The sequence below is a fragment of the Salmo trutta genome, chromosome 12 (genome assembly GCF_901001165.1).
Source record: "Salmo trutta chromosome 12, fSalTru1.1, whole genome shotgun sequence".
Lineage (NCBI taxonomy): Eukaryota > Metazoa > Chordata > Actinopteri > Salmoniformes > Salmonidae > Salmo > Salmo trutta.
Genome location: NC_042968.1, coordinates 54,767,199 through 54,839,287, shown reverse-complemented (window position 1 = coordinate 54,839,287; position 72,089 = coordinate 54,767,199). Strand labels below are relative to the sequence as shown.

Below are 72,089 nucleotides of genomic sequence, written 5' to 3'. Positions count from 1 at the left end.
CTCATCAGCACACACTTAGCAAATATGCATATTTTACAACAGAGCAGTAGGTATGGTCCTCCATTCCATTGCTTATAGAGAGAGAGAGAGAGAGAGAGAGAGAGAGAGAGAGAGAGAGAGAGAGAGAGAGAGAGAGAGAGAGAGAGAGAGAGAGAGAGAGAGAGAGAGAGAGAGAGAGAGAGAGAGAGAGAGAGAGAGAGAGAGAGAGAGAACACCTAGGTTGTTTGCGCTTGGTATATACAGTCTTGTTTCTGTTGGGGAAAAACAGAGCTCTTTTCCTGTGTTACCTCATGGTGGTAGAGCATTAGAGCAAAGTACACACTCTCTTGGATACTTAAAGGCTACCACTACATGTTATCATGATTGTTTATGCATGTTGGGTTCTCTATTAGGGAAATCCCATAAATTGCCTCATGTTCAGTGCTTGCATGGATATTTTCCCCACTTGTGGTTTGGTATCCAAGTATAGCTACTACAGCACAACTGTCATTGTTCACTGCAGCACAAACAACACAGACAGAGACATCCACTGAGGTTATTTATAGGAACTGGGTAGAGTACTGCAGAATAAGGTGAAATATATTCATAGGTCGCCAATGAGTTTCCCAGTGAAAAACACTTTTAACAAGAAAACAATGTTTAAAATACCATTGACGATGGTTAACAATACGCAGCCTACTCTGGGATGGATTACCGTTTCTAGTTTGATTCAAGAGGACGCTATTCTACTTCTCTGCTGTTATTCCTTCTTCCTGTTTCCTCTGAGACAAACTAAGACCTGAGAGAGCAAGTCTGAGGTCTCTCTCTACAGCCAGTAAAGAACATTATTTAATGTGTTACTGTATAGTGTCAGTGAGACAGGGCAAACTGCAGCAGCAGAGACTTGCAGTCCCAGGGGACTGAAGTTGTGATTGTGTGGATGAGTTAAGACGAACACGATTGGACTGAATAGCTCGATTGCGCCACCTACTGGTCAAGGGAGAGGAACACACAGAGTATGGGTGTTGCATGGTGACTTCTGGTCTTAAATGGTCTCATCCAGAAACAACCCTTAGTTAGAAACATCAGCACCAACAAGCCAACTGCATCACCATCATCTTGGCATCAACTGCATCACCGTCATCTGGAATCACCATCATCGAACCATCGTTTAACTCAGTTTAGGAGCTGATCTACCGAGGCAGTCATACTCTATGGCTATGACAATGTCGTCCTGTACTTTGTTTTGTTATGCGTTATACGTGTTACCAACATGCCTAGTAGGTTAGGTCTACTGCGTAGCCTGGTCCCACTAGGTGGTGTGTTCATTTTTGAAACATGTATTGAAGAGGACCACAATGGAAATAATGTTTTATTATTTTAAATGCGTTATCCAAATGGGTGGTTTGTGTTGTGTTTTAGATTGTCAGCTAGATAGATACATCTATCTGTATCTATCTATAATGATATATTGATTATTATATAAATTGATTATTATTGATTATTATATAAATTGCCTACATTTTTCCTTTCTAGCAATAAGTGCCTAAACCGTCTCACCCACATGAAAAAAAAGTGTTCACCCTCTGAATGGCACACATACACATTCCATGTCTCAATTTTCTCAAGGATTAAAAATCCTTCTTTAACCTGTCTCCAACACTTCATCTAAACTGATTGAAGTGGATCGCTATTGTTATTTTACTGCTGCTCTTTAATTATTTGGTACTTTTATTTCTTACTTTTTCTGGTATTTTTCTTAAAACGGCATTGTTTGTTAAGGTGCTTGTAAGTAAGCATTTCACTGTAAGGTCCTGTTGTATTCGGCGCATGTGACAAATAACATTTGATTTGATTTGATAGCTTTCACCTGGATTCACCTCATCGGTCTATGTCATGGAAAGAGCAGGTGTTCTTAATATTTTGTATACTCAGTGTAGACAGATGGAGCACCAATTCGCTAGCCTGGATTTTAAATCATGCAAAGAGACGAATGTTAGAGTGGATCATTCGCCAGAGACAATAGACATTGTTAACCTGTTAGGGCTAGGAGGCAGTATTTACACGGCCGGATAAAAAACGTACCCGATTTAATCTGGTTACTACTCCTGCCCAGTAACTAGAATATGCATATAATTATTGGCTTTGGATAGAAAACACCCTAAAGTTTCTAAAACTGTTTGAATGGTGTCTGTGAGTATAACAGAACTCATATGGCAGGCAAAAACCTGAGAAGATTTCATGCAGGAAGTGGCCTGTCTGACAAGGAGTCGTTCTTCTTGTCTCTGTTTATTGAAGAGTGGGGATCTTAGCTGTAACGTGACACTTCCTACGGCTTCCATAGGCTCTCAGAGCCCGGGAAAAAGCTGAACGATATCGAGGCAGCCCCAGGCTGAAACACATTATCGCCTTTGCCAAGTGGCCGATAAGAGGACAAAGGAATTAGGCGCGTGCCCGAGTCGACCCAGTGCTGTATTTTCTTTCGGCTGTTTACCTAATTGCAGATTCCCGGTCGGAATATTATCGCTTTTTTATGAGAAAAATGGCATAAAAATTGATTTTAAACAGCGGTTGACATGCTTCGAAGTACGGTAATGAAATATTTAGAAATCTTTTGTCACGAAATACGCCGTGCGCGAGTGTCTTGAACGCACGAACAAAACGCCGCTGTTGGAACATAACTATGGATTATTTTGGACCAAACCTACATTTGTTATTGAAGTAGAAGTCCTGGGAGTGCATTCTGACGAAGAACAGGAAAGGTAATAACATTTTTCTTATAGTAAATCTGACTTTGGTGAGTGCTAAACTTGCTGGGTGTCTAAATAGCTAGCCCTGTGATGCCGGGCTATCTACTTAGAATATTGCAAAATGTGCTTTCACCGAAAAGCTATTTTAAAATCGGACATATCGAGTGCATAGAGGAGTTCTGTATCTATAATTCTTAAAATAATTGTTATGCTTTTTGTGAACGTTTATCGTGAGTAATTTAGTAAATTGTTAGTAAATTCATCGGAAGTTTGCGGGGGGTATGCTAGTTCTGAACATCACATGCTAATGTAAAAAGCTGGTTTTTGATATAAATATGAACTTGATTGAACAAAACATGCATGTATTGTATAACATAATGTCCTAGGTGTGTCATCTGATGAAGATCATCAAAGGTTAGTGCTGCATTTAGCTGTCTTCTGGGTTTTTGTGACATTATATGCTAGCTTGAAAAATGGGTGTCTGATTATTTCTGGCTGGGTACTCTCCTGACATAATCTAATGTTTTGCTTTCGTTGTAAAGCCTTTTTGAAATCGGACAGTGTGGTTAGATTAACGAGAGTCTTGTCTTTAAATAGCTGTAAAATAGTCATATGTTTGAGAAATTGAATTAATAGCATTTCTAAGGTATTTGAAAATCGCGCCACAGGATTCAACTGGCTGTTACGTAGGTGGGACGATTTGGTGCCACCTGCCCTAGAGAGGTAGCTAGCAATTTTTGGGGTATTTCTCAAACCAACACATTTGAAAAAAAATCTATTTTTTTGTTTTCTCATCTGTTCATTCACCAAATCAAATCAAATGTTATTTGTCACATGCTTCGTAAACAACAGGTGTAGAGTAACAGTGAAAAGCTTACTTACGGGTCCTTCCCAACAATGCAGAGAGGAAAATGGAAAAATAATAGAAAGATAACACAAGGAGTAAATACACAATGAGTGACAATAACTTGGCTAGCACATTCGGAAAGTATTCAGACCCCTTGACTTTTTCCACATTTTGTTATGTTACAGTCTTATTCTAAAATGGATTAAATAAAGAAATGTACTCATCAATCTACACACAATAGCTCATAATGACAAAACAAAAAACAGTTAAAAAATAAGAAATACCTTATTAACATAAGTATCCTTTGCTATGAGACTCGAAATTGAGTTCATGTGCATTATGTTTCCATTGATCATCCTTGAGATGTTTCAACAACTTGATTGGAATCCACCTGTGGTAAATTCAATTAGACATGATTTGGAAAGGCACACATATATAAGGTCCCACAGTTGACAGTGCATGTCAGAGCAAAAACCAAGCCATGAGGTCGATGGAATTGTAGGATTGTGTCGAGGCACAGACCTGTGGAAGGGTACCAAAAAGTTGCTGCAGCATTGGAGGTCCCCAAGAACACATTGGCCTCAAGCCTTAAATGGAAGAAGTTTGGAACCCGGTCAAACTGAGCAATCGGGGGAGAAGGGTCTTGGTCAGGGAGGTGACCAAGAACCTGATGGTAACTCTGACAGAGCTCCAGAGTTCCTCTGTGGAGATGGGAGAATCTTCTAGAAGGACAACTATCTCTGTAGCACTCCACCAATCAGGCCTTTATGGTAGTGATCAGGCAGTAGACACTCCTCAGTAAAAGGCACATGAAAGCCTGCTTGGAGTTTGCCAAAAGGCACCTAAATACTCTCAGACCATGAGAAACAAGATTCTCTAGTCTGATGAAACCAACTCTTTGGCGTGAATGCCAAGCATCATGTCTGGAGGAAACCTGGCACCATCCCCACAGTGAAGCATGGTGGTGGCAGCATCACGCAGTGGGGATGTTTTTCAGCGGCAGGGACTGGGGGGGCGAAGGATCACCTTCCAACAGGACAATGACCCTAAGCACACAGCCAAGACAATGCAGGAGTGGCTTTGGAACAAGTCTCTGAATGTCCTTGAGTGGCCCAGCCAGAGCACTGACTTGAACCCGATCAAAAATCTCTGGAGAGACCTGAAAATAGCTGTGCAGCGACGCTCCCCATCCAACCTGACAGAGCTTGAGAGGATCTGCAGAGAAGAATGGGAGAAACTCCCCAAATATAGGTGTGCCAAGCTTGTAGTGTCATACCCAAGAAGACTCGAGGCTGTAATCACTGCCAAAGGTGCTTCAACAAAGTACTGAGTAAAGGGTCTGAATACTTATGCAAATGTAATATTTCAGTTTCAATCCATTTTAGAATAAGGCTGTAACATAACAAAATTTGAAAAAGTCAAGGGGTCGGAATACTTTCCAAATGCACTGAACATGGGGTACCAGTACCGAGTCGATGTGCAGGGGTGCAAGGTAATCAAGGAAGATTTGTACATATGGGTTGGAGTAAAGTGACTAGGCAACAGGATAGATAGTAAACAGTAGCAGCACCGTATGTGATGAGTCAAAAGAGAGTGCAAAGGGGGGTCAATGTAGCTGTTATGGCTTGGGGTAGAAGGGAGTAGTACACAGCATTGTACAAGATCTTCAGTTTCTTGGCAATTTCTCGCATGGAATAGCCTTCATTTCTCAGAACAAGAAAAGACTGACAAGTTTCAGAAGAAAGGGCTTTGTGTCACGTCCTGACCAGTATAAGGGGTTATTGGTTATTGTAGTATGGTCAGGACGTGGCAGGGGTATTTGTTTTATGTGGTTCGGGATTTAATGGGATATGTATTTATGTAAGAGGGGTGTTTGATTTATGTGTTCCGGGGTTTTTGGGTAATGTTCTTGTTTTTTATTTCTATGGTTTTCTATGTTGTGTATTTATTTGTTGGCCTGGTATGGCTCTCAATCAGGAACAGCTGTACATTGTTGTTTCTGATTAGGAGTCATACTTAGGTAGCCCTTTTTTCACCTGTGGTTTGTGGGAAGTTGTTGTTTGCAGAGCTGTGTGTGTCTGTGTGTGTCTGTGTGTGTGTGTGTGTGTGTGTGTGTGTGTAACCTGCAATCCTGTTCGTTCGATCGTTTTCTTGTTTTGTTTCGTTTGTGTTCAATAAAAGTAATTATGAGCACTCAACCCGCTGCGCCTTGGTCCACTACATACGATGACCGTTACACTTTGTTTCTGGCCATTTCAAGCCTGTAATCGAACCAACAAATGATGATGCTCCATATACTCAATTAGTCTAAAGAAGGACAGTTTTATTGATTCTTTAATCAGAACAACCGTTTTCAGCTGTGCTAACATAATTGCAAAAGCGTTTTCTAATGATCAATTAGCCTTTTAAAGTGATCAAATTGAATTAGCTAACACAATGTGCCATTGGAACACAGGAGTGATGGTTGCTGATAATGGGCCTCTGTATACCTATGTAGATGTTCCATACAAAAAATCTGCCGTTTCCAGCTACAATAGTAATTTACAACATTAACAATGTCTACACTGTATTTCTGATCAATTTTATGTTATTTTAGTGGTCAAAATAGGTGACCTTTCTAGGTGACCTCAAACTTTTGAACGTTAGTGTATATGTTTTCCATGTCCTTGTTTAGCCAAAATTAGAGAAACATAGGATATTACATCTTCAAGTCCTGTTGATAGAATAGTCTCGAACAGAGGTCATCCAGTTTGTTCTCCAGTGACTGCACATTCGCCAATGGCAGTCTATTTGTTTGCTGATGTAATCTCGTTAGAATGCCGCCTCACCTGGCTCTTTTTCACCGCCTCTTCCTCTTTCGTGTCCCGGGGATTAGGGACTGGTCCAGAGTAAGCAGAGCATCTAGAATTGCTGACTCGTTGAAGAAGAAATCTTCATCCAAATTGAGGTTAGTGATCGCTGTTCTGATGTCAAGAAGCTGTTTTCGGTCATAAGAAATTATGGTGGAGACATTATGTACAAAAAAGTTTAAAATCAGCATTAATCAAAAAACACACAGAACAGAAGAGTTTGGTCAGGTATTGTAAAACATCCGCTTTCCACCGCAGTACCATCTCTGTTCCAGATTGGAATGAAACATTTGTTTGCTCAAGTAATTAACGTTACTGCTTTCCTTCGTTAGTTAGTAGTTTTACTTGTGTAATGTTAACATCAACGAGGACAATCACACCAGCTAGCTAGCCTAACTAGTTATCGTTACTTGGCTAGCTTGCTAACGTTGGATGGCTTGCTAATGTTATTTAGCTAGCTAAATGCTGTTACGATGGATTGCTAGTCTGCTATGTGATTGTGTCCTTGCTAGCCGAGTTACTTAGCTAGCTAGCGTGCTAACGTTAGATGGTTTGCTAATGTTAGTTAGCCAGCTAGCTAGCTAGCTAACAACATTGACTAAATGTATATGTACTGTACATTCAGGGGAGACTTTTTTTTCTTTTCATGTAACTAATCTGGTTTGTCTTTCAATTAAGGCGATGGCCTGCTACAGCATTGTATTCACCACAGCATCATGTGGATGTGATAGCCTTAGCCTAGATGAGACTTTTCTTATTTGTTCTTTTTTGCACAGTAGTTACTTCATTTCAATGTAATGTTATTTTTTCAAACAGGGCCAGGAGTGAGACACTACAACAGGCCAATGGTGCCAAGTTTGGGCTGCAGACATGAAGTTAAAAATATAACTGTTACCAACTTAATTTCTTTGGGATAGGGGGCAGTATTTTGACATCCGGATGAAAAGCGTGCCCAAAGTAAACTGCCTGCTACTCAGGCCCAGAAGCTAGGATATGCATATAAGGTGGCTCCCATTTTGGCTGTAGTGTTTCCAAGCGTGTGAATGAGAGCGCGTTCTTTGGTATTTTTCTCCGGTAAAGACAATAACGATTCTCCGTCTTAAATGTTATCGTTTATTTGCGTATTAGGGTACCTAAGGTTTTATTATAAACGTTGATTGACTTGTTTAGATAAGATTATTGGTAACGTTTGGGATTCATTTTGTATGCATTTTGAGGGAGGGAAAACAAGTGGATTATTGACTGAAGCGCGCCAGCTAAACTGAGTTTTTATGGATATAAAGAAGGAGTTTATTGAACAAAAGGACCATTTGTAATGTACCTGGGACCTTTTGGAGTGCCAACAGAAGAAGATCTTCAAAGGTAAGGCATATATTATATCGCTATTTCTGACTTTCGTGTCGCAACTCCCTGGTTGAAAATGATTTGTTAAGCATTTGTGTGCTGGGCACTGTCCTCAGATAATCACATGGTTTGCTTTCACATTAAAGCCTTTTTGAAATCTGACACGGCGGCTGGATTAACAACAAGTTAAGCTTTATTTGATGTATTGCACTTGTGATTTCATGAAAGTTTAATATTTATAGTAATTTAATTTGAATTTGGCGCTCTGAAATTTCACCGGATGTTAGCCAGGTGGGACGGTAGCGTCCCACTGATCCGCAAGAAGTTAAATGTAAATACTTATTGGGAATATCTGCAATCTGTCTTTACAGACTGTCACAAAAAATTTATATAAATATAAGGGTTTGGAAATATGTTAACATAGTGTGTCATGTCTAATACTTCTCTTGCATTTTGTAGCTAAGGTTTCTGGCTGTAATGGGTTCCAAGAACCTGAAGTCAATAGTGTGGTAGATGCTACCTTGCATTCTGTCAAACCGTCTTGCCATCACCACAACCTGAACTGGGCCAGGAGATAAGTCCTGTTTCAGGGACTTGTTTCATTAGAACAGTCTTCACAGTAAGACTTGATATTATTAAATGTGTTATACTTGTTTTCTCTACTTGTAAGTCAATTCCTAAACTCATTTGTTAGACCATTTGCAATTCAAAGGTAACTCAATGTTCTGTTGTATGTAGGAGCAATTCGGAAGGATTCGGCATAATTCGACTTTCGCCTCCCGAGCCCGTTGGGGAGTTGCAGTGAAGATCAAAATCATAAAATATATATAATTTTAAGTGTTTCTTTTTTTTTCTAACATAAATCAGATAGATATAGGATATGGTAGAACGAGTATGTGGCCTTTGCTGTAGCCTACAGGCTGGAGATAAAATGTATGACAATGTAATGAGATAGACACTTTTTACATCATGCAGGTTTCTCAGATCACTTGGTAGGTCGTTGATCATTTTTTGGATGGAACGTTGCTGGAGCTCTGCAGAGATGCGTCTCTCCAACAGCACCCTGGAGAGTCGCGCTGTGAATGGACAAGCTAAGTATTGGCAGCATACAGGAGCTCCACAAGACATGGCTTTATTCATGACAGGCAACCACCATCTCCCTCATTGCTAGCTGTCAGGCAGGCAGGCAAACAGCGAGTATTGGACTGTCCACGTGTCTTAAACGTCATTACCATTTAATACTTTTTACGCAGACTTTTACAGATCTTGGACATTTACTTTTGCTTTGTGCACGTCATGGGAATGGAGCTTCTCCTGCCACTCAATTTGGGCCCGAGCCTTGGCTTCTACAAGTTGGCTTCAACAATGATTGTATGTGTGTGGCTGCATGGGAGTGCACTCGCGTGGCTTGATTCTTTTTCCCAATCGGCTGGATGCCCTAATGGATGGAGCTGCCTACCTGTGTGCTGCGTGGGAGGACTGCTACCTGCTGGGTGCATGCAGAATGAAATAATGTACATGGAGTTCTGCTGTGACTTCTACAACACTGTCACCGAGAGGTTCACCGTGAAGGACAGATGAATGGACTTCATTTACAAGTAAAGATAGGCCTAAATGCATTTCCCTTTACAACTGTAAGTAATGTACTGTTAAACCAAAGTTAACTGGCTGCCAGTAAGTTATCATAAAAACAATACACTGCGTGCACAATTATTAGGCAAGTGAGTATTCTGATCTTATCATTGTTTCTATTCACATTTCCGAACTCCAAACCATATAAACTTGAATGCTTATTGGATTTAATCATTTTCAGGTGATATGTATTTGTGTAATGAGGGAGGGTGTGGCGAAAGTGAGTAACACCTTATATCAAGGTGTGCATAATTATTAGGCAGCCTCATTACCTCAGGTAAAATGGGCCAAAAAAGAAATTTAACTGACACTGAAAAGCCAAAAATGTAAAATGCCTTTCAGACGGATGCGACATTCTTTAAATAGCTAAACTATTGAGGTGTGACCACCGGACATTCAAACGTTTTGTTGCGAATAGTCAACTGGGGCGCAAAAAACGCATGGGGAACAAAAGGCGCAAATTAACTGCTAAAGACTTCAAACTACCAGGAACCCATTATCCTCCAGTGCCACCGTATTCTAGAACTGCAACCTACCTGGAGTGTTCAGAAGTACAAGGTGTCAAGTGCTCAGAGACATGGTCAAGGTCAAGAAGACTGAAACAAGACCACCACTGAATAAGATTCACAAGTTGAAACATCAAGATTGGGCAAAGAAATACCCGAAGACAGATTTTTCAAAGGTTTTATGGACAGATGAAATGAAAGTGACTCTTGATGGACCAAATGGATGGGCCTGTGGCTGGATCAGTAATGGACACAGGGCACCACTTTGAGTCAGGTGCCAGCAAGGTGAAGGAGGGGTACTGGTATGGGCTGCTATCATTGAGGATGAGGTAGTTGGACCTTTTCGGGTTGAAGATGGACTGAAACTCAACTCCGAAACCTACTGCCAGTTTCTGGAAGATTATTTTGTCTAAACAGTGGTACAGGAAGAAATCCTCAGCATTCTAGAAGGCCATGATCTTTATGCAGGACAATGCTCCATCACATGCATCCAAGTACTCCACTGCTTGGCTAGCCAGCAAGGGCCTCAAAGATGCCTGAATAATGACCTGGCCCCCTTCCTCACATGACTTAAATCCTATTGAGAACTTGTGGGCCCTTCTCAAACGTGAGATTTACAGTGATGGAAGACAATACACCTTTTTGAACAGCATTTGGGAGGCTGTGGTTGCTGCTTCAGCGAAAATTGATCGTGAACAGATCAAGAAACTGACAGACTCCATGGATGGAAGGCTCATGGCAGTTATTGAAAATAAGGGTGGCTATATTGGTCACTGAATATTTTTGAAAGGCCAAAAATGTTATATAATTGTCATTTTGTGTTACTTATCTGTTACACTTACTCTAAAAATTGAGAATAAACAAGTGAGTTGAGAGAAATTATTTTGTAATTTAGTTGCCTAATAATTCTGCACACTAATAGTTGCCTAATAATTGTGCACACATATATTTCCCTGAGAAAGACAAAACTCACTTTTCCTTTGTTAAACATTCAGGTTTGAGGTTCACTAACATTTTGGATTGACTGAGAGCATTGTGTTTGTTCAACAATAAAATGAATCCCGAGGAATACAATTTGCCTAATAATTGTGCACGCAGTGTAGTGTACTGTACTGTTGAATTGACATGAGAATAGACAACGTCCCTTCAAGCTAACATTGTGTGTGTGTGTGTGTGTGTGTGTGTGTGTGTGTGTGTGTGTGTGTGTGTTGTGGTGGAATTATTGTAATCAAAAGGAGAGACTTTTAGATTTCTTCAAAACAATCAAACTTTATAATTTAAATACTGCAGTAATGGAGCTGGTCAGTAATCAGCCCTGGAGGTGATCACTGAGAACTCAACCAGCTGGTTTGAGCCACAGCATTTTATAGCAAAGTCCATCCTCCTGGATGTTAATGACAACCAACAGATGTATGGAATGGGTCACAAGGTTAAGATTTGTATGAAAGATACTATAATTCACAGCAGACAGTATCTCATTGTGTAGAGACCAGGGTCTGGCCCTGGAGTCATCTCTCCCTGGTACCATATCGAACAGAAACATTAACTCATGCTCTGGAATGCGATATCCCCAAAGACATCGTAAATCTCCTGTCAGTGTTTCCACAGAGGCCCACTTTCAGTTCACACAAACACAATAGAGTTATAAGAACCCTCTATTCTGTTGCATAAAACAACCATTTGATGCAATACAAGTATTATAACAATCTTGTGTGTGTGTGTATTGTGCATTGGAAGAATTGTAAATCCATTGTGAAAGGCTATGGAGTTTGCGATGAAATGTGTTCATATATTGGTATTTTAGTCAAATCAAATCAAATGTTATTTGTCACATGCTTCGTAGACAACATGTGTAGACTAACAGTGAAATGCTTACTTACAGGTCCATTTCCAACAATACAGAGTTAAAGATAAGATTTTGATTAAATAAAGAAAATGGAAATAGTGACACGAGAAATAAATACACAGTGAATAACTAATAAAAATAATGAGTAAAATGAACATGGCTCTTTAAAAGGAGTAGAAAATAACATGGCTATATACAGGGAGTAGCAGCACCGAGTCGATGTGCAGGGGTACGAGGTAATTGAGGTAGCTATGTACTGTACATATACAGTACAGTAGGTATGGGTTAAGTGACTAGGCAACAGGATAGATAATAGACAATAGCAGCAGCGTATGTTGTGAGTTTGAAAGTGTATGTGTGTGTGTTGTGGTGTCAGTGTTAAAAAAGGGTCAATGCAGGTAGTCCAGGTAGCCATTTTATTAGCTATTCAGCAGTCTTGTTTAGAAGTCTTATGGCTAGAGGATAGAAGCTGTTCAGGATCCTGTTGGTGCATTGGTACCGCTTGGTAACGCTTGCCGGTACCGCTTGTGGCTTGTTTGACTGGAGTCTGACAATTTTTTGGGCCTTCCTCTGACACAGCCTGGTATAGAGGTCCTGGGCCGTATTCACTGCCCTGTGTAGCGCCTTGCGGTCAGATGCTAAGCCGTTGCCATACCAAGCAGTGATGCAGCCAGTCAAGATGCTCTCGATGGTGCAGCTGTATAACTTTTTGAGGATCTGAAGGCCCATGTCAAATCTTTTCAGCCTCCTGAGGGAGAAGAGGCATTGTCGTGCCCTCTTCACAACTGTGTTGGTGTGTTTGGACCATGATAGTTTGTTGGTGATGTGGACATCAAGGAACCTGAAGCTCTCGACCCACTCCACTACAGCCCTGTCGATGTGAATGGGGTGTGCTCGGCCCTCCGTTTCCTGTAGTCCATGATCAGTTCCTTTGTTATGCTGACTTTGAGGGGGAGGTTGTTGTCCTGGCACCACACTGCCAGGTCTCTGACCTCCTCCCTATAGGCTGTCTCATTGTCATCGGTGATCAGGTCTACCACCATTGTGTTGTCAGCAAACTTAATTATGGTATTGGAGTCGTGCTAGGCTACGCAGTCGTGGGTGAACAGGGAGTACAGGAGGTGACTAAGCACACACCCTGGAAGGGCCCCTGTGCTGAGGGTCAGCATGGCGGATATGTTTTTTAATACCCTCACCACCTGGGGCGCCCGTCAGGAAGTCCAGGATCCAGTTGCAGAGGGAGGTGTTCAGTCCCAGGGAACTTAGCTTAGTGATGAGATTTGAGGGCACTATACCACCTATTGGTTGTAACTGTGGATGCTATGTTGGTCTATGCTACATTTTGTCGGATGATATGAAATATGTCGCCATCGGAGGCTATCGCTTGTGTATCTTTGCAACATTGGTATTTACATTTGATGAAACATTTAGTCAATTTCAGTTAATATCCTTTGTTACTCTGGTAATGTTGAAGCTATGGTGAACTTGAGGTTGATCAATGTTTATTTATGAGTAAATCTGGCTTTGATAATGGCCCGTGTCTACCCAGCTACCGACTTCATCGCAAATCATTGCACTAAACCCATTACTTATCCAGAGATCTGTAGAGTATACAAAGCAAATCTGGTTGTGCAAAGAAAATCTGGTTTAGCATATTGAAACAAGAACACTTACTCAAATGAAATGGATTCATAAATAAATATTTGATTGAATTTGTTCTAGTCTGCTTCTGATTGATTGCATGTGTGTTGAGCTTTGATTGAAAGAGGAAGGGTGGGTTGTAAGCAGACTTTCATATCACAACACAAACGGAATGCAATCAGATCAGATTAGACCCCGTACTATGCAAAAATCTACTCCTTGCATAATGCATTCAACGTTGTTTCAATGTTGACAAGAGAAAGAAAGATGCAAGAGATTCAGACACTTTTTACATCACATCATATACTTTCCTCAGAGAGAGTGACATATAATAGCCCAAATACAGTTCATTTTCCTTTCTCGCGCTCCTGGCTGAGACTATACAAGCGTAGCGGATGGCTAAGTGCATTGCTACAGCATTATCATACATACAAAAAGAGTGATAAGCACAAGAATGGGTACAATGCTGTCTTTCACGTTACGTCTCAGCAAACTTTACCTGCAATTTAAACAATATAAACATATTCATATAATCAGTCCTTGGGCTATAGAATATGTTCCTGCTGGCTTCACTGATGTCTTGCCTTTCTTTTTACACAAAGCAGGATTAGTACAGAAGAACAGTAGCGACTTGTACACAAACTTCTTCATGCCAGAATCGGGGTCCCAGCGGGTTGCTTTTTCTTGCCAAAAAAAGAGAGAAACAAAAAAAAGACGTCAACACAAATCCATACTGTCTCCTGCTGGGAGATCTCTTTTTTTCCTCTTTCTTGTTTGTCACCTGGGACTTGCTAGTTGCCACTCTAAACCAAACTCAAAAAGACGCAAAAATAAGACAAAAAGCCCATGAGTATAAAGTATAAAACTTACACCTGAAGTGATACAACTTTATCTGTTAATAACTGCTTATTAAGTTTGAAATCAACGTTGGTGGTCAGGTCGTTCAGAATACACAATATTGTTCAAATACACTTCTCCTATTTGGAGTTTTATTACAGAATCAAATTTCATTTTAAATCCACACATTTTGAGATTTGAAACAATCCAGTAGTGTCCATCCTGGTCATATTGAAGAACTGACCAACCATGTTCTGACATCTCCCATACCTGTACACAACATATAGAGATGTTATCAACAGGCGCCACTCTCTGAGGGTGGTCTCCGTCTCAGCAGAAATACATTCTAATTTAAAAAACAAATGGAAAAAGAGTGGAGAGATATCCTCTGGTAAAGCATTAAGGATACACACAGTAGCTTTCACATGAAGACCGAGGGAGCAACATCATTAAAAAAAGCCTAAATAACAGTAAAAGGACTTGAACATTTGAGGCTGCATTAATTATTTGAGGACCAACATAATTAGTTAAGGACATTCCTTTGAGTAGCTTTCTTGACTTGAGATGAGACAAACCTTTTGCAAGGTGAGCAAATGAATAAGCTGCAACGCAAAAACAGTCACAGTGGATAGAAAGAAAGAGGATAAGGAGGATAAATGAACTAGCATTGGTCCTCCAGGTCAACCCTCATCTTTAGCTGTATTGTCCTCCAGATCCTCATCGCTGTCTACATCACTGTAGACTGTCTTCTTGACCTTCGTCTTTCTGCTTCTCTCCTCCTTCATCCTCTGTTTCCCCTGCTTTGCTGCCATTTTCACTGAAAAGAGAGGATTAAGAAAGGAACAAAAGAGAGTTGAAGGCACTAGTTTGCCATTTACTTTTTATAATGACAACCAGATATTAGTTTGTCCTGTCATTGATCTTTGTGAAAATAAATAATTTCAAGCTACTCAAAATCTAAATAATGTTGCTTGATAACTTGGGTGAGTGAAAGTGAAAAATGTCTTGATCTTGATCTTCTCATTGTGTTTTCACAGAGTTTATTTTGAGATCACAATGGCTGGGTCTCACCTGCTGATGAAACCAACTGATTGTCTCGACCTCCGTCATCATCACGGATGGCAGTGCTGTCCTGTCTCACCTCATCATCAATGACAATCCTTTGTCGTGCACTCTCAAACACAGACTTGAGAACAATCGAGTCCTCAAATATCTATGGCAAACACACACAACATAAAGCAAATTAGCCTCTCACAATCATTAGCTGGGGGCATCATGGTATGTGGATTTTATGTAGAACCGTAGGCAGTGACATTAATTCCAGTGGCCCTAGATCACATCCCTGAGGCACACCTGAGATCCCTCCAGGTTGAAGGTCTGGGCGTTGTGACACAGCAGTATGATGTCTTTCTCCAGATCTCCCACACTCCTGTATTTATGATTGCGCACCCGCTCCTACAAAAAACAACACATGGTCAGAAAACATGTACGCTCACATAAATACAGTGTAGTACCTGAATCCAAAATTATAGAAAAGTTTGCTCAGATGACGAATATGCTGAATTTTTTTGTTTATGGCAACCACAGGGTTGTGGAGGGACCGTTGGACACATGAAAGGCTAGCACTGCCATCTATGACTTTGTTAACAGGTCTTGGTCTAGTTGGTATGTGGGAAGATTTGTGGGTCGATCTGGTGGGTTAGAGTTGAGATTTGGTGGTGAGCAACCAGAAAGCTGATCGATGGGTTGGTTCTGCGTTGAATTGGTATGTGGTAAGATGTGGGTGGGTTGGTGTCGTGCTGAGTCTATAGATTGCGGTGTAGAGCAGGGGTGCCCCTTCTAGGGGGTGCGCCCCCCGCGCCAATGTTTTCTGTTGGGGCGTGAGTCCTGACATAATTTTTGTGGGGGGGGGGGGGGTAGTAATCAAAATAATATATATACAGTACCAGTCAAAAGTTTGGACACCTTCTCATTCAAGGGTTTTTCTTTATTTTTACTATGTTCTACATTGTAGAATAATTGTGAAGACATCAAAATTATGAAATAAAACATATGGAATCAGGTAGTAACCAAAGAAGTGTTAAACAAATCCAAATATGTTTTATATTTTAGATTCTTCAAAGTAGCCACCCTTTGCCTTGATGACAGCTTTGCACACTCTTGGCATTGTCTCAACCAGCTTCACCTGGAATGCTTTTCCAACAGTCTTGAAGGAGTTTCTACATATGCTGAGCACAGCTGTCATCAAGGCAAAGGGTGGCTACTTTGAAGAAGCTCAAATATAAAATATATTTGGATTTGTTTAACACTTTCTTGGTTACTACATGATTCCATAGGTGTTATTTCATAGTATTGATGTCTTCACTATTATTCTACAATGTAAAAAACAGTAGCAATAAAGAAAAAATTGGAATGAGTAGGTGTGCCCAAACTTTTGACTGGTACTGTATGTGCAAATATAAATACAGGTGCATAATAATAGATAATAATTCATTGTGATGCTGATTTAGGTTATATAAAATGCAATATGAACAGAAAATGGTGTGTTCCCAAATCTCTGCATTTAATTGGAATTACTTTTTAAGATGGCTAACTGTTTTACACAAAAAGTCAGGCTATTTGCAGTAAAATAGCCTACTATTTTTGTGGAGGCCTACAAGTGCACTGTATTCCAATGCATTGTGATGCTGTTATGAACTATGAAGGGTTATATCAAATGCAATATGAAAATGTAAAATGCTATGTATTTGTGTCTAATTTGATCAAATATAAAATAGGGGACCCTGTGTGAAAAAGGTTAGGAATCTCTGGTGTAGAAGGTCCACTGAGCCTACCCTGATCCTCCTGAAGTCCACAGGCTTTCGGATCAGCTCATAGTACTCTGACACCTCCTTCCTAGAAGGCAGTTGGATGAAGCCTTTGCTGATCTGACGGCCCAACCTGGAAGCATTTAGCACAGGCTCTGTTACGGACCAAAACTCACAGACCTCTCCAGACAATAGTATGTGATTTGTTTCAAATACTTTCAGTGTTTGATTGAGCCTGCCTGGAGTGACAGATTGGCCAGATTTAGTTCCATTGTGCCAATCAAGTGCAGCCAAAGAAAACATACTATTTGAAGTCAGGTCCGATCATAGAGATAGATACAGTGGGGGGGGGGGGGGGGGGGGGGGAGTTTTTGATCCCCTGCTGATTTTGTATGTTTGCCCACTGACAAAGAAATGATCAGTCTATAATTTTAATGGTAGGTTAATTTGAACAGTGAGAGACAGAATAACAAAAAAAATAGAGAAAAATGCATGTCAAAGATGTTATAAATTGATTTGCATTTTAATGAGGGAAATAAGTATTTGACCCCCTCTCAATCAGAAAGATTTCTGGCTCCCAGGTGTCTTTCATACAGGTAACGAGCTGAGATTAGGAGCACACTCTTAAAGGGAGTGCTCCTAATCTCAGCTTGTTACCTGTATAAAAGACACCTGTCCACAGAAGCAATCAATCAATCAGATTCCAAACTCTCCACCATGGCCAAGACCAAAGAGCTCTCCAAGGATGTCAGGGACAAGATTGTAGACCTACACAAGGCTGGAATGGGCTACAAGACCATCACCAAGCAGCTTGGTGAAAAGGTGACAACATTTGGTGCGATTATTCGCAAATGGAAGAAACACAAAAGAACTGTCAATATCCCTCGGCCTGGGGCTTCATGCAAGATCTCACCTCGTGGAGTTGCAATGGTCATGAGAACGCTGAGGAATCAGCCCAGAACTACACGGGAGGATCTTGTCAATGATCTCAAGGCAACTGGGACCATAGTCACCAAGAAAACAATTGGTAACACACTATGCCGTGAAGGACTGAAATCCTGCAGCACCCGCAAGGTCCCCCTGCTCAAGAATACATATACATGCCCGTCTGAAGTTTGCCAATGAACATCTGAATGATTCAGAGGACAACTGGGTGAAAGTGTTGTCGTCAGATGAGACCAAAATGGAGCTCTTTGGCATCAACTCAACTCGCCGTGTTTGGAGGAGGAGGAATGCTGCCTATGACCCCAAGAACACCATCTCCACCGTCAAACATGGAGGTGAAAACATTATGCTTTGGGGGTGTTTTTCTGCTAAGGGGACAGGACAACTTCACCGCATCATTTGACGGGGCAATGTACTGTCAAATCTTGGGTGAGAACCTCCTTCCCTCAGCCAGGGCATTGAAAATGGGTCGTGGATGGGTATTCCAGCATGACAATGACCCAAAACACACGGCCAAGGCAACAAAGGAGTGGCTCAAGAAGAAGCACATTAAGGTCCTGGAGTGGCCTTGCCAGTCTCCAGACCTTAATCCCATAGAAAATCTGTGGAGGGAGCTAAAGGTTCGAGTTGCCAAACGTCAGCCTCGAAACCTTAATGACTTGGAGAAGATCTGCAAAGAGGAGTGGGACAAAATCCCTCCTGAGATGTGTGCAAACCTGGTGGCCAACTACAAGAAACGCCTGACCTCTGTGATTGCCAACAAGGGTTTTGCCACCAAGTACTAAGTCATGTTTTGCAGAGGGGTCAAATACTTATTTCCCTCATTAAAATGCAAATCCATTTATAACATTTTTGACATGCATTTTTCTGGATTTTTTTGTTGTTATTCTGTCTCTCACTGTTCATATAAACCTACCATTAAAATTATAGACTGATCTATTCTTTGTAAGTGGGCAAACGTACAAAATCAGGAGGGGATGAAATACTTTTTTCCCCCACTGTAGATAGCGGACTCTTGTGACCAAAAGCTTGTTCTAGCATGGGCAGAGTCATTGAGGAATTTCACAATTTTCAATTAGTTAACTGGGTGGGACTTCCTATGGGATAAGGAAGGATCACATAATTCCAACAGGTCACCAGGAGGGATCAGCCAATGAAATATACTTGGTGGCAGTAAATCGCCAACTTTGGCTCTATACCTGTTCAAACAATACACTTTAGGTCCCTGTGTGCACCCTTTTAGTTTGTTTGCCAACTCATACAAGTAGTAGAATAAGAAAATGGACTTCCATTTTTTTACATCTAAGTCATTTAGCAGAGGAGCAATTAGGGTTAAGTGCCTTGCTGAAGTAGCACATCAACAGATTTTTCACCTAGTCATGTTGGAGATTCTAACCAGCAACCTGGCCCAAAGCGCTTAACTGCTAGGCTACCTGCTGCCGATGCTCTCACAGATGCCATAATGGGACAAATACAATCTAAGTCTATCTATTTAAGTCCTCTCTGTCTGATCATTTCTGCAGCACACTCTTCACACTGTGAAATGGAGGGAAACAATAAGTAATTCATGTTGAATCAGTCCCTGCATGGTCTAACATCAAACTTCACTGCACTTCTAATCCACACATTGCTAATTAGTAGTTAATTAATACGTGTGGACATAATTGCATCATAATTACATAATTAACACAGTGCTCATCCCCAATTCTCCCTGTTAATCTCACCCATCTTTGTAGTTGATGACCATATCCACCAGTGTGCTCAGCTGCTTGGTGAGCTCGGGGGGGTTGGGGAGCAGTTTCTCCGCCGGAGGTCGTCCCCGGCGTTTCTTGACCTTTTCACCTTCAGCCTCCTGGCCAGAGTCTCGTGACTCTAAGTCTTTGTTGCCGTGGTGATCACCTTTCCGTTTCTTCAGGCTGATGTCCTCTTCCATGTCCTCCAAGACCCCGTTCTCCTCCACCTTGAGGAGGAGGAAGAAGAAGTTCTTCAGTATTCAAAGATGACCGCAATATACTTATACATTAAAGCTGAAAATAGTTCACAAATCTTAAGATAAACCATTGGTGTATAGGTCTATTGCGGTCATCTTTGACTTCTGGGACTTTATTTTTGTCAATCTGTTTGTGTAAACAATTTAAATCTCATTTGGTACTTGCTCCCAGACAAACTAAACAACTTCTTTGCTCGCTTTGAGGACAATACAGTGTCACCGACATGGCCCGCTACCAAAACTTGTGGGCTCTCCACCGCAGCCAACGTGAGTAAAACGTTTAAACGTGTTAACCCTCGCAAGGCTGCCGGCCCAGACGGCATCCCTAGCCGCATCCTCAGAGCATCCGCAGACCAGCAGGCTGGTGTGTTTACGGACATATTCACTAAATCCCTATCCCAGTCTGCTGTTCCCACATGCTTCAAGAGGGCCACCATTGTTCCTGTTCCCAAGAAAGCTAAGGTAACTGAGCTAAACGACTATTGCCCCATAGCACTCACTTCCGTCATCATGAAGTGTTTTGAGAGACTAGTCAAGGATCATATCACTTCCACCCTACCTGACACCCTAGACCCACTCCAATTTGCTTACCGCCCCAATAGGTCCACAGACAACGCAATCACAATGCACACTGCCCTAACCCATCTGGACAAGAGGAATACCTATGTAAGAATGCTGTTCATAGACCACAGCTCAGCATTTAACATCATAGTACCCCCCAAACTCGTCATTAAGCTCGAGACCCTGGGTCTCGACCATGCCCTGTGCAACTGGGTCCTGGACTTTGACGGGACGCCCCCAGGTGGTATAGGTAGGAAACAACATCTCCACCCCGCTGATCCTCAACACTGAGGCCCCACAAGGGTGCGTTCTCAGCCCTCTCCTGTACTCCCTGTTCACCTATGACTGTGTGGCCATACACGCCTCCAACTCAATCATCAAGTTTGCAGACGACACTACAGTGGTAGGCTTGATTACCAACAACGACGAGACGGCCTACAGGGAGGAGGTGAGGGCCCTCGGAGTGTGGTGTCAGGAAAATAACCTCACACTCAACGTCAACAAAACAAAGGAGATGATCATGGACTTTAGGAAACAGCAGAGGGAGCACCCCCCTATTCACATCGACGGGACAGTAGTGTAGAAGGTGGAAAGTTTTAAGTTCCTCGGCGTACACATCACAGACAAACTGAAATGGTCCACCCACACAGACAGCGTGGTGAATCAGAGGGAGGCTTGCAAGCCAAAGAACACCATCACACCCGTGAAGCACGGGGGTGGCAGCATCATGTTGTGGGGGTGCTTTGTTGCAGGAGGGACTGGTGCACTTCACAAAACAGATGGCATCATGCAGAATTGAAAATTATGTACATATATTGAAGCAACATCTCAAGACATCAGTCAGGAAGTTAAAGCTTGGTCTCAAATGGGTCTTCCAAATGGAAAATGACTACAAGCACAAGTGCACCAGTCCCTCCTGCTGCAAAGCATCCCCACAATATGATGCCGCCACCCCCGTGCTTCACGATCGGGATGGTGTTCTTCGGCTTGCAAGCCTCCCCCTTTTTTCTCCAAACATAACGATGGTCATTATGGCCAAACAGTTCTATTTTTGTTTCATCAGACCAAAGGACAGTTCTCCAAAAGGTACGATCTTTGTCCCCATGTGCAGTTGCAAACCGTAGTCTGGATTTTTTATGGCAGTTTTGGAGCAGTGGCTTCCTCCTTACTGAGCAGCCTTTCAGGTTATGTCGATATAGGACTCGTTTTACTGTGGATATAGATACTTTTGTACTTGTTTCCTCCAGCATCTTCACAAGGTTCTTGGCTGTTGTTCTGGGATTGATTTGCACTTTTCACACCAAAGTACGTTCATCTCTAGGAGACAGAACGTGTCTCCTTCCTGAGAAGTATGAGTTTATACTTGCGTACTATTGTTTGTACAGATGAACGTGGTACCTTCAGGCATTTGGAAATTGCTCCCAAGGATAAACCAGACTTGTGGAAGTCTCCAATCTTTTTTCTGAGGTCTTGGCTGATTTCTGTTGATTTTCCCATGATGTCAAGCAAAGAGGCACTGAGTTTGATGGTAGGCCTTGAAATACATCCACAGGTACACCTCCAATTGACTCAAATGATGTCAATTAGCCTATCAGAAGCTTCTAAAGCCATGACAACATTTTCTGGAATTTTCCAAGCTGTTTAAAGGCACAGTCAACTTAGTGTATGTAAACTTCTGACCCACTGGAATTGTGATATATGTGAAATTGTCTGTAAACAATTGCTGTAAAAATTACTTGTCAAAATAGATGTCCTAACCGACTTGCCAAAACTACTTTCTTAACAAGATATTTGTGGAGTGGTTGAAAAACGAGTTTTAATGACTCCAACCTAAGTGTATGTAAACCTACAACTTCAACTGTACATTTGCTGAAGCATTATGATAACTCAGCGACACAATGGTAAGCATTAACTGAGCTGGGCTTGTCTCAACGGAGCCTTATAATGCTTTGAAAAGATCCAGGAACCCAAATTATTCTGGTGGATCCAATCCTCCCTATAAAACGTGTTTTGTTTCCAAAAGGTATCGAAATTGTCAACAAACGTTGCACACATTAAGCTGCAATAATCACATAGCCAGTTGTGAAGAGAAAGAATCCTGCTAAAGCGTTCAATGCCACGATTCAGAGAGGTCACAGGGCCAGATGTCGTCTTTTATTAGTGTTTATCAGAGAATCAATCAGCTCTTTAAAATTGTTCAGAGCTGCCATTCATAAGGACATTAAAACCCACATGCACTACGATAGAATCGATTTCCTTGTCCTGGCCTAGAACATTCAGGAGCAGCTTTAATGTAATTTACTCAAGCTCCAGGATAGGACATTGTTTTTGCACCAGGAACAATGACATTTCTTACCCTTGAGCTGCCCAAAATCACAGCTGGTGAGAAGGACAAGGAAATCAACCCACTCCCACGCTTCACAGGATTCTGAGAATCCTTTAAGGATGGGCGAGAGACAGGAAAACTTGAGCCCGCGGCTTCTGGTGCAGGCCTCCGACAGATGGAGAAGCCCCGCTCGATTTGCCACAGGGACAGGTACCCCCAGCGACAAAGATGCAGGAAGATCAGGCTCCAGGGCGGTGAAACTATTTCTTGTTTGTATCTGCTCCGGGCCTCTTGTTGGGATGTTGATGGTCGCATCCTCCTCTTGATGTGCTCCTTCAACTCCACTATTAGATGGGGGAGGAGAGGCAGGAGATGGCTCCTCTGGCAAACAAACTCCGGGCAACACCGGCCAGTCAGACAACGACAAGGCAGAGATGCATCCAACAAGCGAGAACGGCCTCTAGCCACCACTCTGCGTTTTCCTAAGTTTCTTACGTTGCAACTTGCTTGATCAAGGAAGCCAGTTCAATCTTATAATCCTCGGCAAGCAAACAAATGCCATATTGGAACTCTGAGTGATCCAGTTTGTCCCGAAACAAAACGTAGTAGATACACCTTATACAGCACTGGAACCATTCATTTACTTCTCCAGACAAAAAGGAATCCCTTGCAAACTCCTCTGGGACTAACTTCGTTAGCTTGTCGGCTAGTAGCTAGCTAGCTAAGGTTAGCGGCTCTGTCAAGCAGGCTTCAACCTGTCTGTTAAGCGGGACTCCGGGACAAGAAATAACGATCCTAGTTGTTAAAAGCTTGTTGTTTTTTGTCAAAAACAACAACAAAAATGACTGTTTCCAGAATACAATGTTCAGCTGCGCACTCTCACCATTGGCCTCATGGTGAAATCCCTGAGCGGTTTCGTTCATATCGGCAACTGAGATAGGAAGGACGCGTGTATCTTTGCAGTGACTGGGTGTATTGATACACCATCCAAAGTGTAATTAATAACATCACCATGCTCAAATGGATATTCAATATCTGCTTCTTTTTTTACCCATTTACCAAGGTGCCCTTCTTTGCAAGACATTGGAAAACCTCCCTGTTCTTTGGGTTGAATCTGTATTTAAAATTCCCTGCTCGACTTAGGGACCTTACAGATAATTATATATCTGGGGTACAGAGATGAAGTAGTTATTCAAAAATCATGTTAAACACTATTATTGCACACAGAGTGAGTCCATGCAATGTATTATGTGACATGTTAAGCACATTTTTACTCCTCAACTTATTTAGGCTTGCCATAACAAAGGGGTTGAATACTTATTGACTCAAGATATTTCAGCTTTTCATTTTTTTATTCATATTTAAACATTTCGAAAAACAAAATTCCACTCTGACATTATGGGGTATTGTGTGCAGGCCAGTGATACAAAAAATCTCAATTTAATCAATTTTAAATTCAGGCTGTAACACATCAAAATGTGAAAAACCTTCTGAAGGCACTGTATATAAAACACAGACAAATAGCATTTTTGACTGCACTGGGCCTTTGACTTAGTTTGAGCTAAGGGATAGGTCATAAGATGGCTGAGTTATTGACAAATAAAAAAAATGATTAAACCACTTTAAATCCACTACACAGTGGCCTATCAACTTGAAACTAGAAGGCTTCACGGAATCACCTGTACCCGAATACCCGAGGTCCAGTCCAGGACCCGGATACAGAATTATAAATAATGTCACGGGTCTGGGTCGGTTCTGATATGATTGTCACGGGTCTCTGGTATGTATAATATTAACTGACTTGTCCGGAAGGACCCATACAAATCTGAACGTGACTGCTGCTGTAGAGAGAGACAAATTGTATAATTTATGTTGCTGCACTTTGCTTTTCACGAGTGGCGTGTGTAGCTTGTTGTTGTTGTTGGCCAATCTTGGGTCAGTAACCGAAAGGTTGCTGGATCAAATCCCCAAGCTGACAAGGTAAACATCTGTCGTTCTTCCCCTGAACAAGGCAATTGGCCTACTGGGGAACAGTGGGTTATAATTTTAAATAAGAATTGATTCTTAAATGACTTGCCTAGTTAAATAAATGTAAAAAAAAAATGAAATGCACTGTACCTATAGATGCAGGTTAGCAAATATGCTAATGCTAAAATCTTCTTCTCATGAACCATAAGTCAGATTGACTCCAGATGTGGTATATAGACTATGAATTCGCCTCTAATGAATTTGAGAATGATTAGTTGCTGCATTCAAAATCAGCCACGCTACACCACTAGATGGCACCATATCACACCAAGGCTATAAGAACTGAACCGATGGATATGGGGCCTTGACATTTTGGAAATCTGACCTGTTGCCTCCAATGCTTATCACAGTTAAAACCCAGCAGCGTTGCAGTTCTTGACACAAACCAGTGTGCCAAGCACCTACTCCCATACTCCAATTGAAAGGCACTTAAATATTGTGTCTTGTCCATTCATTAGAGCATGGGTATAACTATTGCAACTAATACCTATTGAAAATAAATATTGATCAAGTGGACTTTGTCTCATGCAAATGAATGATAGATTTTAATCATGCAGATGAACAATGTGAAATATAGCTGAAAATATTTCACAAATCTTGACATAAACCATTAGTCAAAATACCAACCCCAGAATTGGTATATCAACTGAATACATTAAGTAATGACATTAAGATTGATTGCCAGCTGCATTCAAAGGTAACCAACCTACAACACTAGACTAAAGTCATCCTTGTGGTATTAAGAGATAAACATGGTACTGATTTCCCTGATTGCACAAAAAGACAGTTCCTACATGATAAAGTGCTTTCTTTGTTATCCAACTGAACTTTCTGTCATCCCGTGAACCCCGTTCATTGCTGTTTGCAGCTATGTTATTTAAAAAATCTGGATTTATTGAATTTTCCATGTGGTCAATATTAAAAGGGTAGTTCATTTAATATAACAGATTTTTTAAATATAATATCGGTGCACAATTTCCACTTAAAATATTAAAAGATACGCAAAAGGGACTCATTTTCGTGGAACAACCCAAATATCAATATCTTTAGAAGAGAAACGTTTAGAAAAAGTTCAAAAAGGTTAGAATTGAAAAAGAAAAGAGTGTGAGTGTGTGCGTCTTATGTGTATGAGTGTGTGAGCGTTTGCGTGTGCACGCTCATATGCGTGTGGTTTCTGTGCGGCAGGGTTGCCTGTGTGCCTTAGTGCCTGTATCTTGTTTTTATCTCTCATAGCTGCAAATGTCTGCAGCAAGCAATTGCTGTATTTACCACAAAGGCAATTAAAGCCTAGATGTATGCACGCAGCAGCGCTTGTCTGAGCTGGAGGGGAGAGTGAGAGAAGAAGAGAGGGGGAGGGGAGAGAAAGGGGGAGTGAATATGTATTCACATTGGGGGGAATTCAGACCCGAGTTACACGTGCTTTATAATGGAACATTATTCTCTTTTTATGCACTTCTCTCTCTATGTGTATTCTGACCTTGAACATAAGCATGAGGAAATGCACGTGACAGCCAGCTATTCGTTTGGGGTGGAGATCATAGAAATGGAGGTGTGGCAGAGGTGTGGCTACAGATACGCCTTATTCTGACCTTGACTTAATTCCCTAATAATTCCACCACCTTTACACACAAGGAAACCATGAATAAGGTCGAGCTCCTATTGGTTCCAAGGGAAAAAACATCTACCATTTCCAATAGAAATAACACCATTCTCCATGCACTGCAATGTATAAATTGATAACAAATAGCAATTGTTTTAGATTATTTTTCCTTATGATCACTGGAGACGAATGTGAAACTAGTCATGGAAGTAAACTGAAAATTATATTAACATGACATGTATTTCCTTTTTCCACAATGAATTATTCAGAATTTGTATTAAATAACATAATACATTTGCAGTGAATTACATTTGGAGACCTAAGCTATAGGCTTCTGTAGCGCCGAACCGACCAAGTTGATGTATGCACTCTTTAATGTTTTAATTATATGCGCAGGTTTTTCTAAAAAAAAAAAAATACAATTTGTGTCATGTAAAATATTAGCCACTATCGGTAGCCACCGTCAGTAATTCATACATACGCCAACTGTCAATTTAGTGTTAGTTTCCTTCAATTTGTAGCCTACATTTTGCATTATTCCACTACATTCCGTTTACTTTTCTTTCCTTCCTCCATGTAATTGTTCCTGAGAGTTGCTAGCAATAGTGGATCATATTAGGTAAACATCGTGCAAGAATTTGGAACATGTAGCCTATTTGATTCATTGTAGAATTCAGACCACACTTAGAAGTTTAAACCTGGAGCACAGTTCACGACAACTGGACCGTTGTCATTATAGTTCCGATTAGTAGGGTAGATTTATAAGACTATTGTTCAATCCCTATTGTACACTTTGTTCACTTTCCAATATTTCATCGATTGAACAACTGAATGTGTCAACTTTCATTTTTTATTCAATATATTTAGTGTGTAAAAGCTCCCCAAATCTGTTTTTTTTAGGATTTATTAACACTTTCCTAACCCTACATTCTCTACAAGATCATAGTATTTTTAAATCTACCAATTGCTGCTGAAACAGACAGGAATATGCATATCTTTAGATGGCTTTCTTTCATTGATACCTAATATTCCGAACGCATTCTCTTAATATTTTAAATTGAGTCTGTAAAGACTCGCACCAAAGTACATTCATCTCTAGGAGACAGAACGCGTCTCCTCCCTGAGCGGTATGACGACTGCGTGGTCCCATGGTGTTTATACTTGCGTACTATTGTTTGTACAGGTGAAAGTGGTACCTTCAGGCATTTGGAAATTGCTCCCAAGGATGAACCAGACTTGTGTTGTACATTTTTTTCTGAGGTCTTGGCTGATTTCTGTTGATTTTCCCATGATGTCAAGCAAAAAGGCACTGAGTTTGAAGGTAGGCCTTGAAATACATCCACGGGTACACCTGCAATTGACACACATGATGTCAATTAGCCTATCAGAAGCTTCTAAAGCCATGACATCATTTTCTGGAATTTTCCAAGCTGTTTAAAGGCAGAGTCAACTTAGTGTATGTAAACTTCTGACCCACTGGAATTGTGATACAGTGAATTATAAGTGAATAACCTGTCTGTAAATAATTGTTGGGAAAATTACTTGTGTCATGCACAAAGTAGATGTTAACAAACTTTTGGCAAGTCGGTTAGGACAGGAAATTTGTGAAGTGGTTGAAAATCTAGTTTTAATGACTCCAACTTAAGTGTATGTAAACTTCTGACTTCAACTGTACATTTTCTAAATCTGAATCAGGCCCATTCAGCAGAGAATGAGGAATGCATGCAGGCAAAGAGGAGAAAGAGTGCCCCCTCTTCTTGGAGCCACAAAGTTCAGGCCGAATGCGGTACTACAGGCATTGTTTTCAGAAAACAGGATCCCTATTATAGTGAATGAGAAAATGGCAATCTTTGTGGTCAATCTTCATGTAAAATAAATACATAATCGAAGACTATGTTACCAATAATTGCTTCTATTACACCAGATGTATATCCTTGAATTTATTTAAAAATCTCACACAGAATAAGTTATAAGGATGATTTAGTTGTTAATGCCAGCCAGCAGTACCCAAGGTCGGCCTTCAACTTGAGATACTCAATGAGAGAGGGCAGCACTAGGCTAGCCTGCAACGTAACTTCCTGAACTAGCTCAAACTGCACGTTATGTATCAGTGAGAGTATCCATGAGACGCCATCTTAACCAAATTCTTTGGCATCAAATGCGCTATTGTAATCTTCACATAGGAATGAATGGTATCAGGTGAGTGTACAAACATTATGTTCTTTCCATGACATAGACTGACCAGGTGAATCCTATGATCCCTTACTGATGTCACTTGTTAAATCCACTTCAATCAGTGTAGATGAAAGCGTGGAGACAGGTTAAAGAAGGATTGTTAAGCCTTGAGACAATTGAGACTTGGATTGTGTATGTGTGTCATTTAGAGGGTGTATGGGCAAGACAAAATATTTAAGTGTATGGTAGTAGGTGCCAGGCACACCGGTTTGTATCAAGAACTGCAACACTGCTGGGTTTTTACGTCAAGTTTCCCGTGTGTATCAAGAATGGTCCACCACCCAAAGGACATCCAGCCAACTTGATCCAACTGTAGGAAGCATTGGAGTCAACATGCGCCAGCATCCCTGTGGACCGCTTTGGACACCTTGTAGAGTCCATGCACCGACAAATTGAAGTTGTTCTGAGGGGGTGCAACTCAATATTAGGAAGGTGTTCTTAATGTTTTGTACACTCAGTCATTGATGTAGGCTGGCCAATCTAATGAAAATATTGATGTATGAAATGAGTCATACAGCCACGCAGGCATGCAGACACATAGACATAGCACACCCAAATGATATTATACTGTCTTAGCACATATCTACAACGACACAAAGATGAATACGCATGCAACTGTATATTCATGCAGATATGTCGTCTGTGCTTATGAATACACATTCATAATTAGTCAACCGGCACAGACAGACACACACACACACACACACACACACACACACACACACGACAACAGTGGCCAAATAACCGAAAAATCTGAATGACATTCCGACAGTGGAATATGCATGTACGTACACTGATACACATGCACACACACACAGTGAAAGCGAGAAAAGCATGCATAAAACAGAAATGTTAGAGAGTGTCAAGAACAGTACAAAGGACAACAAAAGACATCATGCTGATAATCTGTCAGCTTTAAATGGTCATCTTTATAAAGCCCGGCAAACATTTCTCTACCGGGCTACAGTGGAATGCACAGGGATACAGAGTAATCCTGAAAGACGGGCAAAATAGCTAAACACTGCCTTTATATGCAAGCCTGAGTGTGTGTACAGTATTTGATGCTCCATGCCTGTACCATCATCACCAAACAAGCCTGCCTCTTCCTTCCCCTCCTCGACTGGAAAACGATACCCCCTCATCCGTTACAGCTCACACCTACACACCCACACCCTCTACCTCTCACACAGACACCGTGCACACCTACACAGACGGACAGACACACACACACTCTCTCGTCTCCCTCTGTGCCGATCTGTGCGATGCAGCTGAATCCTATCCTGAGAATAAAGAGAGGGAGAGTGAAGAAAGAGAGTGAAAGAAGGAATAAATATTTACCTGGCTGCAGTCTGCAGTCTGGCTCTGTGGATCAGGATGGGTTGTAGCTGGATCGGCTGCAGCTGGAGGGGAGAGAATTAGCAAGCCAGCATAGCGGCGAGCTGCTAGCCTCTTCATCAGCTGATCACTCAAAGAGCAGGAACCCAGAAGGGGGGCAAGCATGCAGAAGAAAAAGAAAAGCACTAGGTTTTCATACACAAATCAATGGGTAGCTGAGCAGGGGAAAATAACAATGTTATAATGATAGTAGTCATCTCACTCTGGCTCAGTGTGGCGGGCTGCAGTAAGCATTTCTCTCCCTGTCCTCTCGTCTCTGCTGCAGTCTCATTCCTCTCAGTAAGGCCCCAAGCTCGTCTGCCTCTGCATGTTTTAATATCGACTGTCGCCATACGCCTTTTTTTCCATATCCTGTTAAAGTTATCGGGTCCAGTTTTTTTTTTTATGAATGATTTTTGCATTGCTTTTCAGCTTGGGGATAAGACTCTGTGAAGGGTGGGGTGAGGGATCTATGAGATTATAATGTGCATGTTACACACACACACACGGCTCAGACTGCACACAAATAACTTAAGCTCAGTGCTGCCACGATGATGTCATGCTAGTGGTCATTTTTGGTCGTGTGTCCACGTGTGTGTAGAAACAATTTATTCCGTAGCTCTAATTCCTCTGCGGGACTCCACTGAGAAACCTGATGCCAACGTAGCTACAGAAAACATAAAAACGAGGGCTGGTGACCATTTACATAAAACTGAAATTACCTTGTGGCCATGATGCTTGCAAAAAAAAGGTAGTAGTTCAAGGGCTGTCCGAACAGAAGGACCTGTTGATATGAACTCAAAGGTCAGACATGGAAAGATTTTGATTTTGATCGGACTTACATTTTTCAGCAAAATCTTCATCATAATCATTGTCCTCACATTCAACAGCATGTGTCCTGATCCAGGAATGAGCTGCTATTCCAGACTGTCTGTGTCTGTGCTGCATAGAACATTACATCATTTGGCCAATACGCCACCTCAGGCTACTGGTCTTATTATTGCTCCATCTTGAAATTAGATATATATTTTTTATATTTTTTTTCGTGTGGTAATAGTCCCCTTACATGGTCCTGTCCTCACCTTGACAACAGGGGCGATTAAACAGGAAAAAGGAATTTGATGTGAGCGAGACGATCAATATCAAATCAATGTTGTGAAGAGTTGGTTTTATATCAAATATTGATTTGTGTGTATGAGTCACGGCGTCTAGACGTGTTCATTCCAGTGAGACAGAGATATCATTTTATTTTTATCTCCCTGAGATCACCACTTGCTCAAAACAACATTTTCCACTGCTGCTTGTTACCATAGCAACATCACATTTTGATTATGGACCTCATAGGCACTAATGTATTCCATCACTGAGCTGGGGAATCACATGCTCAAGGAGGCCTGAAGACAACCATAAAAGAACCAAATGTACATGATTTCAGACAACGATAATATTACATGACTCACACACATTCGGGATCTGAGAAGACACACACAAGCACTCACACACAAACACACACGCAAAGGCGCTTTCACACACACACACACACACACACACACACACACACACACACGTCAATCACAGCCAATTACAGATCTTCTCTCACCACACTCCCTAGACCCGCTTCAAACACCTCACCCTAAAGACTTCAAAACGTTAAGAGTTTACAAAGTCATCAAGGATCAGAGAAAGTTCACGTGAAAGTTTTCTAGAGAGATTTTTGTTCTTCTTCTGAAGGACAACTCTACAGACAGAAGTGAATGGAATGGGGGTCTGGATCCCGGGGAGGACAGGGAGGATTGGGTAGCATGTAGTATTAGGCATGCGTCCCTATGTAGTGCACTTCTATTAATCAGAACCGTATGGGCTACGTAGTTTTGTACTATATTCCTAATACTGTATATATGGAATAAGGTGCCATTTGGGACACAGCCTAGGATGGAGATGAATGAGGAGTATCTGCTTCATCTAATTTAATCCCTCAGTTAACGGTGGGAAACTATTTATCCCCCTCGCTTATTTCCAAATGTTCAGACACAATTCACCGTTAGGGTGACACATTTCTCAGCGTTTTGGAGAACAGTGGAAGGGATTGAATATGTCCTAGTGGGGGGGGATCAGGCTGTCAGTTCTGGAGGAGGGATGGCGGGGCATGAGTTCACAGGCATAAGAGGAGAACGTTTTGGAGAGGAGAAATTAGTCCCTGGAAATTGTGTACTGTGTCACATATGTGCAGATATGTGCACCACATCATTGCACTCTCTCTTGCTCTGCTGTGTGTGCATGATGTGCCTCTTGCTAGCTGTCACTCAATTGAAGAGGGACTGAAGCTCATTGGTTGAATTTGAATCGCTAGGGGGCTGGCCCAAGTGGGGGAAAATAGAGAGAAAATGGAGCAGCGCACCTTCCAGAAAAACAGTCGCTTTCAAACTAGGGATTTCGTGGCAAATTGAATGAGGTAAGACAGTAATTCTGCTTATAGATTATGCATGTATGAAATACATAGTAACACACCCAGTCCAAAGCGGGAGGTTTAAAAAAATACTTAGTAGTCGTCAAAGTTTCGGAGCATGTCTTTAAGAAATGCTGGAGGCCATGACTGAATTGGTTTCGCGGGGTGTGGTTTGATGTGGGTACTTTGTGTATGTGTTCCCAGGTGGTAAGCGTTAGCCAAATAATTTTGCTAATTGCAACCGTGGCAAAGATGGTTTGACTTTGGATAGCCTATCTCTGGGGATCGTTAGGGGCCGTCAATAAGTTACACAATGTAAATGGGACAATATTTTCATGTTGCGCATCTTAGTTAGATTGCCTCGACTGGTTCACCAACTACTTCTCCGACAGTTCAATGTGTCAAATCTGAGGGCCTGTTGTCCGGGCCTCTGGCAGTCTCTATGGGGGTGCCACAGGGTTCAATTCTTGGGTCGACTCTCTTCTCTGTGAATATCAATGATGTCGCTCTTGCTGCTGGTGAGTCTCTGATCCACTTCTATGCAGACGACACCATTCTGTATACTTCTGGCCCATCATTTGACACTGTGTTAACAACCCTCCAGACGAGCTTCAATGCCATACAACTCTCCTTCCGTGGCCTACAACTGCTCTTAAATACAAGTAAAACTAAATGCATGCTCTTCAACCGATCGCTGCCTGTACCTGCCCGCCCATCCAGCATCACTACTCTGGACGGTTCTGACTTAGAATATGTGGACAACTACAAATACCTAGGTGTCTGGTTAGACTGTAAACTCTCCTTCCAGACGCACACTCATCTACTGTCAAATCTAACTCTGTGTTGTTATATGTGTCGAACTGCTTTGCTTTATCTTGGCCAGGTCGCAGTTGTAAATGAGAACTTGTTCTCAACTTGCCTACCTGGTTAAATAAAAGGTGAAATAAAAAATAAGTTGCCTCATTAAATGCTTTCAAAATTTGCATATGAATTTCTACAATTTATAGTTGGTTTTAAGATTTTTAAGTCATTGAAATTTTGAGCTCTTGCCCTTTTAGAATATTAGCCCATTTACATTGGGTAATTTACTGATGGTCCCTAAGTAGCCCCATAGGGATATCTAATGTCAAACCAAATTGACCATGGGCATTATGATTGGGTCAAGTGCAGCTGCACTCCGAATTGATAATTACATGTACCTGGGTGCTGCCAGCTGTGGGCAGGAATGAAATTAAACCCTGGGAAAACTGTTACAGTACCCTTGATTCATTCATTCCGTGACTACCATTATTTCCTATCATCTCACAAATCTCCATTTTGGGATGAGACTGACTTTATGACCAAAATTATCCTGTTTACACTTTGTAGTACATTTTTACACTAGAATAACATTTTTACTCATATCGATGCCACATAGGCCATTTTCAAAATTAGAAGTTGTTTTTTAGGGGCAGTTGCTCTTTAAAGCTAGAATCCTTAATTGAAACAATAGCAAAGCAGTCATCCCGTCTGTGTTTTGGCAAAAAGTTGAGGGATGGGCCTGGAAACAGAGCTATGGATGCAAGGACTGAATTGTTTTAACTACATTTTGAGGCTATTCAGTGTTTGTTCACGAACATTGGAGTAAAACAAGCTTGTATTTTGAATTCTGATGGCATTTATAAGTCATATTCTTCAAGAATCAATAGGTTTACAGTATATCATTAATGAGTCCAAAAATGTATGTAGCAACTAAGGATTCCAAATTTAAGCGATCTATTTCGTTGACAGGGGTATGAGAGGGTAACAAGGTAGTCTAATCGGCTCCACTGTGTTAACCGTGACTAGTTAATGTCAATGGGAGGTTTGCTTAAAAGTTACTGTTGCAGTCTTACTTCAAGTTACATTGCTACAGAGTTGCCCTCAATCTCTATTAGCTTCTGAAGGAGAGAAACCGATTTAGACAACAACGATTAGCTGAGGGCTCCAGATTAATTGTTTGTTGTAGACAATACTACTGTACTCATTGGAAAACTTCTGTGAAAGCATTTCTCTCAGTTGTAGGTTATGAGGAACATTCACAAAATATGATGATTGTTTGCTATAACTACTTCCTCGCTTTCGAACCAAGGTGCATGAACAGAAGAGCAAACGGAAGAGAAGAAAATATTCAGCCTTCCTAGGAGGATGAAGGAATGGAATTCAGAAATGTGTTGGTTTTAACAACAGAGAACCAGTTTTGAATTCCACTGCCGTTGTACTCCAAGCTCACGAGGACCATTCACCAGCAGGAGAAAACTTAACGGAGTTCTGTTCCTCACACAGTGTGTTCCTCTGAAGATGTTCAACCAGAAAGCTCCAGCTGGTGGCGCCAGGTACAAATATATCAACTTTACCCAGACCCGTCGGTCATGATGAACTGTTGTTCTACAGTATACATTGCATTCGGAAAGTATTCAGAACCCATTCACATTTTCCACCTTTTCGTATGTTACAGCCTTATTCTAAAATGGATGAAATTGTTATTTTCCATCAATCTACACACAATAGCCCATAATGACAAAAGATTCATTAAAAATAAAAAACTGAAATATCACATTTACATAAGTATTCAGACCCTTTACTCAATACTTTGTTGAAGTACATTTGGCAGCGATTACAGCCTCAAGTCCTCTTGTGTACAAGCTTGGCACACCTGTATTTGAGGAGTTCCTCCCATTCTTTGTCTGCAGATCCTCTCCAGCTCTGTCTGGTTGGATGGGGAGCATCGCTGTACAGCTATTTTCAGGTCTCTCCAGAGACGTTAGATCGGGTTCAAGTCTGTACTCTAGCTGAAGCCACTTCTGCGTTGTCTTGGCTGTGTGCTTAGGGTCGTTGTCCTGTTAGAAGGTGAACCTTCGCCTCAGTCTGAGGTCCTAAGGCTCTCTGGAGCAGGTTTTCATCTCTCTGTACTTTGCTACGTTCATCTTTCCTTCGATCCGGATGCTGCCACCACCCTGCTTCCCCGTAGGGATGGTGCCAGGTTTCCTCCAGACGTGACCCTTGGCATTCAGGCCAAAGAGTTCAATCTTGGTATCGTCAGACCAGAGAATGTTGTATCTCATGGTCTGAGAGTCCTTTAGGTGCCGTTTGGCAAACTCCAAGCAGGCTGTCATGTGCCTTTTACTGAGGAGTGGCTTCCGTCTGGCCACTCTACCATAAAGGCCTGATTGGTGGAGTGCTGCAGAGATGGGAGAACCTTTCAGAAGGACAACCATCTCCACAGAAGAACTCTGGAGCTCTGTCCAGAGTTCTGGAGTGATCATGGAGTGATCATCGGGTTCTTGGTCACCTCCCTGACCAAGGCCCTTCTCCCCCCGATTGCTCAGTTTGGCCGGACAGCCAGCTCTAGGAAAAGTCTTGGTGGTTCCAAAGTTCTTCCATTTAACAATGATCAAGGCCACTGTATTCTTGGGGACCTTCAATGCTGCAGACATTTTTTGGCACCCTTCCCTAGATCTGTGCCTTGACACAATCTTGTCTCTGAGCTCTATGGACAATTCCTTCAACCTCATGGCTTGGTTTTTGCTCTGACATTCACTGTCAACTGTGGGACCTTATGTAGACAGATGTGTGCCTTTCTAAATAATGTCCATTCAATTGAATTTACCACAGGTGTATTCCAATCAAGTTGTAGAAACATGAAGGATGATCAATGGAAACAGAATGCACCTGAGCTCAATTTCGAGTCTCATAGCATCTGAATACTTATGTAAATAAGTTATTTCTGTTTTTATTTTGAAGACATTTGCAAAAACGTCAACAATAATTATTTTCACTTTGTCGTTATTGGGTATTGTTCGTAGATTGATGAGGAACATTTTTTATTGAATCCATTTTAGAATAAAGCTGTAACGTAACAAAATGTGAAATAAAATTAAATCAAATGTTAGTCACATGCGCCGAACACTGAAATGCTGATTTACAAGCCGTTAACCAACAATGCAGTTAAGAAAAATATGTGTTAAGTAAAAGATAGATAAGTAAAAAATAACAAGTAAAAGTTACAAATAATTAAAGAGCAGCAGTAAAATAACAATAGCAAGGCTATATACAGGGGGTACCGGTACAGAGTCAATGTGCGGGGGCACCGGTTAGTCGAGGTAATATGTACAGTGAGGGAAAAAAGTATTTGATCCCCTGCTGATTTTGTACGTTTGCCCACTGACAAAGAAATTATCAGTCTATAATTTTAATGGTAGGTTTATTTGAACAGTGAGAGACAGAATAACAACAAAAAAATCCTGAAAAATGCATGTCAAAAATGTTATAAAATTACTTGCATTTTAATGAGGGAAATAAGTATTTGACCCCTCTGCAAAACATGACTTAGTACTTGGTGGCAAAACCCTTGTTGGCAATCACAGAGGTCAGACGTTTCTTGTAGTTGGCCACCAGGTTTGCACACATCTCAGGAGGGATTTTGACCCACTCCTCTTTGCAGATCTTCTCCAAGTCATTAAGGTTTCGAGGCTGACGTTTGGCAACTCGAACCTTCAGCTCCCTCCACAGATTTTCTATGGGATTAAGGTCTGGAGACTGGCTAGGCCACTCCAGGACCTTAATGTGCTTCTTCTTGAGCCACTCCTTTGTTGTCTTGGGCGTGTGTTTTGGGTCATTGTCATGCTGGAATACCCATCCACGACCCATTTTCAATGCCCTGGCTGAGGGAAGGAGGTTCTCACCCAAGATTTGACGGTACATGGCTCCGTCCATCGTCACTTTGATGCGGTGAAGTTGCCCTGTCCCCTTAGCAGAAAAACACCCCCAAAGCATAATGTTTCCACCTCCATGTTTGACGGTGGGGATGGTGTTCTTTGGGTCATAGGCAGCATTCCTCCTCCTCCAAACAATGCGAGTTGAGTTGATGCCAAAGAGCTCCATTTTGGTGTCATCTGACCACAACACTTTCACCCAGTTGTCCTCTGAATCATTCAGATGTTCATTGGCAAACTTCAGACGGGCATGTATATGTGCTTTCTTGAGCAGGGGGACCTTGCTGGCGCTGCAGGATTTCAGTCCTTCACGGCGTAGTGTGTTACCAATTGTTTTCTTGGCGACTATGGTCCCAGCTGCCTTGAGATCATTGACAAGATCCTCCCGTGTAGTTCTGGGCTGATTCCTCACCGTTCTCATGATCATTGCAACTCCACGAGGTGAGATCTTGCATGGAGCCCCAGTCCGAGGGAGATTGACAGTTCTTTTGTGTTTCTTCCATTTGCGAATAATCGCACCAACTGTTGTCACCTTCTCACCAAGCTGCTTGGCGATGGTCTTGTAGCCCATTCCAGCCTTGTGTACGTCTACAATCTTGTCCCTGACATCCTTGGAGAGCTCTTTGGTCTTTGCCATGGTGGAGAGTTTGGAATCTGATTGATTGATTGCTTCTGTGGACAGGTGTCTTTTATACAAGTAACAAGCTGAGATTAGGAGCACTCCCTTTAACCTTTTAGGGTATAGGGGGCAGTATTTTCATTTTCGGATGAAAAGCATGCCCAGAGTAAACTTCCTAATACTCGGGCCCAGAGTCAAATATTTGCATATTATTAGTAGATTTGGATAGAAAACACTCTGAAGTTTCTAAAACTGTTTGAATGATGTCTGTGAGTATAACAGAACTCATAAGGCAGGCAATAACTTCAGAAAAATCCAACCAGGAAGTGTGGAAATCTGAGAATTGTAGTTCTTCTTTTGAATCCCTATCGAAACTACAGTGTCTGTGGGGTCACGTTGCACTTCCTAAGGCTTCCATTGGCTGTCAACAGCCTTCAGAAACTTTTTCCATCATTCTCCTATTACTGGGCAGAGAATAGTAGCTCAGTCAATGAGTGGACTGCCTGAGGACAAAGGGCTTGGTGATGCGCGAACCCGACAGCGCGCCCCTCCTTCTTTTTCTTCTTGAATGAACACGCTATTGTCCGGTTGGAATATTATCTACGTTTTATGTTAAAAATACCCTAAGGATTGATTGTAAACAACGTTTACATGTTTCTACGAATGGTAATGGAACTATTTGACTTTCGTCTCTGGTACTGCGCTCGCGCGTTATGCCTTTGGATAGTGATCTGAACGCATGAACAAAACGGAGGTATTTGGACATAAATATGGAGTATTTCGAACAAAACAAACATTTCTTGTGGAAGTAGGAGTCCTCAGAGTGCATTCTGACGAAGATCAGCAAAGGTAAGAGATTATTTGTAATACTAATACTAGTTTTGTTGATGCCAGAACTTGGCGGGTAGCTGTATAGCTTGCATCGATGGCTGAGCTATGTACTCAGAATATTGAACAATGTGCTTTCTCCGTAAAGTTATTTTGAAATCTGACAAAGCGGTTGCGTCAAGGAGTAGTGTATCTATAATTCTTTCAATAACTGTTGTAAATTTTATCAACGTTTATGATGAGTATTTTTGTAAATTGATGTGCATATTCACCGGAAGTTTTGGTTGGCATACATTTTCTGAACATCACGCGCCAATGTAAAATGCTGTTTTTGGATATAAATATGAACTTTATCGAGCAAAACATACATGTATTGTATAACATGAAGTCCAATGAGTGCCATCTGATGAAGATCATCAAAGGTTAGTGAATATTTTAGCTGTACTTTTGGTTTTTGTGATGCATGTCCTTGCTTGGAAAATGGCTGTGTGGTTTTTCTTGTGAAGTTTATGTCCTAACATAATCTAAATTTTATGCTTTCGCCGTAAATCCTTTTTGAAATCGGACAATGTGGTTAGATTAACGAGAGTCTTATCTTTAAAATGGTGTAAAATAGTTGATTGTTAGAGAAAATGAAATTATGAGATTTCTGCTGTTTTGTATTTCGCGCCATGCTATTTCACTGGCTGTTGAATAGTGTGTCCCACAGGTGGGACGGTAGCGTCCCACGTAGCCCTGAGAAGTTGAGTGTGCTGCTAATCTCAGCTCGTTACCTGTATAAAAGAAACCTGGGAGCCAGAAATATTTCTGAAATACTTATTTCTCTCATTAAAATGGAAATCAATTTATAACATTTTTGACATGCGTTTTCAGGATTTTTTTGTTGTTATTCTGTCTCTCACTGTTCAAATAAACCTACCATTAAAATTATAGACTGATCATTTATTTGTCAGTGGGCAAACGTACAAAATCAGTAGGGGATAAAATACTTTTTTCCCCTCACTGTACATGTAGGTAGGGTTAACTTGTTATGGATAGGGGGCAGTATTTTCACAGCCGGATAAAAAACCAAATGGAAAGTTTTTGGATTTACAAACTACAGGCCACTAAATACCCGGGTTTAAATGAAGATATGGATTTCTCACCCTTCCTGTAGGGTTGTGATGGGTACATTTGCTGTCATCTAGTGGATATTTTTGCTCAATTGCCCTCAGCTATGTTTAGACTCTTGTTGTTCATGTTTTGCTGTGTTCTAGTGTACTATGGAATGTATTGCTTTCTTATTCTTGACACTTCGCCCAGACATATTTAAGGTTAGAACTACCTTTCTAAGTGTTCTGATACTTCTAGTTTGGAGTTACATTTTTATGATAACATAGCTACAGCATTTCACTTTAAAGTGTGTATACTATTGCTTACTAGGTGTGTCCAATCAATTTTAACCACTCCCCCTTCTAATTAGGGTTAATTGGAAAAGCTGTTAAACAGAGAACATTGTATTATTTCTTTGTACACCCTGATGAAGGCCATGCAGCCGAAACGCGTCGGTTTTTTAAAAACATTGTTTCTATTGAACATGCCATACTAATAAAGGCATTTTATTTAATTATATGAAGAGTGCCTTGGTCCTCCTTTCTTTTTGAAGACCAACTCAACCCTTTTACCAAAGAGCACCTTCTGTCTACCAACATTTACTATTGTGTACCTTAGTAGCGCTTCCCTTCCTCCTCTTCCTACTAAAAAACCCGATTTAATCTGAATATTACTCCTGCCCAGAAACGAGAATATGCATATAATTATTAGCTTTGGATAGAAAACACTCCAACGTTTCTAAAACTGTTTGAATGGTGTCTGTGAGTATAACAGAACTCATTTGGCAGGCCAAAACCTGAGAAGATTCCTTACAGGAAGTGCCCTCTCTGACCATTTCTTGGCCTTCTACACTCTCTTTATTGAAAACTGAGGATCTCTGCTGTAACGTGACACTTCCTACGGCTCCCATAGGCTCTCAGAAGGCGGCAGAGCGGTGAATGATGACTTTGCAGGCCATGGCTGAAAAACAGTAGCGCATTTGGATAGTGGTCGATCTGAGAACAATGAGACTGGGGGCGCATGCACGAGAAGAGTCCATTTTAGATTTTCTGTCTTTGAATGAAAACAGGGTTTCCTGGTCAGAATATTATCACTTTTTTACGAGAAAATCGCATAAAAATTGATTTTAAACAGCGGTTGACACGCTTCGAAGTACGGTAATGGAATATTTTGAATTTTTTTGTCACGATATGCGCCGGCGCGTCACCCTTCGGATAGTGTCTTGAACGCACAACAAAACGCCGCTATTTGGATATAACTATGGATTATTTGGAACCAAACCAACATTTGTTATTGAAGTAGAAGTCCTGGGAGTGCATTCTGACGAAGAACAGCAAAGGTAATCCAATTTTTCTTATAGTAAATCTGAGTTTGGTGAGGGCCAAACTTGGTGGGTGTCAAAATAGCTAGCCCGTGATGGCGAGCTATCTACTCAGAATATTGCAAAATGTGCTTTCACCGAAAAGCTATTTTAAAATCGGACATAGCGATTGCATAAAGGAGTTCTGTATCTATAATTCTTAAAATAATTGTTGTGTTTTTGTGAACGTTTATCATGAGTAATTTAGTAAATTCACTGGAAGTTTGCGGTGGGTATGCTAGTTCTGAACATCACATGCTAATGTAAAAAGCTGTTTTTTGATATAAATATGAACTTGATTGAACAAAACATGCATGTATTGTATAACATAATGTCCTAGGAGTGTCATCTGATGAAGATCATCAAAGGTTAGTGCTGCATTTAGCTGTGGTTTTGTTTTTTGTGACATTATATGCTAGCTTGAAAAATGGGTGTCTGATTATTTCTGGCTGGGTACTCTGCTGACATAATCTAATGTTTTGCTTTCGCTGTAAAGCCTTTTTGAAATCGGACAGTGTGGTTAGATAAAGGAGAGTCTTGTCTTTAAAATGGTGTAAAATAGTCATATGTTTGAAAAATTGAAGTTTTCGGATTTTCGAGGACTTTGTATTTCGCGCCACGCCCATCATTGGATATTGGAGCAGGTGTTCCGCTAGTGGAACGTCTAGATGTAAGAGGTTTTAAAGTGACTATGCATAGATAATAAACAGAGAATAGCAGCAGCGTAAAAGAGGGGGTGGGGGGCAATGCAAATAGCCTGGATAGTTATTTGATGGCTTGGGGGCTGTTGAGAAGCCTCTTGGACCTAGACTTGGAGCTCTGGTACCGCTTGCCGTGCAGTTGCAGAGAGAACAGTCTATGACTAGGGTGGCTGGAGTCCTTAGGGCCTTCCTCTGACACCGCCTGGTATTGAGGTCCTGGATGGCAGGAAGCTTGGCCCCAGTGATGTACTGGGCAGTACACACTACCCTCTGTAGTGCCTTGCGGTCAGAGGCCGAGCAGTTGCCATACCAAGCAGTGATGCAACCAGTCAGGATGTTCTCGATGGTGCAGCTGTAGAACTTTTTGAGGATCTGAGGATCCACGCCAAATCTTTTCAGTCTCCTGAGGGGGAATAGGTTTTGTCGTGCCCTCTTCACAACTGTCTTGGTGTGCTTGGACCATGATAGTTTGTTGGTGATGTCAACACCAAGGAAATCTCAACCTGCTTCATTATAGCCCCATCGATGAGAATGGGGGTGTGCTCAGTCTTCCTTTTCCTGTAGTCCACAATCATCTCCTTTGTCTTGATCAAGCTTCCCGCCACATAATTACCTCAACTACGTTGACACCGGTGCCCCCACACACTGACACATTGACTCTGTACCTGTACCCCGTGTATATAGCCCCACTACTGTTATTTACTTCTGCTCTTTAATTATTTGTTTTTCTTATCTTTTTCTTATGTTTTATTTATTTTTATTATTTTAGGTATTTTCTTAAAACTGCATTGTTGGTTAAGGGGCACGTAAGTAAGCATTTCACTGTAAAGCATTTCACTGTAACCTGTTGTATTCGGCGCATGTGACAAATGCAATTTGATTTAAACTGTAGTGTTTTTTTTTCATTACCTTCACCTGGGGGCAGCCCGTCAGGAAGTCCAGGACCCAGTTGCACAGAGTAGGGTTCCGACCCAGGGCCTCAAGGTTAATGATGAGCTTGGAGGGTACTATGGTGGTGAATGCTGAGCAATAGTCAATAAAGAGCATTCTTACATAGGTATTCGGCCACAGTGTCTCCCGACCCCTCCTGTCTCAGCCTCCAGTATTTATGCTGCAATAGTTTGTGTTGGGGGACTAGGGTCAGTCTGTCATATCTGGAGTATTTCTCCTGTTTATCCGGTGTCCTGTGTGAATTTAAGTATGCTCTCTCTAATTCTCTCTCTTTTTCTCTTTCTTTCTTTCTTTCTTTCTTTCTCTCTCTCTCTTGGAGGACCTGAGCCCTAGGACCATGCCTCAGGACTACCTGGCCTGATGACTCCTTGCTGTCCCCAGTCCACCTGGTCGTGCTGCTGCTCCAGTTTTAACTGTTCTGCCTGCGGCTATGGAACCCTGACCTGTTCACCGGACGTGCTACCTGTCCAAGACCTGCTGTTTTAAACTCTCTAGAGACAGCAGGAGCGGTAGAGATACTCTGAATGATCGGCTATGAAAAGCCAACTGACATTTACTCCTGAGGTGCTGACCTGTTCCACCCTCTACAACCACTGTGATTATTATTATTTGACCCTGCTAGTCATCTTTGAACATTTGAACGTCTTGGCCATGTTCTGTTATAATCTCTACCCGAAACAGCCAGAAGAGGACTGGCCAGCACTCATAGCCTGGTTCCTCTCTAGGTTTCTTCCTAGGTTCTGGCCTTTCTAGGGAGTTCTGTACAGCAATTTGTGACATCAGCTGATGTAAGAAGGGATTTATAAATAAATTTGATTGAAATTTGATTGATTGTCCAGATGGGATTTACTGCTAACCTACAAAGCATTACATGGGCTTGCTTCTACCCATCTTTCCGATTTGGTCATGCCATATATACATACACGTACGCTATGGTCACAAGACGCAGGCCTCCTTACTGTCCCTAGAATTTCTAAGCAAACAGCTGAAGGCAGGGCTTTCTCCTATAAAGCTAAATTTTTATGGAATGGTCTGTCTACCCATGTGAGAGACCCAGACTCGGTCTCAACCTTTAAGTCTTTATTGAATTCTCATCTCTTCAGTAGGTCCTATGATTGAGTGTAGTCTGGCCCAGCGGTGTGAAGTTGAATGGAAAGGCACTGGAGCGACGAACCTCCCTTGCTGTCTCTGCCTGGCCGGTTCCTCTCTCTCCACTAGGATTCTCCGCCTCTGACCCTATTACGGGGGCTGAGTCACTGGCTTACTGGTGCTGTTCCATGCCATCCCTAAGAGGGGTGCGTCACTTGAGTGGGTTGAGTCACTGATGTGACCTTCCTGTCCGGGTTGGCGCCCCCCTCGGGTTCGTGCCGTGGGGGAGATCTTCGTGGGCTATACTCGGCTTTGTCTCAGGGTAGTAGGTTGGTGGTTGAAGATATCCCTCTAATGGTGTGGGGGCTGTGCTTTGGCAAGGTGGGTGGGGTTATATCCTGCCTGTTTGGCCCTTTTAAACAATAGATCTTTTAGAAACACAAAATGACTTAGAAAAACAAATGACGGTCACCTTATAGGTGGGCACTGCCAATAAACTGCCTGGACCTTAAACCAGCAAAGCCTCTCCAAACAAACAAACTGAAAACAAAAAGGACATTATTGCAGTGAACATCTTATAATGAACATCTTAAATAATGTGTCATGACGTTGGCCTGTGGGTAAGGTTTATGACCCCCCCAAAAATACCTTTCTCCCTTCCCCTCTCTTTCTGACCCTACTGAAGGACTGCTGTCCTGAAGGACTGCTGTCCTGTTAAATATAGAGAGTCTGGGAACATCAAACAAAGGGGGAAAGGAACCATATTTTGGTAATAAAACCAGTTGGAAATATGCTTGGGAACGTAATGAGTATGGATGTCAGTTCGGTTGTCATCTGAGACATTATGACTGATGACAGGACGACATAAACTGTACCTGAGAAAGTATACACCCTCTAGTTATCAGAGTAACATGGAATTGTTATGCAATTGAAATGTTTGATATTGAAATTGTTTGTTAGGAGATTAAATGTAATTTTAGCTTCCAAATGAGAGAATTAGGTTTTCATAAGGAAAGTGCCCTGCTTGATCAGTGGCCCACCCCTGTGAAGAGACAGGGGTTATAAACGATGAAACACATCCTTCCCCCTCTCCACTATATAAGCCTTTGACGAAAAGATAACCACGTGTTCCAGTACGTGAGGTCTGCAGCCTCTACGTTATAAGGACACACATGTCAAGTACAGAACTAAGCCAACCTCGGCGTGAGCTTTGGTGGCGAATGGTATGAACTTTGAGCTTATTCACTACAGAAGTGATACTTCCTAGCCGTTGAGTTAGCAGCGGCAGCTGTAGACGTGGGCTAGGAAAGGACGGACGACGGATCCAGTCTAACAAACAGACGAAGATACCACCACGTATCCAATGTACCACCAGAGACATTCTTCCAAGGACAGGAAGATCTGTTGGCCAACCCGGCCAGCATCTACGACCAATCTACCGAAACGCAGCTCAGAGTAAATATTTATTGCATTTTCCTTTTCCAAATGGGCGGTAATTTAGAATGCATAAGATAATGTATTTACGATAGCATAGCTGCTGTTTGTTTGTTCCTAAGTCTTCCCGCTCTTTCATTCAAGCCCAACCCCCTTTCCTTTGTGTAACCAGCCGTCATATCTGTTCCGTCCACCGGGACGTTTTCTGTATGACATCATTTGTATTCTGTGTATTTGTAATTCTGTGTGATTAGTTAGGTATTTAGTAAATAAATAATTAAACCCAATTTTGTATTACTGATTCAACTTGTTAGCCAGGGTTCGTGAAGATAGCCAAGAATTTACAACTTTCATTATGAGACTGAAAATAAGATAAGGGTTAATATTGACTGCTATCGATGTAAAATATTACCAAGTATTTTAAGAGTTTATTCGGAAGATAACGGCTCTATAAACGTTCTTCCGTTGTGCCCCGACTTTCTAGTTAATTACATTTACATGATTAGCTTAATCAGGTAATATTAATTACAGAGAAAGAATTTTATAGGTTAGCATGTCATATCACTTAATCCGGCATAGCCAAAGACACGACAAATGTCACACATTAATAAACTCACTGATGATCAAACTCAACACATATCGTTGAGAACAATTAACAACACCGCAAAAAATGTCTTCAAGACAGCATGGTCAAAAAATGGTTGCTCACAAAAATCAACCAACACTGTACAGCCTAAACACAAACTCCTCCCTTCATCTAAACACCACCTTGGCAGAACCAATCATACCTCAGATAAGATGGCACCATCTAAGTTTCTTAACCTTTCCAACATATTCTAGATGATTCTCACACTTAAACAACTAAGGAACATAAAGAGGTCAAACATAATCCTTACGGATATAGTCCAAAGAAAGGATTTTCTGTGAAACGGTTACACTGAACATTCCAAGGGCAGGAAATTAGACTTTATGATAGCTAGGGTTTATGATAGCTAGGGATGATGACCTAGCCTGGTAGCCAGACCTGGTTCTGTTTTATATGGGGCCATATGACAACAAACTCACCACAGATTGACTTTAGTTGAAAGTAGATCTGCCATCCGGGCTAGGGATGACCATGAGGTAGAAGTTAACATTAACCACAGATCTAGGATCAGATTATCCTACTCCCAATCTGAACCTTTACCCATTGGGATGAAGGAAAATAGATCTTACCCACAATCAGTGAAAGCCTGCTTGTTGGTGACTACGTCCTGGTGCAGCTCTTGATGGCAGTGCCAGTTGGCATGGGTCAAGTGTAAGGCTGTGACTGCACCTGGAACGGAGGTATCTTCATTGTAGCCCTGCTGCTTTCATCCCCAACCATCTGCCTGCACGCTGTACTGTGCTCTACAGTTGGCATGGTCTCCGGTAAGATAATTCCTCTCATAGAAAAGTGTACACCTGACCTTTAACCCCAGCCCAGACTGTGGAGGTGGTGATTGAGATACAACAGACAAAGCTTGGTTTTAATGGCTAAACTAATGAACAATCCCAATGGACATTCTCTTTAGTGATATAATTAATGGTATAATAATATTTACATCACAGAAAAAACTAGGAGCTGTACTTTTAAAAGAATGTTTCCACTGTGGGGCCGTTTACATGCAGCCCATTCCTTTTTTTCACTAATTGGTCTTTTGACCAATCATAACAGCTCTAAAAAAAAGAGTTGATGTGAAAAGATCTGATGTGATTAGTCAAAAGACCAATTAGTGGAAAAAATTATCAGAATCAGGCTGCCTGTGGACATTGGTCAACATGTAATGTACTGCTGTCACATTATGAATGCAGTGTACAGTTGAAATCGGAAGTTTACATACACCTTAGCCAAATACATTTAAACTCAGTCTTTCACAATTCCTGATATTTAATCCTAGTAAAAATTCCCTGTTTTAGGTCAGTTAGAATCACCACTTTAATTTAAGAATGTGAAATGTCAGAATAATTGTAGAGAGACTGATTTAGTTCAGCTTTATTTTTGTCATCACATTCCCAGTGGGTCAGAAGTTTACATACACTCACTTAGTATTCGGTAGCATTGCCTTTAAATCTATTTTGTGAAGTGCACCAGTCCCTCCTGCAGCAAAGCACCCCCACAACATGATGCTGCCACCCCGTGCTTCACAGTGGGATGATGTTCTTCAGCTTGCAAGCCTCCCCCTTTTTCCTCCAAACACAACGATGGTCATTATGGCCAAACAGTTCTATTTTTGTTTCATCAGACCAGAGGACATTTCTCCAAAAAGTACGATCTTTGTCCCCATGTGCAGTTGCAAACCGTAGTCTGGCTTTTTTATGGCGGTTTTGGAGCAGTGGTTTCTTCCTTACTGAGCGGCCTTTCAGGTTATGTCGATATATGACTCGTTTTACTGTGGATATAGATACTTTGTACCTGTTTCCTCCAGCATCTTCACAATGTCCTTTGCTGTTGCTCTGGGATTGATTTGCACTTTTCGCACCAAAGTACGTTCATCTCTAGGAGACAGAACGCGTCTCCTTCCAGAGCGGTATGACAGCTGCGTGGTCCCATGGTGTTTATACTTGCATACTATTGTTTGTACAGATGAATGTGGTACCTTCAGGCATTTGGAAATTGCTCCCAATGATTAACCAGACTTGTGGAGGTCTACACATTTTTTCTGAGGTCTTGGCTGATTCCTTTTGATTTTCCCATGATGTCAAGCAAAGAGGCACTGAGTTTGAAGGTAGGCCTTGAAATACATCCACAGGTACACCTCCAATTGACTCAAATGATGTCAATTAGCCTATCAGAAGCTTCTAAAGCCATGACATCATTTTCTGGAATTTTCCAAGCTGTTGAAAGGCACAGTCAACTTAGTGTATGTAAACTTCTGACCCACTGGAATTGTGATACAGTGAATTATAAGTGAAATAATCTGTCTGTAAACAATTGTTGGAAAACGACTTGTGTCATGCTCAAAGTAGATGTCCTAACCGACTTGCCAAAACTATAGTTTGTTAACAAGAAATTTGTGCAGTGGTTGAAAAACGAGTTTTAATGACTCCAACCTAAGTGTATGTAAACTTCAGACTTCAACTGTACGTGTCTAATAAGTTACAAAAAAGAGCATTTCAGCCTAAACATTAGGGAATTTAAAAAAAGACAGTTGAATATTATTGATTGGTTAGTTATTCTTCTGACATTTATTTTTATGTTCCGAGCTTTTGGTTACATAATGCAGTACAAGCAGCCGACTCCATACCATAATTAGCTGCAGTGGTACTTCTGAATGAATGTATGAAAACCCTTATATAACCAGGTCCTTTTCTGAAGTGAGTCTGTTACATCACAGAGTAGAAAAATCAACAATACCTAGGGCTGAACTCATCAAGGTAGGTGACAGGTCCCTCCGGTCTATGTAATCTTATTCATTATGATCTAAAAGACAAAACTGATCCTATATCATCAACTCCTATTCTGAGATGTATGATGTATATGGCCCCTGATCTGGAATCTGTTCTTAACTCCCCTTTTCCACCATATCATGTTTTCAGTTTGGGCTACCAGCATGCACCTGGCCTTTCTGCCTGTCTGCTCTCACCTTCCACCACGGAAACCACAGCCATCCACAGACTGCCTCGGTTGGCGGTGACCTATTCCGAGGAGAACAGGCACTTCTACAGAGAGAGGAGAGGCTATTCGAAAGTAGCACATCAGTAAAGAGGAAGAACTGCTGGAGGAGTGAAGATACGGCCGCATATCAAAAATGATAGGAAAATGTTAGCGATTGATAGTAAAGTCAACTCTGGAGTTTGGGATTTCGAAAACATATTGGCTTGGATATCAATAGCTCTTTGGCTAGTGTTACAGTCACGAGACCTCAGACTTCATTCATTTCAGATTCCTCTACTGTTCTCAATAGCATACAGACGTTTTCCCGCCGGAGGGGTATCCTACGAAGCAGGTTTGAGTAGTTAGAGGTAACTTTGGCCAACTCAGGATAACCGGTCATACAAAAGTGGCTCACCTTTTAGCCAAGTAAATTTCTATGGCAACGAATCCTTCTGAACTAACCTGCTCTGAGTTAAGGACCAATGAAATCAGATGTCCTCCCTCTTGCAAAGACTGCGTCATCATCCCCTTCATTTAAGGAAGGCAACACGCAATGTATTAATAAGAAAAATATATAGATAATAGTGAGAAAATGATTTTGCTTTGATAAGCACATTAAAGACTGCATTAACGATAAATTAATTGAAAAAATGTATTCACGCAACATGCAACAATTTCAAAAGATTTTACTGAGTTACAGTTCATATTAGGAAATCAATCAGTGAAATAAATTCTTTAGGCCCTAATCTCTGGATTTTACATGACTGGGAATACAGATATGCATCTGTTGGTCACAGATACACTATACAGTGCACATCATTTGAGAACAATCTGCTTTTTGTTTGTATGGAAAATTTCTGGGATCTCTTATTTCAGCTCATGAAACATGGGACCAACACTTTACATGTTGCGTTTATATTTTTGTTCAGAATAAAGCAATCTGTAACTAGACTACCTGGCTTCGTATTATGTTTCTTAGATTAGACCGGAGGTGGGGAGATACATATGAATGAGATTTGGAGAGGAATTTACAGTGCAGGAGATCGTCACAGCAGTTCAGACAGTGAGTTGTTAAAGGGTATAGTCTCACATAGTACTCTTCCAGTGAAAACAGGCTATTTGAGGTACTGGCTTCTCCTCCTCTGCACTCGGAGGTAGATTCCGATCATTGGAGAAGCTATACTTTTGTATACTTTTTAGCCATTAGATCAGAAATTAGCGCCCACAAGACAAAAATGGTTCGCAAAAATTGGGTACTATGTCACAAATGTGCACCATGCCAGCTCTCTCTCTCGCTCTTTTTCACTGAGGGGCTGAAATTCGAATTGGTAGGGGGCTGGCCCACGTGGGGGTAAACGTAAGGAAAATGGCACTACACAACTTCCAGAAAACAGTCGCTTTTAAACTAGGGATTTCGTGGCTAATTGAGGTAAAACAGTAATTCTGAACATAGATTATGCATGTATGAACTACACATTGACACATCCAGCCCAAAGTAGAATGTTTAAAAAAAAAGACTTACTAGTCGCCAAAGTACCATGCCCAGTGATTTTTTGTTGTTATCAACATTCAGAAAGTTTGCATAGAAAACAGATGCGACAATTGCCTGCTACGGTGGGTTTCCATTTAACTATCTTGTGTTGATTAAAAACAGCTGGACGTAATGACTTCACCAAAAGAAAAACGACGTTGCAAAAACCTAGTGTCGAATAAAAATGAAGTGGTTGAAGTGTTTCCATTACCCATTTAGGCAAATTGCGCATTAATAAATTAGCGACAGCCTTTATCTCCTCCCACCTACCGGTTTCATGTACACTGTATCAGCAAGCCCGCAAAAGCCAGCATCGATAGAATGCAAGAAATGACTAATATTTGCCATACTATAATACTTCTGATGTGCCAACGTATCACCACGGTCCGTGCCATGGTGAGACTTGCACTCCCGTAGATCTGAAATAATTGGATGGTGAAACTTGAATCCAGCCAACCAGACTAGGCAAAGTAATTCAGGCATTTTTGAAAGTCAAGACAATCCTTGTCCTGCAATGAAAATGTTTTTAACACTTTACTTGACACCCAGTGTCATAAGACGTTATGACAATGTTATAACCATGTCATAACAGTTGACAACATGTCATAACCTGTCATAATATGGTCATAACACTCATGACACATTTAGACCTGTTGTCACATTTATAGTATTATTTTATGGCTGGTTATGACACCTAAATAAAAGGGTCTCAAAACCCACAAAACCTACCACACAAGGCAAAACATTCCATTACGCTATAGCCTACTCGTTTGTTAGAACATTTTCTGAAATTGATCATATTAAATTATCATTGTAACTGCACACAAATTGACGTCAGACATGCACCTGCCCCAATGCTCTGTGGCTGATTACGAGGCTGATAGCAGGCGCAGATTTCAGGAGCAGGACAAAACACCTTCAAAACATCTTTGTGACTGATGACTGACATAAGGGCATGCACGTGATAGGCCTATCAGAATGCCAAGCGTGTGCAAAGCTGTCATCAATGCAAACGGTGGCTACTTTGAAGAAACTCAAATATATTTTGATTTGTTTAACACTTTTTTGGTTACTACACCATTCCATGTGTTATTTCATAGTTTTGATGTCTTCACTATTATTCTACAATGTATAAAGTAGTAAAAATAAAGAAAAAACCCTGGAATGAGTAGGTGTCCAAACTTTTGACAGGTAGTGTAAGTATTCAGGCCCTTTACTCAGTACTTTTGGCAGCGATTACAGCCTCGAGTCTTCTTGGGTATGACGCTACAAGCTTGGCACACATGTATTTGGGGAGTTTCTCCCATTCTTCTCTGCAGATCCTCTCAAACTCTGTCAAGTTGGATGGGGAGCGTCGCTGCACAGCTATTTTCAGGTCTCTCCAGAGATTTTTGATTGGGTTCAAATCCGGGCTCTGGCTGGGCCACTCAAGGACATTCAGAGACTTGTCCCGAAGCCACTCCTGTGTTGACTTGGCTGTGTGCTTGGGGTCATTGTCCTGCTGGAAGGTGAACCTTCGCCTGAGGTCCTGAGTGCTCTGGAATAGGTTTTCATCAAGCAGCTCTCTGTACTTTGCTCCGTTCATCTTTCCCTCAATCCTGACTAGTCTCCCAGTCCCTGTCGCTGAAAAACATCCCCACAGCATGATGCTTCACCGTAGTGCTGGTGCCAGGTTTCCTCCAGACATGAAGCTTGGTATTTGCTCTGACATGCACTGTCAACTGTGGGAACTTATTTAGACAGGTGTGTGCCTTTCCAAATCATGTCCAATCAATTGAATTTACCACAGGTGGACTCACATCAAGTTGTAGAAATCAAGTTGTAGATTTTTAATACATTAGCAAAAATGTCTAAAACCTGTTTTCACTTTGTCATTATGGGGTATTGTGTGTAGATTGGTTAAATACAATTTTCCATCAATTTCAGAAAAAGGCTGTAACGTAACAAATTGTGGAAAAAGTCAAGGGGGTTTGAATAACGCAATATGTCACAACAGGTGTAAATGGGTCATGAGTGTTATGACCATGTTATGACAAGTTACATCAGCTGTTATGACATTGACATGGTTATGACTAACATTCCCTCCAAGCTGCATGTAGCTCCCAGGACTGCCGTGCAGAGCGAAAAATAAATATCAGCCCGTGGAGAGAAGCACGAGATTGAACTTCACTCAGCTTTATACGGTTTTCCCTGTTAGTTAACACTATCAACGTTTCCCTTCACTGTGGCAATTGTGATCAAATCAACACAATATTAGCCACTTTCAATGCAACGTACCCAAACAAAAACGAACTATGCAAGAGATGTTGTTGTAGACAGAACTCAACGGAGTAGGATTCTATTGCTCATAACTCAGACCATACCATACTCTACACAGACCAGTGAGGCATAATAAATCAGAGCTGCAGTAGGCCTATATGCAAATAGACCATTGCCATTAATGGATCTGTGCCATTTATTTTGAACTGGACTGTGTTTACAGCTGTGGTCATGAGTAGATGCCTTGTTTTGAGATCAAAGCAAGAGCTGCATGTAGCCACATGCAATTTTTGTAATATATTTTGCCAGTTAGTGAGTTATTAGCCCAGTTTTAATCATTTGTAGTCAGCAATAGAGGAGTGATTTCTTCCTACAAGAGCACAAAACGTGCATTTCTAAACATCATTGAAAAGCAGGTCAGTTAAAGAGCTCTTATTCAAGCCTTAAATGGGCAGTGTTGTATTTTGAGACAGGCTTGAATAAGGTAAGTAGCCAATAGGCCGAGGGTAGCATAATTTTTCTGATTCTTTGTAATAAATGGTATGGGAATAATAATGCATTTTATTTTGTAAAGTGGTTTCTTGCATCAAACAACTTTTCAGTCACCTCCTTGTCTGAAGGACAAGTGGATAAACAGGTTAATGTCAAGCCCAATGTAGGACTACATTGAACACCACACAGTGTAGGCTGAATGATAGAACAGCAGTTTCCGTGTTAAATGTTATGGGATGCATTTTCTCCATTGTTTCTGATGGTAGGCCTACATTATGATTAACTAGCCACAGTAGCCTACTTGGCCAGTGTTAAAACTGACTTAAAGTGGGTACAGCCTCAGTGTTCACAGTAAATACGTTGCACAGAATTTTTACAAAGATCAAGTTTGTGCTCAGCAGACCTGAAATTTGCTCAGTGCTGAAAAAATGAGGGAACATTGGTTCAGTGTCATAGCACACCTGTGCTATGACACTGGGTGTCAAGTATTACCCAATTTTCATAGTAAAAAAATAGATTTCACAAGCAGTAGGCATTTAGAATTGAATGTGGAGTGAATCTTTATAGCCCCCAGTACCTTAATTATTTATTTATTATGAACCGCTTGGGTTCGTGCCGTGGGGGAGATCTTCATGGGCTATACTTGGCCTTGTCTCAGGATAGTAAGTTGGTGGTTGAATATATCCCTCTAGTGGTGTGGGGGCTGTGCTTAGGCAAAGTGGGTGGGGTTACATCCTGCCTGTTTGGCCCTATCCGGGGGTATCGTCAGACGGGGCCACAGTGTCTCCCAACCCCTCCTGTCTCAGCCTCCAGTATTTATGCTGCAATAGTTAATGTGTCGGGGGGCTAGGGTCAGTCTGTTATATCTGGAGTATTTCTCCTATCTTATCCGGTGTCCTGTGCGAATTTAGGAATTCTCTCTCTCTCTCTCGACCTGAGCCCTAGAACACTGACCTGTTCACCGGACGTGCTACCTTGTCCCAGACCTGCTGTTTTCAACTCTCTAAAGACAGCAGGAGCAGTAGAGATATGAGAAGCCAACTGACATTTACTCCTGAGGTGCTGGCCTGTTGCACCCTCTACAACCACTGTGATTATTATTATTTGACCCTGCTGGTCATCTATGAACATTTGAACATCTTGGCCATGTTCTGTTAGAAGAGAAGAGGACTGGCCACCACTCATAGCCTGGATCCTCTCTAGGTTCTGGCCTTTCTAGGGAGTTTTTCCTAGCCACCGTGCTTCTACACCTGCATTGCTTGCTGTTTGGGGTTTTAGGCTGGGTTTCTGTACAGCACTGTGTGACATCAGCTGATGTAAGAAGGGTTTCATAAATACATTTGATTGAATTTTATTTTAATTATTCGGCAATCATTTATTTAAAAAAAACACTTTCCATCATCATTTATCGCAATAAAGAAAGTTAGAATCCACCCTTCGAATGGATAACATTTTTGTCGATCTTTAGAGAATTTAAAATGTATCTGCCATTTTCGTTATGTGTCTTATTTCTTTTGTTGAACAAACCTGGGTCCATGGAAACCTGCCTAGTGATGTAAATACACATTTGTAAGAGATTCTCTGAAACGTGTCCACAATCTTCTCTTTGTTGCACCATTTCTCCTCCCAATATCAGGCGTGATGTGACTGCATGAACGATGCAAATCTGTGTGTGTGTGTGTCTGTGTGTGTGCGTTAAACCTTGATACACTTTCAAACGGTCCAGCTGCTGTGACAGAGTCACACTCCCAGACGTGTGAGAGCTGAAGGAGACCGGGAAAAAAGGTGAGAGATGGGAGGGGGATGGGGGATAAAGGAGACAAGGGGTTGGACGAGGAAAGAAAAAAGGTGAGAGATGGGAGGGGGATGGGGGATAAAGGAGACAAGGGGTTGGACGAGGAAAGAAAAAAGGATTACTCAACAAAACATTCATAGCCATTTCTTGCTAGTCCTCTTCCTCAACGCTCTCCCCATTTCCTGCACTTCACGCTCATTAAAAACACATGCCTGGGGACTATTTCAAACACACGGTCTCTTGGGATGGCTAGTTCTGATCTGATTCCTCAGGGAACACGGTGTCTGCTGCTTTCATTCTCACACGTGACAAACATCAGCAACTGATTTAGACTGGGAAAACCAGACTTACTCTCTGCACTCAATCTATCAAATGTATTTTATTAAGCCCTTTTTTTACATCAGCAGATGTCACAAAGTGATTTACAGATACCCAGCCTAAAACCCTAAAGAGCAAGCATTGCAGAGGCAGAAGCACAGTGACTAGGAAAAACTCAGTGATATCAACTGATCAACAGGGAAAAGAGAGAACCCAGCAGATACTTCAGGGTTAGTTGTCAAAACCTGCTCTACTCCATTCTACACACTACTGATCTACACCACATTACACTGGACTCTAACCTTTCAGTGACTGAATAGACTGACAGACAGTCTGTGATAGTGGGGTGAAGTGTCACTTCCTTTGTGAATGTACTGCCAGCAATGTGACTCACCACCTCAAGGAGCCAGCATTACCTACTACTCCCACATGAGCATGGGGGAAGGTGGTGGACTGAGCTGAACCTGTGAAGGATAGCACTTGCCACACACACACACACACACACACACACACACACACACACACACACACACACACACACACACACACACACACACACACACACACACACACACACACGGGACTCCCTAAAAACCTGCTATTTCGATACAGCAATGACTTTTCATAGCAGGATAGGAGAATTTACACAGCAGGTTAGGAGAATTAGGTTAAGGGTTGGGGTTAGCAAAAATGCTCACCTACCCTACTATGAAAAGTCACTTGTATCGAAGTGGCGTGTTTTTAGGGGGGGACGCACACACCATAATCTGTTACTCTGTCATAGGTCTAAACACTGATCAGAGGAAGAAAGATTAACTCCTGGGATTTTGATATTCATATTCACAATTTCAGTTTCTCATTAGCCATGAGTTATGATACATTTATCTTTGTCACATGCTTCACAAACTGGTGTAGACTAAGTGAAATGTTTACTTACAACAATGCAGAGACAAATGTTAAAATAGAAAACTAATAACGCAAGGACTAGATACACAATGAGTAACAATAACTTGGCTATATACTGTACATGGGTACCAGTACCGAGACAATGATCTAAAGTTAGGCATTTTTGAAAAATGTAAGTGTTATATCATTTTGGTAGGCACCGTTAAGAGTGCCCTGGTGACTCAGTCCACAGCAAGTCTGACATAAACAACAAGCAAATAGTGGTGATTTGAGATTTCAGAACCATGGACAGCGATCGTCTCAGGTGAAGCCGAAACATCACTGGGAAAATCAAACATTTATGGGAGAGGAGGCCTAACAGGAAGCAAAAACCCTAAAGTAGGCTCCTCACCAACGCTATGCTAGACTGTTCAGCCATACGGATTTCATTTGTTAACCCTTTAGAATTGTAAATATTAAGGAATACTTCTGAAAATAATGATTCTTTGAAAATGCATACAGGTGCCTCGATAACAATTGAACATCAACAGGACACATCAGCCCTCAGGCAAATCACAGACTAGAATAAAGGTGTACAAGAATTATGTGTTGTACAACAATGTGTTTGTGCATGATAGTCTTTGTATCATGAACTCATGTCGGCTCCATAGCCCACAAGTAGACCAGTGACAAATCAGCCCCTAGCATGCGATAATGACAATGCTTAATTGGATCTAAATAAAGTACTGAAGTGAGACTGCATGTGAGTGTATGAATTCTGTATGTTTGTCTGAGTGTACTGTTGGTACACTTTGGCACGTTAGCTGTCCCCCCTGCCGTCCCCCTCCAGCCATAGTCTCAGTGTGACAGGACAGGCATTAATAACTGTGATTTCCTCTGTGTGGAGAGCAAGAAAGGCGAGAGAAATAGCGAGCTCAAAGTACCACCAGTCCCAATGTTCCCGTGGGCGGATGGGAGAGTGAGAAGGCTGAGAATACTGTGAATAGAACATAATCTTCTGATTCACTCCATTCTAGAACCATCTCTCGCTGTTGTAGTGGAGTTCTACTAAAGCCAGAGCCAGTGACGCTGCTGACTCTCCATGTTCAGACCAAATTTGTCTCCCATTTCCTGTTGGGCGTGACTGGGAGAATCCACTGGAAGATGGAGAATCCATCTCTCCCATTGGCTGTGGTGAGCACCATAGAAGTGGAAGCATTGCCATGTGTGTCCGCTTTTTGTTCCATAACCATACACTGGTGTACACAATGCAGGTCCTCCCTTCAACTGTAGTGGATGTCCACGCTATACAATGCACACTGCTAGACAAAACAAGTCTCGCAGGAGACTCCCTCACAAAAGGTTCTCTTGAATCTATCAACAGTCCATTTATATTCCATAATGTGTTCATATCAAATCTAACCAGATAACAACCAGAGGAGCATCCTCAAATAAACACTGCTCCCCTAACAAATATAATAAAACAAATAAGCCATTAAGCAGATGCTTTTATCTAAAGTGACTTACAGTCATGTGTGTACATGATAGTGATATTTCCCCACAGGGACAATAGTTAAAGTATTGCATACATTTTATGTACAGATGGTCCTGGGAATCGAACCCACTAACCTGGCATTGCAAGCACCATGCTCTACCAACTGAGCTTCAGAGGACTAATATATTTAAGCAATAAGGCCCGAGGAGGTGTGGTATATGGCAAATATACCACGGTTAAGGATTGCTCTTATGCACGACGCAATCCACCGTCTCATCAACCCAGCCAGGCACTTTATAAACTTGATCTCCACTATAAAAATACATTATATAGACATTCCACATTTCTTTTAGACTAACATTTAGTTTTCAACGGTGGAGATTTGTGTGCAACCGAACCGATAGAACGAACGACCAGCCGGCTTGGGTAGCAACCCTAGATTTGTGTCAGGAATATATATTGTGGAAGGATGAAATATTATGAATAAATTCATCAAAGCAACTTTCATGAAAATGTGTAAATCATTATTTGAATGTGTTGGTGACCCGTTGTATAAAAGTGATAATGACCTCGAAGCCGGTGTTTGGAGGACTTCGTCTCGGGCCTAACAACACCTGTGCCAATATATCCTCCAAACACCGGCTTCTCTGGCATTATCACTTAAATATATATGAGTAATTGATTAAAAAACAATGAAGATGGATTTCTCTGATGAATGGATCACATGCATAGCCTCTGACTTTCTCAACTCCACGATTTCCAAGTACAATGGAGCGATTTTATCGACTTTATCGAAATGATGTCAGTTGATAAAAAATGTCAATTTAATGCTTTCCTTGTACCTATATTTGTCCTGTGTTAACGTGAGCTTTTCTTAGGGTGCTGAAAGCCGTAGCATTTGCAACCTTTGCAAAGGGAGCCATTGTTAGTTAATGGAGATAGAGCAGCGGATGTTTTTATTTTGGCAGGGGATGCACAGAATGCTATTATTATTATTTTTTACTTTAGCTTTCAAATCCAACTGACAACTCTATAACAATCAGGAGAAGTACAGGTACAGTTTCAAAACTACGGACAAGCTCGCACTTACACAGGACAAACATACTGTAGGTGCAAGGAAAGCATAAAAATGTAAGTCTTGACTGACAGCAACTCGATGTTGTCGGAGGTGCAGTCCGTCCACATGTCACTCAACTCCATTTTACATCGTGGAGTTGAGAAACTCCGCTACAGAGCCTCTAGGGATGTCTAAATGTTAGTCTTCAATCGGCAAACCTAGACGGCTCTGAGGATTCAACTCACTGGTCGTGACTGCTCGTGAGCTTTCTGCTAAGAATCCCGGAAACGAGTCTCAACAAGGAGAAGGAGGCGGTTACATCCGCATGATCATGAAGCGAACGCCAATGGTCTCGCAGAGGAATCGGTAGGCACCGTAATTCCCTCTTGTGCGTAGGAAAATGGGCGGGTTTGGGGAAAGCTCGGTCACGCTGCGTGGGTGTTGAGTGTATAGTAAAGGGCTGCCGCGGCAGTATTTAGCACAGTCTACAGTCAGCCGCTCAGTCAACCAACAGCCCAACCACAGCTAAAACAGCTAAGAGCTTTTCAGCACCAAAAAACAGCGGACAGCTCCTCAATAAGCGAACACCATGGTTCTGATCTGGACCCAGTTTGGAGTGAAAACCAAAAATGGAAAGTGCAAGGTCCGCGTTATGAACAGGAATGATAGCTCGGGCTCTTCATCAGGGGTAAGTTATATTTTGGAAATGTGTCTACATTTCAGTTATTTACAGATAGTTATGTATTGTATCAAATGCAAGTAGCCCATGTCCGTTAAACTCATGTATGTCATAAATTGTGCCTAATGGTTGTGTCATTAAAAAGTTGGCAGTGAGTTTAAAGACTAGTGGTATCATTGCTGAGAATATTGTCGGATTACAGCATAGATGTGTCAAATATTTAATGTTCCTTTTATTGTAAATGAGAATATATTCTCAGTCAACTCACCTGGTAAAATAAGGAATTATATATTTTTTTAAAAGCTTATACACACTGTGTGTGAGCAGTTTGCACAATGTCAACGGGTTCTCCAGTAACCTACTGTATATGCTTTATACCCCTAATTCCAACGCAGACAGTGTAGCCTAGTTGAGCCAATCAGGGCTCAGCTGGCATCTGTGGTGCGAGGTGCAGTCTGCCTCAAGATGCTCATACACACGAGTTCCCCCTATAGTCACGTTGCCTGCATTTAGATGCACAGACAGATCTGCATTACAGTCTAGAATACTTAACTGGCCTGAATTGCATTTGCAATGGGCTAGTTTTCATACAATACTATTTTCACAGGCTGAATGTAATAATAAAGAATACGTTGTAGTAATTTGTATTCAAAGGACTGACAGGTGACAATTCCAAGTATGTGTCCTCTGAAACTGGTACTAGCACAGAAGGCTTGCTGACAATCATAGTCTACTTGTCTGGGTCATTCTCAATCAATTGTTGAATGTCACACCTGCTGGGTGTCATAAAGCTGCCTGGTGCTTGGAAATGCATTATTATGGGCATGGGAGTGAGAGCGTTATAAGGAGTGGTTGAAGTGTATAGCCCACAGCCCAGGGAGTTAGTTATCTTACTATGACATCTTATCCAGCTCTGGCTTTCGATGGCTTCATTGAGGCAAAGACATTTGTCCTTTTAAAACGTGGCTATTCTGTGTGCAGTAGAGATCTAACGAGCTCCTTCTCCCATCCTGTTTCTCCAGGAGAACCAGAAGGACCAAGAGGTTCCCGTTCTGTCCAGGCCTATGGGGAAGGATTTCTACAAGGTCCTGGGCGTCGAGTCTGACTCCAACGAAGACGACATCAAGAAGGCGTACAGGAAGATGGCCCTGAAGTTTCACCCCGACAAGAACAGCGCTGCGGACGCCGCGGAAAAGTTTAAGGAGATTGCAGAAGCTTATGAGATTCTGACCGACTCCAAGAAAAGGGTCATCTATGATCAGTTTGGAGAAGAAGGTGAGGGCCTTTCCTTCTTTCCCTTTGTCATTTGACCGGCAAGTGCTGTTGCATCTAGCAAAAAAATCTACAGCACCTTGTCCCCCTGAGAGCCAGCCCAACACATGCAGTGTAGACGACTACAGGTTGATAAATTAGTCAGCCAGCGACGAGAAAGTGTTTGTCAAACTTCGAAGTGCCAATATATACATTTAGTAAGCCCTCCAGAAGTGTTGAGCTAATTATACGAGTAAGAACTTTGTCTCAGAGTGGGAGAACAATACCAGATTAGACAAGATGGAAGGTCACACTCCTGCCTGAGTGAACTGTACTAACTGAAGTTGTCTTTTTTCTTTTGTGTCTCAGGTCTCAAGAACGGAGGCGGGGTGTCCATGGCAGGCAAAGAGAACAACCCCCATCACTATAGTTACCACGGCGATGCCCACGAGACCTTCTCAACATTCTTCCAGGGCTCCGACCACTTCGACATCTTCTTCGGGCCCGACGGCGAGGAGGAGCTTTTCAACCCCTTTAACCGTTTCACCTTCAGCAAAGGTGATGGTTACCATGGTAACTATGGCCCCAACGGCGAGAAACTTCGGCGCGGGCGACGGCAGGGCGTGGCGGTGGTGCACGACCTCCTGGTGACCCTGGAAGAGGTGTTCCACGGCTGCTCTAAGCACATGAAGATCACGCGGCACCGCCTCAACCCAGACGGCCGCAGCCTTCGCACCGAGGACAAGGTCCTGAACGTGGTGGTGAAAAAGGGATGGAAGGAGGGTACCAAGATCACCTTTCCCAGAGAGGGTGACGAGACGGCCAATAGCATACCCGCCGACGTGGCCTTCGTCCTCAAGGACAAGAAACACCCCCACTACAAGAGGGACGGGTCCAACATAGTCTATACGGCAAAGATCACCCTCAAAGAAGTACGTTGGTGTTCATGTGAACTTGTGTGTCAACTTAACATTGATATGGTTATATAATGCAGTTAGTATTAGCAGATGTACAGCACTGCCATACTTTCAGTATAACATAATGCTTCAAGGCATAGCTGAAGTATGCCACTTCTGTACTTTAGATAATGGCTCAAATTGGTGGCTGTAGGGAGAACACTTTGTTCTATTCAGAGCCCCTCTCAGCTAACCCCCACTGCTCCAACCTTGTCCTTAGCCCAGCTAACAACCCCCCAATAACACACAGTGCCCACCAACACCTCCCCTCACTTACCTCATCGGCCCCTACAGAGAGCAGCATCAGCAGTAGCTAAATATAGCCTCGGTCAGCCGCCCCCTCACACTGCTTTCACTTTGCTCCCCCACTGACTCCTCTGCTCTGCGCCAGCCTTTAGCTTCCTCTCTCTCTGGCTTACAATCACTCACTCCCACATCCTACGCTCCTCAGATTAGCATGCTAGTGTTCAGACATTGCAGGCTCTTCACCAAGCGCCTCTTCATCTTCCCCTGGCCCCACTCAGTCACTCTGTTGAGTACCGACACCCACAGCCAGAATAGAGAGAGCATTACTGGTATTGCATTTGTAACACTTAGCGTTGCGTAACAGAGAAAAGCGTCGCCTTTGGGGGGAAATTGCTCCACATTTGAGTCTGATATAACACTCACTTAAGAAAATTGCCCTGGTTAGTTTCACATTCATTCAGAAGTACCAACTGCAGCTAATTATGTTATGGGGTCGACTGCTTCCACTGTTATGTAACCAAACGCTCTCAACATAACAGGAGGAAGATTAACAAATACTTTCTTCCTCGCTCTCTCCAGGCTCTATGTGGATGCACAGTCAACGTCCCCACCCTCGACAACAGGACGATGCCACTACCGTGCAGTGATGTCATCAAGCCCGGCGCCATCCGGCGGCTGAGGGGCGAGGGGCTGCCCCACGCCAAGACCCCCACCACACGTGGCGACCTGGTGGTGGAGTTCCAGGTGGCCTTCCCTGACAGGATCCCTCCCCAGTCCAAAGAGATCATCAAACACAGCCTCATTGGGTGCTAACATGCTATCGTGCTAACGACCACCACAGCTAGCCGATACAATCACAGCCTTGCTAGGTGCTATGACAATCCAGCACAGCTTCTCCCTGTGCTTGGTTTAGAGACAATGGCAGGAATGGAATCTTTAAAAACATATATACCTTTTTGATTATAGGCACTATTCATCATCTACAATGCCACAGGGGAAAAGGTTTACAGTTTAACTGGCAAATGGACTCCTGAGTGTCTGGGCACGTTTTCTGACAGACTGACTAGCCTTTCTGTTGAATGAAAAAGGGTAGAGGTACTCTTACTGTGTTGCCTATATCAAGAATTTGGTATGCCAATAGAGTCATTTGACTCATTAGAGAAACCTGAGGTAGTTGACTGTCACGTGGCAAAATGATTCTACCAGTTGTATGGTGTTCATATGACTGCACTTTTACATTGATTTATTACAATAACAAATATGTACTTGTGTACAAGACTGTACTAATGTACAAATATAGTTATCACTGTCTCTAAAAGAGATTAATTTGTCAAATGTTCAACTGAATCATTTGAAACGTTTGTATATATTTGTGCTTTAACTTATACCAGATGTTAATATATTATTCTAAATTGACAAATGGACAAAGAAAAGCATGTTGAATAAATGAAAATACCTGAATTTTAATAAAAGTTTTGTGTTTTATTATATTAAAATGTGCAGCACTGGTCATGAACTATGATTCAGGATAAGAATAAGCATGTCCATATCACAAAAGGAAATGAGAAAAATGTGAAATACACTGAACAAAGCAAAAAATATATTCAGCATGCAATTTCAAAGATTTTACTGAGTTACAGTTCATATAAGGAAAACAGTCAATTGAAATAAATTCATTAAGCCCTAATCTATTGATTTCACATGACTGTGAATACAGATATGCATCTGTTGGTCACAGATACCTTAAAGAAAAGGTACAGGCATGGATCAGAAAACCAGTCAGTATCTGGTGTGACCAACATTTGCCTCATGCAGCGCAGTATATCTGCTTCGCATAGAGTTGATCAGGCTGTTGATTGTGGCCTGAGGAATGTTGTCCCGCTCTTCAATGGCTGTGTGAAGTTGCTGGATATTGGAACAAGCTGTCGTACACGCCGATCCAGAGCATCCCAAACATGCTCAATGGGTGACATGTCTGGTGATTATGCAGGCTATGGAAGAACTGGGACATTTTCAGCTTCCAGGAATTGTGTGCAGATCCTTGCGACATGGGGCCGTGCATTGTTATTATCATGATTCCAAGTGTAATTTCATAGTGTTGATGTCTTCGCTAGTATTCTAAAATGTTCAAAATAGTAAAAATAAAGAAAAACCCTTGAATGAGTAGGTGTGTCCAAACTTAGTACCGTATCTCTCTCTCATTCATATACACTGAACAAAAATATAAGTGCAGCATGTAAAGTGTTGGTCCCATGTTTTCTGAGCTGAAATAAAAGATCCCAGAAATGTTTCATGCACACAAAGTTTATTTCTCTCAAATTTGTTTAAAATATATATGTAAATGCAACATGTAATCTGTTGATCCCATGTTTCATGAGCTGAAATAAAAATAAAAAAATCCTAGAAATGTTGGTTTTCCCTACCTTTCTTTAAGGTATCTGTGACCAACAGATACATATCTGTATTCCCAGTCTGTGAAATCCATAAATTAGAGCCTAATTCATTTATTCCAATTTACTGATTTCCTTATATGAACTTGAACTGTAACTCAGTAAAATCTTTGAAATTGTTGCATTTACATTTTTTTGTTCAATGTACTATGAAGACTTAACTTCATAATACAGTCAATTAGATAAACCTCACATTAATCCTGACTACAAACAATCTTGATTATGTGAAGAGTTGGAGAGAACTCTTGGGCGAGGCAATGCCTCCTGCAATTGCCATGTTGCAACAGAATCAAGGAAGACTAATGGGGCCTGAAGGCTATCCTACTACCTCCAAGTGCAGATCAGCCAGTTGACCCAGAGTAATGAGTACATAAGCTGTTCAAGATCATCAGTGGTGTGAATAGGTTTTGAGCAGTACTGTTGGTTGAAAGAGTGTCGGTATTGCACCATAGACGACCTCGGCTGACAACCTCACGAAAACAATCTGCGCACTTCAAAGGAGCTGAAGGCCGTGTTATGGTTCTTGATGGCCAGATAGCTAGCAATAATGACAAGAAACTGCCATGTGGGGAATCGTAAGTAGCTCATTTTAGCTAATTTGATCATGATACCATGTCTTATTTTGAGGTGTTTTGACTGACGTCACGTCTATATGCTAATATGGCAAAACATTTGCTAGCTAGCTAACCGACAACTGTAACATTGTATTTGAGAGACAAGTGCTCATTGTGCAACTTTATGTTTTCAATAAACATTGTTGATAAAATGTCAACTATATTTCATATCCAATCTAAGCAAACCCCGTCTGTGTTGCCCCATAGTCGTGCACATGTCGGTTTAGTTAACTACTGCCACCTAGTGTTAAATGCTAATAAAATGACTCAGAAACCATATTCTAGGGCCCATAGGTGCATCCCAATATGCAAAAAAAAAGCTCGCTTTCCTGACTCCTCTCTTTTCATCTGCATTGAGCTAAACAAAGGGTAGGTGAAAGCAATGTGTACTACTATGGGACATATTTAATTTCCTATCCAACTCTTTCACATCAGTGCAGATGGGGGAAAGGAGAGAGAAGAAGCTACTTCACACCATTGAGATGCAGCCCCTTTTGTAATAATGTCATCTTTCCTTCACTCTCATCACTTCTTAGTGTTCATTTTTTTTCCTCCACTAACTTAGTTCATGTTTTAAAGTTGGAGTTGAAAATTCTAAAAAACAGATGGTACAATGGACAGCAATACTTTCAAACATGCTAGAAAAAGGAAGCAGGAAATATTTCTAAGGCAAGACTCAAAAGAGCACTCCCCTGTGGACTGTTGAGAGATATCCACTCCTCCATGGTTGATGCTGGGTTTTCAGCCAGGTCAGCTGTGATAGAAGTCCGTATTCGACGTCTATCCATATCTGAGGTTATTGGAATATGACGTGGACCCGGCCACTAGGGGCAACATTGAGCACTGTTACTGTCAAATAGGCCTCTGAATCCAAAGGTTGCAAGTTCGAATCCAGTGATAGAAAGTTGTTTTGAGATTTTTGTTATAAGCCCATCCCAAACCTTAACCCTTACCATTCAGAGTTACTGCCTAAACTTAACCTTAAACACTTTGAAATGTGACGTTTGTAAAACATGGAGACCAAGCTAGTTGGGGTTTTACACAACATAGACAAATGCCACTGCAGCCACCGACTTGAGAGTCAGTCTTTCCCTGATACATAGACAGAGACAGTGAGACAGACATTGACAAATGGTTTGAGATGGGAAGGCAAAACATCACAAAATGCTCATCAATAAAATTTAACCGAACATGAAGCATCATCTCACAAGAGTGTTGTTGATTCTGAAGTGTTAAGTCTTGTCTGCTTCTTTCCTTGTTGACTTACCACCATGTGTATTTGTGTGCCAAATAGGACAACCTGATCACAGAGAATTTCGTATTATTCTGTATCTTAATCCGATACACTCCTTTTAGAATTGTATGTTACTTTCCGTATGGTATGTATTCATTTGTGGATGTCCATCACCCATTTCGTTTGATATGTTACTAATTACAATTTGTATTATATGTGAATCTGAAAAACATGTAATATGTTAAGAATTTGCAATGACTACTATGTTACGTATTCTAGTTAGGTGGCTAATGTTAGCTAGCTGGCTAACGTTAGCTAGGTTAGGGGTTAAGGTTAGGGGAAGGGTTAGCTAAAAGGGTTAAGGTTAGGGGGAGGTTCAGCTAACATGCTAAGTAGTTGCAAAGTAGCTAAAAAGTACTAAGTAGTTGAAAAGTTAATAATTAGCTAAAATGCTAAAGCGTTCGGTGATGAGTTTGGAACGTGCATCCCTTGGGTTGCTTGACCTTCACGTATCCATCTATCTTATGTAACCATACCAAACGTAACATTCCATACTAATTTGATTCTCCTGGACGTATGTTTACTATGTAACGTCTTGTCTATTTGACCAGGCTGAATAGGAAGGTTTCCTGTATATCTATGCCAACGACCATAAAACAGCGTGGTTGGGCTAATTCGTTATGCTGTAATTCTAAATCCTTGGTTTATTCAATGTGCCATAATATTTATACACCTGTACGTCAACGGCAGCTTGGATATGAGAGCCTGGAGATGAGAGCGAGATCTTGGGTGATGTGATTGACTATTTGTCACCTATTCTACAGGACAGACAAGCATCAAGCAAGCGGACATTAAACTCGTCACCTGCGTTTGGCGTTATTATTTCATGCCTATACCCACATTTTCGAGTAGGCCTTCTTTCGGCTGTCCGAGCATAAAAAAAAGAATTGTCTACGTAAATTCTTAATTTTTGGGTAAAATATGCTCATTTAAATACAGATGTATTCAATAGCTCTTCAAGCAGAAAATAAAATCTATCATGGCCACGGGGTTCGCCATGTACAAAATCCAAGCAGTCATTCTGCAGAGTTCAATCACAGACCCTGGATAGTGAAATTGATTGGTCCAACAAAACACCTGCGCTTTCACAGAGAAAAAAAAATCACAATTTTATGCGTTCTGGAATTGGATCCTATAAACTATATGACGAAATGTCGCAAATAGGCCCATCAACACCACCCTCCAAACTGAGTGAAGGTTGGCCAATTACAAGTTTAAGACTACTTATTATTTTACTCGTACCGTGCGTGGTTCTTCTGCTGCTGTTTAACTGTTTGTTCCTGGGTTACAAGTTGCACCTTTTTTCAAAGAAGAACAGAAAAAGACAAGACAGCGAAAGTATTTTACAGTCTACTCTTTCGACGCGCCAGAGAATGACCTTTATATCAGAGGCGCCATTTTTCCCAAATCGAGATGGGACTAGAGGTTATATCTCTGTTTCAGAGCCTATTTTGGCGCAGCCCTTGAGCTCTTCACGTACCTCTTCAAATGACAGGGCAGCAGTGGAGCAGAGTATCCGATTCGTCCGTCTGGGTGGGGCCACAGGCGATGGTGGCTCCGAGTCCCTGAGGGCTCCGAGCGCCATTTTGGCGACAACAGCCGATACCAACTCCAGGATCGACCAGCCCCGTAGGTCAAGCGTGTACAGTAGGAATAAAATGAGCTGGCGCAGGGGCGCCCCTGTCCTACCGCAGTCAAGTGATTCAGAGGAAGAACTGCCTAACCTTGTGCCACCCAATTCACCTGCGCTAAATGATACACACTCAAGGGTAAATTCATGGTTCCAGCCTAATATTAACCAAAGTAACCATTGAACTCTGTCTTGGATGTGATGTGTGACTGTTTTATGCACGCAGGTAACACCTGACCAGAGGCCCATGCGTCGGTGCAGCACCATGGAGCTGCAATATGTATTGAACAACACAGGGGAACACAAGTTTGATATGGTTGAATTCGAATGTGAATATGCCAGTAGCATACCTCCAGAGACTTCATGCTTTGTTGCATCCGACAACTCTTCCACAATGGGTCCTGGATTGGACAGCGACTTCGGAGCAAGCGCAGGTGAGTTGACATCAAATCAAATCAAAATGTATTTGTCGCATGCACCGAATACAACAGGTGTAGACCTTACAGGGAAATGCTTACATACAAGCCCTTAACCAGAAATGCTAAGAAAAAAATAACTAAATAAGTGTTAAGTAAAAAATAGATAAGTAGAAAATAGAAAATAAAAGTAACAAATAATTAAAGAGCAGCAGTAAAATAACAAGCGAGGCTATATACAGGGGGTACCGGTACAGAGTCAATGTGCGGGGGCGCTGGTTAGTTGAGGTAATTGAGGTAATATGCACATGTAGGTAGAGTTATTAAAGTGACTATGCATAGATTATAAACAGAGAGTAGCAGCAGCGTAAAAGAGGGGTCTGGGTAGCCCATTGATTAGATGTTCAGGATTCTTATGGCTTGAGGATAGAAGCTGTTAAGAAGCCTTTGGGACCTCGACTTGGCGCACACTTGATACAATTTGTCAACTAATAATCAAGCCCTTGACTAGGTGAATCAGGTGAGCTAGTTCAGGGCGACAACAAAACTATGAAATGTCTGGGGGACCCCAAGGAGAGGTTTGGTAAACACTACTAGACCATATATAGCTGTTGTGTAAATGTACTAGACCATATACACTACAGTTCAAAAGTTTGGGGTCACTTAGAAATGTCCTTGTTTTTGAAAGAGAAGCACATTAAAATAACATCAAATTGATCCGAAGTACAGTGTAGACATTGTTCATGTTGTAAATGACTATTGTAGCTGGAAACGGACCATTTTTTTACATTTATTTTTTTATGGAATATCTTCATTAGGCACATTATCAGCAACCATCACTCCTGTGTTCCAATGGCACGTTGTGTTAGCTAATCCAAGTTTATCATTTAAAAGGCTAATTGATTGTTAGAAAACCCGTTTGCAATTATGTTAGCACAGCTGAAAACTGTTGTCCTGATTAAATGAGCAATAAAACTAGCCTTCTTTAGACTAGTTGAGTATCTGGAGCATCAGCATTTGTGGGTTCGATTACAGGCTCAAAATGTCCAGAAAGAAAGAACTTATTCTAAAAATTTATTACTTTTTTTTTTTAATCCTCAACAATCTACACACAATACCCCATAATGACAAAGAGAAAACAGGTTTTTACAAATGTTTGAAAATTAAATTTAAAAAAAAAAACGTAAGTATTCAGACCCTTTGCGATAAGACTCGAAATTGAGCTCAGATGCATCCTGTTTCCATTGATTATCCTCGATGTTTCTAAAACTTGATGAGAGTCCACCTGTGGTAAATTGAATTGATTTGTAAAGGCACACCTGTCTATATATGGTCCCACAGTTGACAGTGCATGTCAGAGCAAAAACCAAGCCATGAGGTTTAAGGAATTGTCCGTAGAGCTCTGAGACAGGATTGTGTCGAGGCACAGATCTGGGGAAGGGTACCAAAAAATTTCTGCAGCATTGTAGATCACCAAGAACGCAGTGGCCTCCATCATTCTAAAATGGAAGAAGTTTGGAACCACCAAGACTCTTCCGAGAGCTGGCCGTCCAGCCAAACTGAGCAATCGGGTGAAAAGAGCCTTGGTCAGGGAGGTGACCAAGAACCCGATGCTCACTCTGACAGAGCTCTAGAGTTTCTCTGTGAAGATGGGATAACCTTCCAGAAGGACAACCATCTCTGCAGCACTCCACCAATCAGGCCTTTATGGTGGCCAGACGGAAGCCACTCCTCAGTAAAAGGCACATGACAGACGGCTTGGAGTTTGCCATAAGGCAGCTAAAGACTCTCAGACCATGAGAAACAAGATTCTCTGGTCTGATGAAACAATGATTGAACTCTTTGGCCTGAATGCCAAGTGTCACGTCTGGAGGAAACCTGGCACCATCCCTACAGTGAAGCATGGTGGTGGCAGCATCATGCTGTGGGGATGTTTTTCATCGGCAGAGACTGGTAGACTAGTCAAATCAAATCAAAATTGTATTTGTCACATGCACCGAATATAACAGGTGTAGACCTTACAGTGAAATGCTTACTTACAAGCCCTTAACCAACAATGCAGTTTAAGAAAAATACCAAAAAATTATACAAATTTATAAAAGTATTCCTGAGGGGGAATAGGTTTTGTCATGCCGTTTTCACGACTGTCTTGGTGTGCTTGGACCATGATAGTTTGTTGGTGATGTGAACACCAAGGAAGTTGAAGCTCTCAACATGCTCCACTACAGCCCTGTCGATGAGAGTGGGGGTGTGCTCTGTCTTTCTTTTCCTGTAGTCCACAATCATCTCCTTTGTCTTGATCACGTTGAGGGAGGTTGTTGTCCTGGCACCACACGTCCAGATCTCTGACCTCCTCCCTATAGGCTGTCTCGTCGTTGTTGGTGATCAGGCCCACCACTGTTGTGTCATCGGCAAACTTAATGATGGTGTTGAAGTCGTGCCTGGCCATGCTGTCATGAGTGAACCGGGAGTACAGGAGGGGACTGAGCGTGCACCCCTGAGAGGCCCCCGTGTTGAGGTTGTGTGGCGAATGTGTTGTTACCTGGGGTGGCCCGTCAGGAAGTCCAGGATCCAGTTGCAGAGGGAGGTGTTTAATCCCAGGGTCCTTAGCTTAGTGATGAGCTTTGAGGGCACTATGGTGTTGAACGCTAAACTGTAGTCAATTAATAGCATTCTCAAATAGGTGTTCCTTTTGTCCAGGTGTGAAAGGGCAGTGTGGACTGCAATAGAGATTGCATCATCTGTGGATCTGTTGGGGCGGTATGCAAATTGGAGTGGGTCTAGTGTTTCTGGGATAATGGTGTTGATGTGAGCCATGACCAGCCTTTCAAAGCACTTCATGGCTACAGATGTGAGTGCTACGGGTCGGTAGTCATTTAGGCAAAGATGAACGGAGCAAAATACAGAGAGATCCTTGATGAAAACCTGCTCCAGAACGCTCAGGGCCTCAGACAGGGGCAAAGGTTCACCTTCCAACAGGACAACGGCTCTAATCACACTGCAAAGACAATGCAGGAGTGGCTTCAGGAAAAGTCTCTGAATGGCCTTGAGTGGCCCAGCCAGAGCACGGACTTGAACCCGATCAAACATCTCTGGAGAGACCTGAAATAGCTGTGCAGCAACACTCCTCATCAAATTTGACAGAGCTTAAGAGGATCTGCAGAGAAGAATTGGCAAAACTCCCCAAATACAGGTGTGTCAAGCTTGTATCGTCATACCCAAGAAGACTCGATGCTGTAATCGCTGCCAAAGGTGCTTCAACAAAGTACTGAGTAAAGGGTCTGAATACTTGTGTAAACGTTATCAGTTTTTTACATTTTTATATATTTGCAAAAATTACAAAAAATCTGTTTTTGCTGTGTCATTATGGGGTATTGTGTGTAGGTTGATGTGAGGGGAAAAAACGAATACATTTTGGAATATGTCTTAAACGTAGCAAAATGTGGAAAAAGTCAAGGGGTCTGAATACTTCCCGAATGCGCTGTACATACAGTACCAGTCAAAAGTTTGGACACCTACTCATTCAAGGGTTTTTCTTTATTTTTACTATTTTCTACATTGTAGAATAATAGTGACGACATCAAAACTCTGAAATCGTGTAGTAACTAAGTGTTAAACAGATCTAAATATATTTTTCAAAGTAGCCACCCTTTGTCTTGATAACAGCTTTGGACACTCTTGGCCTTCTCTCAACCAGCTTCACCTGGAATGCATTTCCAACAGTCTTGAAGGAGTTCCCACATATGCTGAGCACT

General features: G+C 41.7%; 2 protein-coding genes across 3 annotated transcripts; one reads left to right on the top strand and one right to left on the bottom strand.

Annotated features, from left to right (window-relative positions):
• Positions 1-14,355: 14,355 nt before the first annotated feature.
• On the bottom strand, positions 14,356-67,901 carry LOC115203813 (probable global transcription activator SNF2L2). 2 transcript variants are annotated; one of them, XM_029768831.1, is made up of 7 exons: positions 67,769-67,901; positions 30,062-30,181; positions 19,708-19,943; positions 17,066-17,171; positions 15,585-15,686; positions 15,303-15,444; positions 14,356-15,048 (listed from the first exon to the last, which is right to left on the bottom strand). In XM_029768831.1, exons 1-7 carry the CDS (start codon positions 67,871-67,873, stop codon positions 14,912-14,914), a joined length of 948 nt encoding a protein of 315 aa, XP_029624691.1. In that variant the 5' UTR covers positions 67,874-67,901; the 3' UTR covers positions 14,356-14,911. The 2 variants fall into 2 exon arrangements, with proteins under 2 accessions (XP_029624691.1, XP_029624692.1); XM_029768832.1 differs by lacking the exon at positions 67,769-67,901 and adding an exon at positions 30,321-30,377.
• Positions 59,280-63,579, top strand: LOC115203812 (dnaJ homolog subfamily B member 5-like). Its single transcript, XM_029768829.1, has 4 exons — positions 59,280-59,486; positions 60,500-60,752; positions 61,098-61,660; positions 62,510-63,579. Exons 1-4 carry the CDS (start codon positions 59,388-59,390, stop codon positions 62,741-62,743), a joined length of 1,149 nt encoding a protein of 382 aa, XP_029624689.1. The 5' UTR covers positions 59,280-59,387; the 3' UTR covers positions 62,744-63,579.
• Positions 67,902-72,089: the final 4,188 nt, after the last annotated feature.

What these genes read in the sequence shown, in the direction of transcription:
- LOC115203812 (XM_029768829.1), top strand. Translation starts at nt 59,388, where the DNA reads ATGGTTCTGATCTGGACCCAGTTTGGAGTGAAAACCAAAAATGGAAAG. An exon ending in GCTCGGGCTCTTCATCAGGG is followed by an intron (nt 59,487 to 60,499) that starts GTAAGTTATATT and finishes CTGTTTCTCCAG; the next exon opens with GAGAACCAGAAGGACCAAGA. An exon ending in TGATCAGTTTGGAGAAGAAG is followed by an intron (nt 60,753 to 61,097) that starts GTGAGGGCCTTT and finishes TTTGTGTCTCAG; the next exon opens with GTCTCAAGAACGGAGGCGGG.
- LOC115203813 (XM_029768831.1), bottom strand. Translation starts at nt 67,873, where the DNA reads ATGGCGCTCGGAGCCCTCAGGGACTCGGAGCCACCATCGCCTGTGGCC. An exon ending in GTCATCAACTACAAAGATGG is followed by an intron (nt 17,172 to 19,707) that starts GTGAGATTAACA and finishes AAATGCTTCCAG; the next exon opens with GTTGGGCCGTCAGATCAGCA. An exon ending in TGGACTTCAGGAGGATCAGG is followed by an intron (nt 15,687 to 17,065) that starts GTAGGCTCAGTG and finishes TGTTTTTTGTAG; the next exon opens with GAGCGGGTGCGCAATCATAA.